The sequence below is a fragment of the Arvicanthis niloticus genome, unplaced genomic scaffold (assembly GCF_011762505.2).
Source record: "Arvicanthis niloticus isolate mArvNil1 unplaced genomic scaffold, mArvNil1.pat.X pat_scaffold_476_arrow_ctg1, whole genome shotgun sequence".
NCBI classification, from domain to species: domain Eukaryota; kingdom Metazoa; phylum Chordata; class Mammalia; order Rodentia; family Muridae; genus Arvicanthis; species Arvicanthis niloticus.
In genome coordinates, this window is record NW_023046110.1 from 650 (window position 1) to 72,738 (window position 72,089).

Sequence of the window (72,089 nt, forward strand, 5' to 3'; positions counted from 1 at the left end):
TCTCTCGAGCTCCTTATCTGTTTCTTTATGGGAGTCCACTTAGGAATAGCTTTCTTTTGTATTCTATAATAATAGTCGTTAGCCAAAACTAAGACTATTTTGTGACTCACGCATGAGTCAGAATAAACAAAGTTATGTTGACACAACTCTAAAATCTCCGAGGCTTAATAAAAATTCATTTACAGTCCAAGCTACAGATTCATGGTGAGTTATCTGGGGGTCTGTGATCAATGCCAGTGCTCATGGACCTAGGCTAAGACCGAGTTCATCTTCACTGTCAACAAGACGAAGAGGACATGACAAACCATGAAAAGGTGCCCTGACATGTCCAGTTGTCACATATGTTACATACGCTACATATGTTACTTCTGCTCATGTTTTTACCAAGGCAATGCTGTCCAAAGTGAATGCTGGATGTGCAATCTTGCCCAATGCCCAGAAAAAGGGGCTCTTTGTGAATAGCACCCCAAATTATTGCTATCTCGTCACCCCCTTTTGTCAAGCCTCCACCTGCTCTCACGTTGTTTGCTGCCCTATTTGTATCTTACTTTATCTAGGTTTGGGAAACTGACTCGGTGACACTTGCTGGTTGCTGAGCTTATGAGCTTCTGGCAGATGATCATGAATTGATCCTATTACCTCCATCAAGGGAGAGATCTCCTACCCATGAGTTAAGTGGGCTCTTTGGTTGAATCTAGGAAACCAGTCAAGAAGAGGTAATCAGTACAAATCTGAAACGAGCCAGCCATGTCATTTCACATGTGTGCGAGGAGCTTCAGGAGGCTGAAGTCCGAAGACATTGCTGAAGTGTAATGCTTTGATAATCTTAGATAAACTCCAATCAATTCATGAAAGAATGAAAGAGTTAGATGAATATCTGAGCCACACACACACACACACACACAGACATACACACACATATGCACACATATACACACACATACATATGCATACACACATATACACAGACATACACACACAAACACACACATACACACATATGCACACATATACACACATACACACATATACACAGACATACACACACATACACATACACACACATACACACACATACAAATAAAACACATCCTAAAAGAACATTCTTTTAAAGAATTTGTCTAGTCAGGCTCCTTGTCAGCCCAGTTCCCCACCTTGAATGTTTACGGTGGATTTGCAGCCTTGGCACATTAAGGGGAATTTCTCCCCAAAGAATCTTTCCAACTTGCTACATGTAGGAAAATCAGGTCTTTTGGCCCTTTCTGAAGTTACAGGTCATTAAACGATTTCAGCCTTAAAAACGGATTTACTAGTTTAGTATGTTTTGTGATATCATGTCTTTAGTTCCTTTACCAACCTCTCTTTGGGAGGTGGCTGTATTTATAGAGCTAAGCAGTGGACACCTAAAGAACACAGTCATTTTAGGTACAGAAGTGAAAGAGAAGGAGTGTTGCAGGTGCCATTCTATTGTGATAAAACACTCTGACCAAGGTAACTTTTAAAAGAAAATGTTTAATTTGGCTTACATTTTCAGAGAGTTAGAGTCCATGGCAAGTGGAGCAAAGGAATAGCTTAGTGATCATATTTTTTTTCTTCTCTTCTTTCTCTTCTTTCTCTTCTCTTCTCTTCTCTTCTCTTCTCTTCTCTTCTCTCTCTTCTCTCTCTCTCTCTCTCTCTCTCTCTCTCTCTCTCTCTCTCTCAGGTTTTTCTGTGCTGTGGAACTCACTCTGTGTCCTGGAACTCACTCTGTAGACCAGACCTAAAACAGAGATCCACCTGCCTCTGCCTCCTGAGTGCAGAGACTGAGAATCCCACAAATCTTTGGAAATCTCAAAGCCCTAGTGACAGGCTTCCTCCAACAAGCCTATCCCTGTGACACACCTCCTCCAACAAGGCCACACCCCCTAATCCTTCCAAACATTTCTATCCACTGGGACCAGGTATTCAAATGTATGGTCCCATGTGAAAACCATTCTTAGTCAAACCACCACAAGGAGAGACATGAATAGTGCCAGTGAGGACTCTTCTGAACACCATGATTTCAATGTCTCCCAGCCATCTGGAAGAACTCTCTCTCTGCCGTACTCCAACCCTCAGCAAAAATACTTTTCTCTCTTCAGTTTGAGCCCCAAACCCCAACACAAAGTAAGAAAGAAACAAGGGTAAGCATCTAGGTATAAGCAAGTGGTCACCAGCTTTAGGTTATGCAAACAGCTGTCAAGAAAGGGTTAATTTAATTTTCCACTCTCCTACAGACCTGATTGGCTCCCAGGTAGTAGGTAGGATTTCAGTCACCTTTGGGTTCTTAGTCTCCATGAATAGAACTTCAGAAAAGAAATCACTATTTGCGATTGCTGCCAGTTCCACAGTTTGTTTGGGATGAACTTAGTATCATTTACTTGTGCTTCTGTCTTCGCTTTAGTTGTCAATTTGACAGAAACTCAAGTCCTTTGTGAGGCAAGTCTATGGAGGAATTGCCCAGACCACAGTGGCTTGGGCATGTCTGTGGTAGGATTGTCTTGGTTATTAATTGCAGGGTCCAGCCCATTAGAGGTTCATAACATCCCTAGGCAGGTAGGTAGTCCTGCGCTGTATAGGAAAGCTAGCTAAGAATGAGCCCCCGGGCCAGCCAGAGAGCAAGCCAGGAAGCAGAATTCCTCCATGGTTTCTGCTTCAAGCTCTTACATGAGTTCCCGGCCCGTTTTTTCTCTCAGTGATGGCCTGTGATCTGTGTGGAGTGTAAGTCAAACAAAGCCTTTTCCTCTGAGTTGTTTTTGGTCGGAGTGTTATAAGAACGGCAACAGAAAGGAAACTAGAAGGGCTTCTGTGATTCTTTATATTTTTATATTTATTATCCTGCCATCCCATTTACATCTCGAACGATATACCCCTTTCCGGTTACCCCTACACAAATCCCACATCCCACATTCGCCCTCCCCTTTGCCTCTACGAGGGTTCTCCTCCACCCACCCACCCGCTCCCGTCTCACCGCTCCAGCATCCCCCTACGCTGGGACATTAAACTTCCACAGGACCTAGGATCTTCCTTTCCCACTGATGTCTGACAAGGCCATCCTCTGCTACATATGTATCTGGAGCCCTGGAGCCCTCATGTACACTCCTTGGTTAGTGGTCTAGTCCCTGGGAGCACTGCGTGGTCGGGCCAGCCAATATTGTTCTTCCTACAGGGTTGCAATTCCCCCCACCGTTCCTCCAGTCCTTCTGCCAGCTCCCTCATAGGGGTCCCTGAGCTCAGTCATAAGCGGGGGTGGGAGGGTGGGGGTGGAGTGAGAGGGTGGGGGGAGAGGGAGCAGTATCAGGCTTCTGTGATCTTATCTATAAGCTTTCTTCTTGCACCCTTGCTGGTCATCCCATCAATAGATTAGATCAACCTCAAAGGTTCTAGGGAAATCTGCAGATGATCTTGTACACATATAAAGTTCTTGCAGAGTAATACTGGCCTAAGCAAATATTGGACTTTTGACTGTAATATATAACCTTAAAAACTGGTAAACTAAAATGGCTTCGAAACATTTACAGGCCTAATGCTTCATAAGTATTAACGATGTTATTTTTAATGGCAGGATGAAGAAATGAAGTCAGTTTGCCTCCATGATGTTTCAAAGCTTAAGATGACTCCAAATAGCTGAGTCGGTATCTGATAAAGTGGCTTTTTCAACTTCTGAATCTTTTACTGCCGAAAAACCTGCTCCCATGGGAAAGTTGCTGGCTAGAGTATTTCTTGAGAAACAGATAGTTCAGAACAAGGAAGCTACTTTTAAAATTAAAATAAGACTAAGAAAAGCCAGAAGTTAGTTGATTAAAATACTGTAGAACCCAGGGCTGGAGAGATGGCTCAGTGGTTAAGAGCACTGACAGCTCTACCAGAGGTCCTGAGTTCAATTCCCAGCAACCACATGGTGGCTCACAACCATCTATAATGGGATTCCATGCCCTCTTCTGGTGTGTCTGAAGACAGCCACAGTGTATTCATATACATAAAATAAATAAACAAATCTTTAAAAACTGTAGAATCCAGATGGAGCACACGTGACAAGGCTTATCAGAATGTCCTAAGTGTCCACCCCCTCCTGTCCCCAGACATAGGGGCTCTGTGACCACTGTGGCAGATGTCAGGGGAACCCCCATTCACCTCTCCTCAGTCTGATTCCTAGACTTTATTATCAGACTCTGGTGTTTTGCTACATTGTAGTCCACTCCACCAGCATTTTGTATTTTTGTCATCCTCCTGCCTCCGTCTTTTGGGGGCTGAGCTTATAAGTGTGTCCCGCCACATTGAGTACCACCGCGAACGTTTTAATCTTACAATTGTAGCTCATCTTCTCCTCGGTGAATTCATAAAGCATGCTTAACTTGGCTTTGACCTGTGGCCTCAGCACCTTTATAAACTGACTTCTAGAAGCATCCAGGTATTAGAAACCAATAAACACGACCCACCTGCTCATTACTGGCGGCACTTGTGGCTTGCTTTGGTGAAAGGCTGGAAGACTCCTTCTCTTTGCCACTGTGGTCAGTTATACTGCTTGAGAGGTGACCTGGTTGGTCCTTCATAGAATCCCCCGGCAGTAAATAACTTCAAATTTGACGGTTCATCTGTTGTGCTTATGATGTCGTCACAGCTCGAGGGCAGCCTGAGACAACATGGAGACAACCGAGCACAGCATGTTCCCATAAAAATCTCTGATTGTCAGAAATCATCAAGTGCTCAGATTTGTCTCCAGAGAGAGTTTTCAGGCTCCTTTTTGTTCCTGAGATATTCTGCACTCACCGCATAAAGAATTGTAAGGGTTAGATACTATCTCACACTCAGCTGAGAGCCTCGTGGGATACAAATTATGGTGGAGTTGTTTTTTTTTGGCAAATCCCTACGAGAGACACAAAAACCTCAGTCGGGGGAAAGAGTGCTAACTAAGCAGGTGATTCAGAGAATTCCTGTTACTGTTGAGGATTCTGTTGGCCCAGGGCTTTTCAACCTTCACTGCACAGGAAAGTCATTTGGGGAGCTTAAAAAAAAAAAAAAAAAAAAAAAAAAAAAAAAAAATCCCGATGCCCAGGCTCACAAAGCTAGTTAAATCCGAATCTCAGGGAGTAGGGCCAGGCAGTAATCTTGAGAACTCCCAGGTGATCACAATGTTGGAATTGCTGAGCTGGCCACTGTGTCAGCCAGCGGCAAGCATGGCTCTCTGCCTCTTGGCCGAAGGCTTGCCCTAAAACTGTGCCTCATTTATTTTTCTCTAACCTTAAACTTGAATATGTATCTGTGCATATAACCATGGATATAAAATCATGTACTGTATATGTAGATATATTTTAGAAAAAAAATCACATACCCTCCCCACTCCCCCATATACACACATACATATATGTGTGTGTGTGCGCATATATATGATTTCATGGATCCATATATATATATTCATATATATATGTATATATATATATACATATATATATGAATAAAAGGGAATACTATAAATAAAAGTTTACTAAATGTGATTTATGATTTTTGCAGTTTTAAATATCTATTTAATTAAAAAAGAAAACCTGTTGTGTACATTTCTTGTGTGGGTGTGTGTGGTCCAGAGGAGGCTGTCAGATCCCTTGGAGCTGGAGTGACAAGTGGTTGTGAGCTTGCTGCTGTGGGGGGCTGGGATCTGAACTCAGGTCCTTGGGAAGAGCAGCAAATGCACTTAGCCCCTGAGCCATCTCCAGCCCACAGGTGGGTTTTTATTTTTGGTTTTTTTTTTTTTTTTGGTGTCATATATCATGGCTTGTTTATTAAAATATTGGTTAAAAAATAGGAGTCTCTAGGGCTGCTGACAGCAGGGAAACAGAACACGCACACTCAGGGTGTCTGCACTCTCCTCCTGCCCACTCTCCTTTTCTTGACCCCACACTGTAACAGGCTGGGGCTCCTGCTCACCAGAGACAACCGTGCTCTTTTCTTCAGCAGGGCGGACTGCGGGGACTTTCTTACAATCTCCTTTGCGCTGAGAGTCTTCTGATGATGCCTTTTGCTTTCAGGCTCTATGTGGGGGACACAGGAGTGGCTCCATTTACCTGTGACAGCTCCTGGGTTTTTGTTTTTAAAGGGAATGCTTTGTATTCTCAGCTTGGATTCATAAGGTACCAATTTTGTTTCACTTAGTCACATGTCCCATATTCTCCACCTTGTGCTTTTAATATTTCCCAAATGAACATGCATCTTTATAACAGCTATACACATTTATTAACCTGTCCTTTTGGTGCTTGTAGGGGATTGCAAACTTGCCCACAATGTACTTTAGTCACTTTACCTTTTAAAAGTTTCTTCTGACCTTCCTATTCAGTGCCTGCCCATTGGGATGGAATAAATGTCTCATTTTCAGCCAGCAAGATGGTAAAACGGAGTGAGCAAGTGATTTAAACCTCGTCTTTTGGTAACTACTCTGTTTCTAAGACAAAACTGCTCAGGAAGAGGTGGTTGGGGTATCTTGCTTATGTATTTATGTGGTGAGAGATGGGCCTCTGTATTAGTGTGGTGACCCTTGTATGCATGTCATTGGAATGGCTGGCTGTGCTAGAATTTTCTGTGGACTGGTGGCATTTCTTCAAAGGTTCCCATGCCCTTTGCACAAGCCTGACACCTAAGCTTGATCCTCAGAGCCCATTGTGGAAGAAGAGAACCAACTTCACAAAGCTGTCCTCTTGTCCCTTTTGTAGACTATGATATGTGTGTGCCCCCCCACAGTCATCGCTCTCTCTCTCTCTCTCTCTCTCTCTCTCTCTCTCTCTCTCTCTCTCTCACACACACACACACACACACACACACACACTCTCATAATAACGAGATTGCAGCATATATGGACATCCACGAATGTGTCCTGTGAGGACCTGGTTAGAAGCTGGCCGTCTAGAAACTAAGCAACGGTTTCAGAAAGAGCCAACCTTTCGTGACTTCTGGCCTGTAGAATTGCGAGAACATACGTGTCTATTGTTTAAGCTTCTCAGTCTTCGGCATTTGGTCTGTAGCCTCCCCAGAAAACGAACTAATATGAGGGGTTAAGAGAGTGAAAAGCAGTAATGAAGTAAGTAATTATGAAAATATGCTAGCTTTTGAAAATGAGCCATGCAGCCTCCTTCCCGTTTTGACTTCAAAGACTGGGCTATAACGCACTTGATTCTGGGTTGGTTTGAACTGACCAAACCCTAGACAAACTGTATATGGAGAAGTTCTTTATTCAGAATCTCTAGAAATTTACTTTTCTGTGATACTGGTCAGAGGAATTGGCTTAGAAAACACACACACACACACACACACACACACACACACACACACACACAGAGTGATGATCGATATAAAAGCCATCATGTGTTGTTATTAAAATTTATTCATGTATACATATTTATTTGTTTCATTATGGTGATACCCATGTTAAGTTACAGTATAACCTTCAATAGGATAAATCATGTCATGAGAACTGTATTGTTTCCTTAAATGATGAGGTATAGCTAAGCAGGCCACAGACATGTTCTCACATGTTAATCACACACATGTTCTTCCTCTATCTAAGCCGGAAGCTCAGTTCTACCACCACAGACAAGCTAAGGCGTCTCCCTCCTCCATCCTCCCACAATAGCCATGATGACTAGATCCCCCAACCAAGCAATCCAGCTGGAAGGGGATCCAATGGCAGGAAACAGAGTCAAAGACAATGCCCCCCCCTCCAATGTTAGGGGACCCACATGAAGACCAAACTGTACATCTGCTACAAATCTGTGTGGGACCTAGGTCCAGCCCATGTGTGCTCTTCAATCTCTGTGGGCCCCCGTGGGCCCAGGTTAGTCGTCTCTGTAGGTCAACTGTAGTTGACTTCTTGAAGTCAGATCTAACTTTTTGGTTTTTCTGCCTCCTACCCAGAGTCCAGCGGGGGGCTGAGGACCATCTGGTTCTTCCCCATTTCCTGGTGGAAATCCATGGGTCCTTAGGGGCTCTTTCTGGAGGCTCTACTTCATCTCCATCTTGTTAGCAGCTCTGTAGAGCCTACTCTGTACTTACAGAAGGGTCAGCAGTATGCTCTCCCTGCTATGGTCCAGCCGCTTGCACGCTTCCCTCCTCGACATCTTGGAGCTTTCTCCTGTTTTATTTCCTAACTCCCCACAGTACCGTTTTATTTATTTATTTATTTATTTTAAACACAATATGCACTCAATAAATGTCTGTTGCTTTGAAATGAACTGAATGAAGTTTGTGGTTGATTTTGGGAGACTTCTGGATGTTCATTTAGAGATACACAAAGGGTCCTGACCCTCTCGACTTCCTTAGTACCTTTGCTAAGTTGGTTCCCGTTGGTTTTAGAAGGAAGTGAAGACATAGTTGTCCTTAGCGTGAAGAGTACCTGCCAGCTCCCCCAAGTCCATGGGGACTTTCGACAGATCACAGTTCTACTTCTCTCCAAAGCCTCCTCTTTTCTACTTTTATAACCTCTTGCTAAACCCCAACAAAGTTTAAGCCAATTAACACGGCTTAAATGTCTTGTATCTTATTTCATAAATTTGAATTGACAGAAAGGAACAGAAGTAGCCCCGGAGGCTCCTGCAGGAAGGGCAAAGATTCAAAGTATTTTAGCTCACAAACAGGAAAAGAGATAGCTGTTAACACGGCTTTTTAATGCCACAGTGATAGCAGAGTGTGAAGAAAAAAATGAAGAGTTCGATTGGGAAAGACCACAGATATAGAATATACATGTGTTATCCAAGCTGGCATTCCAAAACTTTCCACAGACCAAGTGTCAAGGAGCCAAGAGCCAAAGTAATTGTCACACTCACGATGCAAACAAGATTGAACCACAAACTCCTACCGTGTTCTGCGGTGCCCCTACAGTGTGTTAGGGTAGCTAGCTGTCTGCAGGGAGAAGCGAAGGGCTGATTCGCTAAGCATACCAAGTTAATCTTCAGCATCTTTGGAGCATCTAGAGACATACATCTTAATTAGAGTTTAGTGCATTGTGGGTAGTGCAAGAAGACCTGATGTAGGAAACGTTACCCACACTGTTGCTTTGAGCTCCAATATTCAACATATAATGACTGCACACTGTTTAAGATCTATCTGGTTATCTAGACTTTCAGAATTAATAAAGTAGGAATTTCTTTTTTTACATAATGATTTGAGCCTGCTAACTTAGGATCATTTCAATGGGAAGGGGGACTTCTTATTATATCTTCTATTATTATTTAATTATTTGCAGTATTAGTAATTAAACCGAAGGCCTTGCACATCTTAGCAAGCACCCTGCTATTGAGTTGTACCCTTCAGCCCAACTCCCTTACACACACACACACACACACACACACACACACACATGCCCATTTTGTGTCTGGGTCTTGCTTAAGTTTATAGGCAGGCCTTGAACTTAGGATCCTCCAGGCTCAGGTTCCCAAGCAGGTTGGATTATCTGCCTGAGCCACTGTGCCAGACCTGGTTGATTATTATTACTTATGAGCATATACTACTTGTATAAGATAATGGGTTTAGCAGGGTGTGGTGGTGCATACCTTTAGTCACTGCACTCAGGAGGCAGAGGCAGGTCGATCTACATGAGTTCAAAGCCAGTCTTGTCTACAAAGCAAGGTGCAGCACAGCCAGAGCTACACAGAGAAACCCTTTCTCAAAGTAAAACAAAAATAAAAACAAACAAAAAAACTAAACCAAAACCCCAAACCCAACCCAACCAACCAACCAAAAAACACCCCTCCCCAAACAACCCACCCCACAAAACAGAACAACAACAAAAACCCCAAAGATAATGGACTTAACTGTGGCATTCCAGTGCATCTATGTAATACATGCTCCTTATCTTTGATGGAGTTATCATGGCAAAGCACAGGGTTACAGACTAAAAGAAAGCGAACAAACCCAAGCTTGCTCAATGAAGCTGGAAGCCTAGAGAGGGAAGAGGTTAGGTTTTGCATCAGTGGCAAAACATAAAGGTGCTAAAATATGCTGGATCCTGTAGGAATCATTTCTGCTGCAGGTTCAAACCCAAGGCTTACGTTCTTTATAGAAATAGCTCTTCATACTGTAAAGAAAAACGAAGAAACAGGGACCGCTTGACAGAATGTGCTGAAGTTAATTTTACTGGTTGCTGTTACTCTTTGGGAGATGGGAGACCTTTTCAAATAACACAGGCACCCCCACCTCCTCGGTGAGACACTTCTGCTGTGGTGAGTCACCTCACTGATGGGAGGAGGTGACAGGCTTTAGGTGAACTGAGGTGAAAAAGAAAGTTCAGCTGCCTTCTCTTTCCAGACAGGATGGCCAAGCCTATTTACTCTCTGAGATAAGATGAATCGTTAGAAACCTCACTTAACTTCAGCCAATATCAAATAATTATATTGGGGTGTTTCGAGAGAACGTTTAGAGGTTCAAATGGCTCATACAAGTGAACAGCTCACAAGCTTGCAGTTACATTTTTTTTTTTAAATAAGCATAATGTTCTTATACAATGATCTTATTCATTTTTTTTTTTTTACTTCCATGGCATTTACTGTAAAGAAACAAAGCATTTCTAGGATGTTCATTTTAATTTCAAAGGTTAGGGTATCTTGTGGGAAGCATTTGGTGCTTGGAGGAGCCAAACAGTGGTGGAGGAGGAATGTGTGGTGGGAAGCAACTTAAAATACGGTGGCTGGGGAAGAAACCTCTTAGACAACGATGCTCGTTCCTCACGTCAAACCCAAGTTTTTGAAACTGGGTGTCATAATCTGTCTTAATCTAGACAAATCCCTTTAGGTCTGTACACAGGAGCAGAGACATTTGCCTTCTGGTGTTTGTGAAAGCCCCTGTGGTACGTCAGGCTCGTCCTCATCCTCCTGTGATATATAGTTTAGCTGCTGGGGAAGCACTTCAGTGGCTGTGAATGGCCAAGGTCGATCAGCTGGGAGGTGGAGGCTCTGGGAGCAAGATAAGGTTAGGGTCAAAGAAAGCACCTTTGACAGGATTGTGGTGACTAATTTATTTTTGTATTCTTGTTGTGCACAGACTAGAATATATATGCACTGTGTCTTGTTATGCATTTAAAAAAAAACCCTGGACCTTATTTAACCAATTTATAATCTTAATGGTTAATGTGATTTCCTTCTTCCTCTTTCTCTTCCTCCTCCCTCCCCTTCCCCTCCCTCTGTCTTCCCCTCCCTGCCCTTCCCCTCCCTCTGTCTTCCCCTCCCTCCCCTTCCCCTCCCTCTGTCTTCCCCTCCCTCCCCTTCCCCTCCCTCCCCTTCCCCTCCCTCCCCTTCCCCTCCCTCTGTCTTCCCCTCCCTCCCCTTCCCCTCCCTCCCCTTCCCCTCCCTCTGTCTTCCCCTCCCTCCCCTTCCCCTCCCTCCCTCTTCCCCTCCCTCCCCTTCCCCTCCCTCCCTCTTCCCCTCCCTCCCCTTCCCCTCCCTCCCCTTCCCCTCCCTCTCTCTTCCCCTACCTCCCCTTCCCCTCCCTCCCTCTTCCCCTCCCTCCCCTTCCCCTTCCTCCCCTTCCCCTTCCTCCCCTTCCCCTCCCTCTCTCTTCCCCTCCCTCCCCTTCCCCTCCCTCCCCTTCCCCTCCCTCCCTCCCTCCCTCCCTCCCTCCTTTCCATTTAGATTCTTTCATTTCTGTATCTGTTTTAAGAAGCTTCCTATAGTGGTTGGTTTCCATAAGCTCTGTTAAATGGCTCTTACTGCGAGCTCTCCCCACCCCCATATCTCCTTACCCCTCTCTTCTCTCTCTTTCCCAGTTCAATTCTCCAGCTCTGCCTCCCCCCTCCCCCATATCTCCATAACTATCCATTCCCCTTCCTGGGGAGGTCCCTCCACTTCCCTAAGCCCTTACTCAATACCTTGCCTCTGTAGCTATGTGGCTGGAAACACACTTATCAAATGCTGAAAAGCTAACATCCACACGTAAGCAAAACACAGTATTTGTCTTTTGAGGTCTGAGTTACCCCACTCAGGATGACTTTTTTTTTTTTTTTCTTCTAGTTCCATTCGTTTACCTGCAAATTTCATTAAAGAAAACTTTTTATTTATTCTTTGAGACTTTTACATCATGGCCCCTAATCCCACCCCTCTCACCATTTCTCCGTGTCCACCCTTGCAACCTCCCCTCCCCCAAGAAAACAAACAAGCCAACAAATAGAAACCAAACAAGTCTCTCCATGGAAGCTTCAGTGTGTCACAGTGTGTCTCACAATATACCCTTTTGCCCAAAATGACTTTTCTTGCAAATGTTCACTGCAGGGAGTCATTGGTCTGGTTCAAGGCCTCTGGCTTCTGCTATGGATCTTCACTGGGATTCCTCTCAGATATCCTGCTTTTGCCCTGTGTCATGGAGATCTTGCAGCTTTAAGTTTGGAGGACTAGCTCTTTCATATGCTCCAGCAGTTCATAAATGGGGTAGATGTTGGGATGGACCAACTCAAAGCCCTGGACCTGGGCCTTAGTGGTAATAGTTGGTCAGCCTGACAGCCTTCCTGTGCTCAAACCATCAGGGCCACCTTTCTCACATCCATGCCACCGGGGCTAGCAATCTAGCACTGTCCATGTGAGGAGAAAGGCCAGTTCACCCTAATGTTGCAGCAGAGGTGCAAGAGGTGGGGCCAGCTCTCCCATCCTCATACCCTGAGGTCTGGCTCTTGTTTGTCTATGACACCGGTACAGGGCTTGTTCCCCCAAGTGCTGCAGCTGGAGGGGAGTGAGGCTAGTTCATGCCCTCTCATGCCCTTCAAGCCAGCTCTCCAACTCTGTCCAGGTGAGGGGCAGAGTCAGCTCTCCCTTGCTCACACACTTGAAACCAGCTCACTCAGGCCCCTGCAACCAGGGCCAGCTCTATGATGCTTTCCAGGACAGCAACATGGCTTCAGGTGGGAGTCCAGACAAGCTATGTCTGCATTTCCTTTGGTGGTAACATGGGCCTCGGGCATCGATACAAATCCCGATTACTGCAGGGTCATGGACCCAGACATGGCACTCAGCAGCAGCATGGGCTAGGACCTCACTGTGGTCTCAGGTGGCATCACAGGCTGCTCACACCAGGCTGTTCCTCAGTACCCTCCGGTCTCCAGTTCAGCCTCTGATACACACACCATTCTGCTTCTCTTTCTCTTCCGTCTCTCCACTTGCTCATTTCAGTGGTACCAGGGGTCTTTAGGTATCTTCAGCATGGTGCCTGGTGGGAGTCATCTCTGGGGTGCTCCCGGAAGGTGGGTATCTTCTTGGTCTCGTGGGGTTGTCTTGAGGGTACTTTGCATGGTGCATGCTGTGTGGTGGGGGGGTCATCTAAAAATTCCATTTTTTAAACAGATGAATAATATTCTGTTGTGCAAACACACCATATTTTCATCATCCATTCATCTGTTAATGGATATCTAGGCTGTTCCCAGTCTCTGGCTGTGATGACTAGGGCAGCAATGGACCTGGATGAGCAAGCATCTCTGTAGCGGGGTGTAGAGCCCTATAGATAGATGCCCAAGAGTGGTCAAGCTGGATCTGGAGATAGATCTATTCCCAGCTTCTTGAGGAAGTGCCGCACTGATGTCCATAGTCAATCCCCCCTTCATTTTAAAGTTTTACTTAGTGTTAAGTGTATGTGTGTGTGCATGTATATAACATATGTGTACACATGTGACACACTGTGCTTGTGGACAACTGTCAGACTTCAGTGCCCTTTTTTTACTCTGGGTACAAGGATGGGGCTTGGGTCATTAGGCATGCTTGTCCAAGGCTTTACCCACCTCATACATATACCATGATGTACACATTATATATATATATATATACACATATATATATGTATATATATACACATATATGTATATATGTATGTGTGTATATATAATATAACATATATGTATTATATATACATATATATACACACACATATATATGTATATTACATACAGTGTATGTTTATGGGGTACAATGGTGGTTACATTTGTGTACCCCCCGTGGAAACATTTTTGTCTAGTTAATTAACATAGCCAGCATCTCGCTACTTTACCGTCGGAGGAACCGCTATTTCAGTAGGAGCCAGAGGCCTCCTAAGTCACACACTGGATACAAGCTATTTTTCTGCTTTGTAAAAGTCTCATCCCAAAACTGCTGGGACCCAAGGTTTAATTAAAAAAAAAAAAAAAAAAAAAGCAACGGACATTTTTCCATAAAAGAATTCTATGAACTTTTTGTTTCTACACATATCTCTCTCCCCCTTCTAAACTGAGAATTTCATGCAGGCATATAATGTGTTTGGCTCAAATCTGTGCCCCGCCTCCAATTTCTCTCTTATGTTCCCACTACTTTTCTCTCCCAGCTTCATGTGCTTTCTTCCTTTCTTCCTTTCTTTTCTCTCTCTCTCTCTCTCTCTCTCTCTCTCTCTCTCTCTCTCTCTGTCTTTCTTTCTTTCTTTCTTTCTTTCTTTCTTTCTTTCTTTCTTTCTTTCTTTCTTTCTTTCAATCTCTTCCAGTACACTTGGTGATACCTATCTATGAATCGAGGTAGAGCCATGTACTGGGAGTATGGTTCTTATAGCCTGAATGTCTGAAGAAAACTGACTCCCACCAGCCGGTCACTTGTTAACAGCTCCTCCTCCTGCAACTTGGTGAGACCCTCCCCATCCATGCTGGGATTCTGTCTAACTTGATCTTGTACAGCTGTGTGTGTAGCCACGGCTTCTCTAAGTTCATGTGTGCAATGGCCTGTCACACCCAACAAACAGTGTTTCTCTGCAGACATCCACTCCCTCCGTCTTCTCTAACTCTACCCCTTCTTGTATGATGAACTCTGAGCCTCTATCATGGACAATGGCCTTGAACATCTTATTTTACCACTGCTATCTCCTGGTATCTTCCTACCTCCACCCTCTAAGCGCTAGTGTAACAGGTGTATGTCACCCCCACTCCTGGTAGAGCTGTAGTAGGGCTCGAACTTAGGGCCTCACGTATGCCAGTCAAACACCCTAACCACCGGGCCACCGGGCCACACCAGCAGTGTACTTGCCACTCCCCCCATTTTTCGATTCTTTATTAAGCATTTATATATTTTTTTCCACACTAAGTATGTGACTCACCCATGGTCCTCTCAGGCCTTCGTCCAGTAGTAAAACTTGATGAGATTTAATAACAATGACTCTCCCTTCCAGTCTTCTGTTGGGATTTCAGTGGCTTGCCCTTGACAGAATGACTTGATTCCTGGGGACATAACAATGGTCTCTGGAATGAGTCTTGTTACTGAGACATGATTCTGTCTCTTCTGGGCTATTATATGTCAAGACTGGGTTTCTCCTTACAAGATGTTTAATAAGTCCCTTATGTGTTTTTTTTTTTTTTTTTTTTTTCCTTCCAATTTTTAGGTTACTACCCTGGTGAATTGTCCGCAGAATCCTTCCAACAGGAAGAAAGGACGTTCAAAGAGAGCCAGAGTTCTCCTAGCTTCTGTGGAGGAAGCAACTTGGAATTTGTTAGACAAGGGGGAGACGATCGCTAAGGAAGCCACAGTTTTACAGGAAGAGCTCGCAGCTGCACTCCAGGAAGTTCGAAAAGAGAGTGAGTATCTAGCCCCGGGTCAGGAGCAAACTGCTTATCCTCAGGGTGCTGGTTATTGCAGTAGATCTGTGAGTGTTTCTGCTTTGTGGCCTTGGGTTTATGAGTCTTGCACACAGCTGTGAAGAGCGAGCGAGCTGCGGGAGGCAGGGTGGCTCACTGGGCAGCTCCAAGGCAGAGAACCTGTCCGGGCTCTTCTCTGGTTATCGAGTCTCTGTATACAGTCCCTCACCTCTGGACCATACTACAGCTCTCCCTACTGAACGAGGAGAGGCTTAATGAAGTGGACGATGCCTCTGCCCATGCGTGATGAATTATAAAGTTCTTTGTAAGCAGTTAGGAGATACTTCCTCTCTGATGGCCTCAGAAATATAGTTTTTACTTTTCAGTGTTTGGAAGCGTAGGTTTACCGATTTTTTTTTTTTCTTGGTAAGGCCTTGTCTAAACCACTCATAATCCATGCTGTGCCTTGCTCATATTACATAATAAAAGCATACATTCTGCCTTTTGATATTTTTACTACGATAACATAACAGTCAAGTTTTACCCCTGAAGAACACAAGTCACAGCTGCAGGATATTTAAAAAAAGATTTAAAACGTTTATTTTGTGCCAATGGGGGCTACATTTGTTCAGTCGCTCTTGCCTATGCAGGCAAACTCGGAGGCCAGGGGTTGAGGCTGAGGTATCTTCTTGTCACTTTTCTGTCCTTCCTTACTATCTCTCCATCCATCTATCTATCCATCCATCCATCCATCCATCCATCTATCTATCATCTATCTCTCTCTTCATCAATCCATCTGTCTGTCTCTCTTTCTCTGTCCATTCACCTATCTCTCTAACAATCTGTCTGTCTATCTCTCTCTCTGTCCACTCATCTATCTCTCCATCTATCAATCTGTCTGTCTGTCTGTCTGTCTGTCTGTCTGTCTGTCTGTCTATCTCTCTCTGTCTACTCATCTATCTCTCCATCTATCAATCTGTCTATCTCTCCTTCCATCTATCTCTGTATCTCTGTATCTATCTATCTATATCTATCTATCTCTATGTATCCATCTCTCATCTATCTACCTATTTATCTATCTGTCTGTCTCTCTCTCCATTCATCTATATCTATCTATCTATCTACCTATTTATCTATCTGTCTGTCTCTCTCTCCATTCATATCTATCTATCTATCTATCTATCTATCTATCTATCTATCTATCTCTCGACAGGGTCTCTCAGTGAATCTGGACCTCACAGAAATCTCACACTTTTGGCTGGCTACCTAGCTACCACCAAGCCCATGAGATTGCCTGTCTCAACCTTCCAGAGCTAGGGTTATAGATATGCATGGCCACACCCAGCACATTTTCTTTTATATTTGATGTGGGTACTAGGGATCTAAACTCAGGTCCCCATGCTTGCTCAGAAACCACTGTATCCACAGAACCATCTCCCAGCCCTGCAAGCTACCTTTAAAAGAACTATTTGATGGTTTTATGTTTATCACCTTGCCGCAGCTGTTTGGGGAGTGCAAACAAAGTTGACTTTTCTTGTTCGGCTTCATAAAAAAATGTCTAAGATGTTCAAACATTTTTCTTCCTAAACTCTAGTACAACTTTAAGCAAATCAGAAAGAACCAGGCATTCAGAACTTAGGAGTCTGGGGTTGAAGGATGGCAAATTCTTAGCCAGTCTGAGCTATCTCATGAATACCCCTCTTTGTCTCTGTCTGTCTCTATTTCTCTGTCTGCCTCTCTCTTTCTCTCTCTCTTTCTCTCTCTGTCTTTGTGTCTGTCTGTTTGTCTGTCTGTATATGTGACAGCATTTCCTAACCAACATAAACATACTGTCCACCGTCAACTTTAGGCCAAATATATGTTTCAGGAGATTATGTTTAATTTTGTAATTTTTGCTTTTATACCTCTTAAAGACAATTCTGTTGCATAGATTCAAGGTCCACAGCATGGTGTTATGGGATCCACATTGCCAAATGGTTTCTGGTGGAGTGCGTGGATATGGCTCTTGTCTCACGGTTTTACCCCCCACCCTTTGATGACAGAACAGCAAAACATGCACTTGTTTGGGAAGATTTCTTCCTGTGATGGTACACAGCACTGTCATTCGAGCTCCAGTGCTGTAAGCCTCCCTTCTGACACTGGGTGCCCTTTGACCCCTGTCTCCTCTCTTCCCTCACCTTTTCACCATGTCCTGGTAATCACTATATTTGTGATGTTCTCATTTTTCTTTTGAAAATTATTATCTTTATTAATTATTATCATATGTGCATGTGGAATGTGAGTGTGTGTAGAAGTGTGTATGTGTGTGTGTGCACAAGGCATGTGTGTGAAACTCAGAGGACAACTTTTGGGGCTCTGTTCTCATCTTCCACAGTGGGAACTGGGATCTTAACTCAGGTCCAGGTTGGTAGGACAACCCATTTTCACCTGCTGAGCCATCTCTCTGGAGCTCTTTCTGAGGCTGGCCCACTTGACTTAGCATAATGTCCTCCATTTTTAGGTTGTGGCAAATGGCTTCTTTTAAAAACAAAGACTAATCACAGACATATAGATTTGCTTTCTTTATCCGTCCATCTATCAGTAAAATAAGAAATTCTTGGAGAAGTCTTGGTTCTAGACTCATGCAGTAATTTATTCCTGATTTTCCATTCTCACCTGAAACACACACACATACACACACATGCATGCACACAAACATATACACATGCACACGCATGCACACATACAACATACAACCACATACAATACATACACATAAATATAATACAGACATACACACACATCCACACACATGCACACATACACACATATACACACATACAACATACATACAATACAATACACACACATACACATAAACACACATACACATACAACACATACACATACACACACACACATAGACACATACATACATATACACACACAGAGACACAGACACACAGACAGACAGACAGACAGACAGACAGACACACACGTCCTGTGTGGTGCGTACAACAGATCCACTTGTTAAAGTGTCTTGCTCTAATCCCTTCGACAGTGGAAGGCAGCCACTCCCACTGTAGCGTGGGAGGAAAGCGTGGAGATAGTGCATGTTCTTGGAATCCGAGGAATGCTTACTGTTCGGAGAGCAGAGAGCCACACTGAGAACACTGTGCCCCAAGCTTGGAAGGAATGTTAGCTCAGCGGTGGAGCAGAAACAAAGCAAGAATGCATTCTGACCTAATTGACTTTGTGTGACACTAGAAACATATTTTAAATATTCTCTGTCCTCTTTTATTAATGAGCCTTTGTCTAGTGGCATGTGAAGATCTAGTGAAAAGCCACCAATCAACGTGAGGTATCTGGGCAGGTGGCAGAAGGATGGGAAGTGGAGGGTGGTTTTATTGATGTAGTTATTGACTTATTTTCAAGAAGACCTCTGAGAGCAGTTTATAAAACTCCAACAGAGACTTAGAGTAATTTCAGCCTTCTTATGAGATGCTGCCCTTCTCTGTTTTGCCGCCTTTAGTGGCTTTACTTATATGAGCCGAAAGTGATAAAAAATTCGAACATTTGTGTTCCCTAAGGAATGTGCCTGCAGAAGGTGAGATGTGGGTAGTACAAAGGAGTAGATAATAAAAGGAGAGGTGGAACGTGGACAGAGGGCAGAGATCCAGCAAGGGGGCCCAGTGCTGGTCAGGCTGCAGATCCAGTAAGGGGGCCCAGTGCTGGTCAGGCTGCAGATCCAGCAAGGGGGCCCATGCTGGACAGGCTGCTAACAGGGACTTGTGACTTTGCAGTTCACCAAGTACTAGTATACCTGGACACAAGCAAAAAATTAAATGTGAAATTCCATTCAAATAGTTTTAGATCAATTGCAAAACTACATAGATATTATCTAAGAATGGCATGCCTTACCTGTAGTGTGTATACTCTCTTTGAATAGCAAGTACCTCCCTACACTCTGCAGACCTTGCTTCTTAGCCACACACACACATTAATGCTACTTAGTGGTTTGCTGAATAATAACACATGTTCATAGTTGTACACACACTATTGTGACCTCAGTAAAATTTCCCACACTAGACTCACATCCTAGGGAATTTGCGCCCTCTTCTGTCCTCTGTTGGTACTACATCCATGTGGCACATACACACATACTGATGAACAGAAAGTAATTTACTTACCCAGTCTATTGCTGATGGACATTTGAGTTGTTTAGCTCTTAGTTTTAATGGACATTATTGGTATATGCAAACATGTACACTGTTTTTGCTTCACAAATAGAAACACTTGTGTTTTACCCAGGAATGAGTCATGAAGTACACATATGCTTATCGTTAACAGATACCATTGCCCAGCAACTCACTTAACTCGCTCCAAATTCTACGTCCCCATGTGGTAACAGTTTGGTGAGGTTTTTTTTTTTTTTTTTTTTTTTTTTTTTTTTTTTTTTTTTTTTTTTTTTATAGGAACAGAATAAAGTCGTAAATCAAGGCACGTTTTTCAAATACACTGGTAGAGACACCAGGCATGCTTTAAAGCAAAGTAGGGAAAGATTTGCTCTCTGAGCTCTTTGGTTAGCTGAGAGTAGGGTCTTCTAAGTTAATACATTTCAAAAAGATTCACCAGACAGCCAGAAGGACATTAGGTCAGAGAGAGATGGGAAGGGATGGATAATAATGGGCTAAAGATAGCTAAGGTGGATCTTAAAGTATTGGACCTGCCACATTCCAACCTGTCCACAGTCTTTGGTGTTCTAATAGTTATTCGGCATTGCAGAAGTAAATCCTTATGGGTTTACTATAAGAGAGAAGGCTTGTAGGAGGGGAGTGATGGGCGTGTTTAGGGAGAGGTAGGACAGTGATGGGCGTGGTTAGGGAGAGGAGGGCTACCTATCAAATAGACTTCTGTATGCCAGCTCCCTGTTCATTTGCAGACATGTGCTGTGAGCAACTGCTTACCCACTTTTCTTAAACACTGGTGGTGTTTTGGGCCCTGGGAATATGAAAATAGAGAAGATATAACTTAGGTACTTGGAGTCTACCTGGAGCAGTAGACGTGTAGACATCTCTAATGATGTCTAATAAAAAGTGTGAGAATAGCCGGGCAGTGGTGGCGCACGCCTTTAATCCCAGCACGTGGGAGGCAGAGACAGGCAGGTTTCTGAGTTTGAGGCCAGCCTGGTCTACAGAGTGAGTTCCAGGACAGCCAGGGCTACACAGAGAAACCCTGTCTTGAAAAACCAAAAAAAAAAAAAAAAAAAAAAGCTGTGAGTAGATATTCAAAGGTCTGGGAAAGCAGGCAGAAAGGGTAACAGGGAATTTCTAAATGATTCCATTTTAGTCTGTTAAGTGGGAGAAAGATGCATCTCCCCCACATGAGCACAGATGTGCTGGCCTCTAACTGATAGAATAAATGCATAGTCTGTCTTTACCAGAGATTTATGTACACAGGTCCCTTTGAGACATGTATTAAAACCTTTTCATGAGCAAAGATTCGCTCAATAACCTGGGCTCACACAGGTGAACTAGACAAAACTCTGTCCCCAAGCTGATGTATTTTAGTGGGGAAATGGTCAGTAAACAAGCAAGCGGACTTGTTTTTTTAATTCATAAAGGATGCATCCTTTAACCTATAAACATCCCAAAGTAGTACTAACTAGGATGAGATAGTTTTCTTATGCAAATGTTAACTTACTTATTGCAACAATAGTATATTTTTACTGGTGAAATAAAGTAAATATAAAAGAATCGACTTCTTTCTTTTTGGTTTTTAACATAATTTTATTGATCATTTGGAAAGTTCACAAAATGCACCCCCAATCACCTTCACTTCAGAGTCCTTCCAGGTCTACTCCTAACCCTTACGACCTTCCCCGAAACAAAAGAAGAATAAAAAAAGGAAGGAGGGAGAGAGAGAGAGAGAGAGAGAGAGACAGACAGACAGACAGACAGACAGAGAGAAACAGAGAGAGACAGACACTCACACAGAGAAAAAGAGACAGACACACACAGAGAGAAAGAGAGAGAGAGAGAGAGAGAGAGAGAGAGAGAGAGAGAGAGAGAGAGATAAAGTCCAGTTTGTATTGTCCATATACTCACTGGAGCATGGTCAAACAGGCATCCCCTTAAAAAAAGCTGAGACCTTCCCCACCTGCACCCCTACCAGAAGCCATCGGCTATGAAGAGCTACACTTTCAGCATCCTGATCACATTAAATGGCTTCCTGTCTGGACTGTTTCTTTTCTGGGGGGTGTTGGGCAAGGGAGAGAGGTCGTCACAGAATTCTTTGTCTCCCAAAGAATTGGTTTCTTAATGCAGAGGAAGTAACTAAGCCGAGATTTCAAGGGCATTTAGGGAAAGAGTAAGGTTCAGGTCTCTTGTGTACTGTCCACACAAGCCAGGATGCCAGCTTAGACAGAGCGGAGTTCCAACACTGACTGCCTCCCCCTGCAAATACTTTAGTGTGGATTGTCTGGAGCTGGAATGTGCAGCCTCATGTCCAGCGGCCTTGGTAGCTGTGCTCACCAGAGGCAGCAGCTGCACATGGGCACCACAGGCTTTGTGGGCATGCGTGAGATGGGAGAGGATCTGCACATTATTGGACACCCAGCCTTCCCATCTATTTTTACTTGTGGGCACCCACCAAAGCCACCGCAACCAGTTGGGGGTTGCTAAGATTAGTAGAGAGCTTTTGAATTCATCAAGGGGCCCCCCTCTTTCCTAAATATAGATGGTGGCATCTTACATTAAAAGAAATGCTTTGCGCTCCAGGGCATTCATGGAGGAGCCTCCCAGAAGCAAATATATGTATATGATGTATATGTATATGCATATGATATATATGTATATGCATATGGAGGAGCCTCCCAGAAGCAAATATATGTATATGTATATGATGTATATGTATATGCATATGATATATATGATGTATGTGTATGTATATGATGTATACGTATATATGTGTGTATATATATAATATATATAATATATTATTATATATATATAATATATATAATATATATTATATTTATATATAATATATTATATATAAATATATATAAATATAAATATATATATATATATATATATATATATATATATATATATAATCTTTGGCCTGTAGCAGCCCATCCATTGCACCACGGTGCATGGCTCATGGCTATTTCTGGCAGACCCTGGCTTGTGGTGGAGATTAGGAGATTGATGCATGTGGGAAGTAATCCATATTATTCAAAATGTCACAGCCTGGGCTAGCAAAAGGGCTTAGCAGGTAAAGGGGCTTGCTGTCAAGCCTATGGCATGATTACTGAGCAGGGGGTGGGGGGGAGAGAGAGAGAGAGGAGAGAGAGAGAGAGAGAGAGAGAGAGAGAGAGAGAGAGAGAGAGAGAGAGAGAGAGAGAGAGAGAGAGAGAGAGAGAGAGAGAGAGAGAGAGAGAGAGAGAGAGAGAGAGAGAGACTGCGCCTGGCATGGGCTTTTGAAACCTTAAGGCCCACCCCCAATGACGCACTTCCTCCAATAGGGCCACACCTCCTAACCCTTCTAATCCTATCAGAGTTCCTTCTACTCTCCTGTGACTAAGCATTCAAATATATATGATAGCCTTTGGACCTATCATAACATCTAGGAAATGGCTGGAGAGTGAGTGGTACCTTCTCTCTAGCCCAGAAGGAGAGCAGAGTCATAGCCAGGGCGTGAATCCCACTTTGATTGCAGACTCTTTCACAAGCTGAGATTTCAGCCCACATTCTCATTTCTAGGACCCACCCACGTGCAAATCGGTCTGTTAGCACGCATTAACTCTTTGCTCTTATCTTAACTAGCACAGTAATCTAGTTTCATCCGTGTTACGGTGACAAATATGCAAAATATTTAAAAGCAACACAGGGAGAAAAGGGCTTATATGGCTTATGATGCTGGGCTATGGTCTATTGCTCTGGGGAGGAGGTCAAGGTAGGAATTTAATGAAGGACATCCACAGTCCAGGGTAGCGAGGATAAGCAATGGATTACTGATTACTTGATTTCTCCTGCCTTATATAATCCAGGGCTCCGTTTAGGGAATAGTGCTACCCACAGTGGGCTGGAGCAGCCAACAACCAAGGCAGTTCCTCACAGACATATCCATAGGCCAGTCTGCTCTAGATAATTCCTCATTAAGATTCTCTTCCCAAAGCCGGGCAGTGGTGGCACACGCCTTTAATCCTAGCACTTGGGAGGCAGAGGCAGGCGGATTTCTGAGTTCAAGGCCAGCCTGGTCTACAGAGTGAGTTCCAGGACAGCCAGGGCTACACAGAGAAACCCTGTCTCAAAAAACAAAACAAAACAAAACAAAACAAAACAAAACAAAAAAACCAGAACAAGATTCTCTTCCCAGATAATTCTAGGTTGTATCATATTGACAGTTAAAATTAACCAGCACAGCCAGGCATAAAATCTTGAGAATTTCTATCCTTGACTATTCCCGTTTCTTCAGTTTCAAAGAAAATAGTTCTTTTTAAAATTTCTTGGAAATTAATATGGATCCTAGCCTTTCCTTTTCTCTGGAAAGACTTATTCTTTTGCCATGTGCTCGTCCTCTTCTCTTTCACTGTTTTTTTGTTTGTTTGTTTGTTTGTTTGTTTTTGTTTTTTTTCCTTTACATGTGTTAGCTTGCCTCTACCTGATGACTGGCAAGTACTCACTGAAAAATTCCACTTCCTGTTTTCCTCCTAAACTAATAATCCCATTTTACCTTTACCTTGTTGTGGTGTGTGGATGATTTATTGTTTACTATAGTTATTCAGACACAGTTTAAAGTCTCTTCCACTCTTTAGCTGTGTTTGTTTACCATGTTGGAACTTTCCCGCCTTCTCTCTAGGACATCCCCCGTTATGTTCTCCACCTCATCCCTCACTTTCCTCACTGACTTCTCTCTGTCATTTTCTTGTATTTTTTCCCCCTAAGCATTCGTTTCAGGAATGCTCTGTCTCCTCATTTCCTTGAGGACCCTTGAGGGTCAGTATCTGTGGTGGACAGAGATATTAGCCCTCAGTATCCTGTGAATTCCTGCTCATCACTGTCACTCTGTCCTATAGGTGAGGAGACTTAGGTTTCTAGGTTTCAGGAACTGAAGGAGCTGGTTACATCACAACCACAGTCAAGAGCTGAGAGAAGTGAATGGATCCTTGGTTGCTTCTTCTGTTCAGCTAGCTTTCTTCTGTCTCACACAATGAAATGGTACTGCCCAAATTCAGCGTGAGTTTTCCTATACTGACTAATTGTCTTTACCATAACCCATAGACATAGACAGGGTGGCAGGATCCAGGCAGTTCCCCAACTGAATCTCTCCTCCCAGGTGATTCCAGGCTGTGTCACACTGACAGTTAAAGCTAACCAGTGAATCTGTGAGAACAATGGCTATGCCAATGTCAAGAAAACACTGTTTCTTAACACTTTTCCCCAACTCTTACATTTTTTTCCTACCTCTTCTTCCGGAACATTCTTTGAGCCTTGGATGGGGTGATATCCTGTTTAGGACTGAGCGTCCTGCAGGTTCCTATCCTCTACACTTTGGCCAATTATGAGTCTCTGCATTAACTGTTGCTCGATGCATTAATGATTAATAGTTGAACATTCATTTTTATTTTGAGCCAGAATCTTGCCATGTAGTGCAGGCAGCCCACGAGCTTATTCTGGCGATCTTCTATCTTAGTTTTCTGAGTACTGGGACTCACAGGCACACACCACGACAATGGCACTTTAACTTTTTTGTAAGTATTGGCAAGTGTGCCAATCAATAGTATTTAATATTGTATATAGGGATTATATTAGTTTCCTTATTGAATGGCGATATGCTAATTAGTAGCTATGCCTTACCCTAGAGGAGAGTAGGCAGATGTATGGAACCAGAGTTGTCTCCTTTAGAGACAGGACAGCAGCCTCTGATAACCTGGAGTTCATAGCCATAGTCGGTATTGGCTGATAATACCAGTACCCTCTACTCTACCTGAAAGTATAATTTCTACGTATAATATAGTTTTGAATCCTATAGATTCTTTCATAAATTTGATCATATGCTGTATTGAATTTAGCTGAGGATGACAATATAGTTACTGAGGTCTCAATGGCTAGAAGTTACCGAGCTTTACTGATCCCTATATTCTGCTATTAGGGGTCCGCCTCTGTGAGGCAGTAACAGAGACAGCATCGCTTTGCTTATCTGTTTTGATGTTTGCTTCTGAATCACTACATGGTAGACAATTCCCAATAGTCTTGATTTCTTCGGAGGGAGCTTTATGTATTACATATCCCAAGGAGACTTTTACTGTTCAGAGCTGCAATGCTTTCAAGGTTGGGAGCTGGTGATGTTCAGGCAGTGATAAACTGGGACATAGTCAGTTTACAGGGAATAGAGGAAAAGGGAAGACCCAATAAAATATAATACTCAGAGCCAGAGATAAAATTCCTTTAGTAGGGGCACTTTATGTGTGTGCAATTTGAACAGAAAAAGAGCTGTAAGTCTTTCCTGGGAAGAGGAACCGGCAAGGCTGGGGGTAATTGGAAGGGACAACATTCCAGAGCTTCTGTATTCTCACTCTCCCAGGATCAGGCTGAGACAGAACGGGTTCAGCTTTCCCATTTTACATATTAGAGTGCATGCAGATTCCCTGGAATAAATATCTCAGAACTCCCAAAAGTCAGGCAGCACATTTAAGAGCAGAAAGGACAAAACCGGAGTATTACATTATGGACTACAGAGAGTCCTGTGTTAGATAAGGAATTCTAATGTCAGGTTTCTCCCTCTCCCCTTCACTCTCTCTATCCCTTCCTCCTCAGCTCCCTCCCTCCCATTCTTTGACTTTCCCTTTTCCGGAAAGTTAATATACTAGCTGAACTAAATGTATATTGTACTCTGATTTCATCAAAAAGCAAAAGTTCTGATCCCTCACCTTTGGAAGATTAAGGTAATAGAACTTAATTCCAGGGCATTCCATGAGAGTAACTGTGGGAGATGAGTGAGTTGAAGAAGTCACAGAATCTTTAAATACACGAGTATAAGAGAGAACAGGATAGGAAAATGATCAGAATGGAGAGATCTAACTGATTATTATGTCAGATGTTGAACTTAATTTTGATGAATAAACACTTTAGAGTAACATATGCACATCATCACTGTAGAGTAGCCAGTGATAGAAAGGAGTAACTCCTGCACTTCTTGCTACTTTATTTCAGCATCACGAAAGAAAACTTCATCGCCCCCAGCCTACTCTCAGAGGAAGGCCTCTGCACTCTGTATCTTCTTAAGGTTGCTCCATAACCTTAAATATGTGCTAATAACATTTTCCTTTGACTGGTTAGCCAAAGAGGTCATTTCCTATTTACTCTGTCTTAGGGTTTTATTGCTGGGAAGAAACACCATGACAAAGGCAACACTTATAAAGGACCACATTTAATTGGGGCTGGCTTACAGGTTCAGAGGTTCAGTCCATTATCATCAAGGCACGAAGCATGGCAGGCTGCAGGCAGACATGGTGCTGGAGAAGCCAAGAGTTCTACATCCAAAGGCATCCAGGAGGAGACTTGAATTCCACACTGGGTGGGCATAGCTTGAGCACAGGTATGAGACCTCAAAGCCCACCTCCACAGTGACACACTTCCTCCAACAAGGCCATGCCTTCTAATAGTGCCACTCCCTTTGGGTCAAGCACTCAAACACATGAATCTATGGGGCTAAACCTATTCAAACTACCACACTCTCTTTTATGAAATACGGATTTTGTTCATATATGTACTTAAAATAGATAGAAATCTCACCTGATCTTGATTTTATTGTTTAGTGACGTGATGTGTTACTTTTAGCTGCACAAATATTCCTGTTGCATATGCCGTCACTTTTAAGCAGTGTCCTGACTGTTTTATATATGGCAAGAACAGCAGAACCTACTCTGGCCACACCTTCTTCCCTTCCATATTCCATCATTCCCTTCTAACTATATTCTTAGCTTGCCAAGACAATCGGCATTTTACTGGTGATATACAGTAGCAATGAAGTCACTTGCTTTTTCTCACTAGTTGATAGTAAAAGCTGAAAGACAACACATGACTCTCACGTCTTATTTGCTACATGGTAAAGTGCTATATTAAAACCGCCTTCAACTCCAAGAGTTCAATAGTACAACCTTGTGCTTATCAAGGGAAAAAGATTCCATGCTTAAGGTCAAATGAATTTTCTCTTCCAACTCTTAAAATTATGTTACCTTTAGGGTTGGAGTGATAGCTTAGTAGTTAAAGGCACCGGCTGCTCTTTCAGAGAATCCAGGTTGAGTTCCTAGCACCCACGTGGCAGCTCACAACCATCTTTAATTCCAGTTGTAGGAGATCTGGTGCCCCCTTCTGGTCTCTATAGGTACCACATACACATAGTACATAGGTATTGACATGTACTCTGAGGGCATCTCTGGATCAGGCACATCATGTCCCCCCCCCCCCCCTTTTTTTTTTTTTTTTCTTGAGACAGGGTTTCTCTGTATAGCCCTGGCTGTCCTAGAACTCACTCTGTAGACCAAGCTGTCCTCGAATTCAGAAATCCACCTGCCTCTGCCTCCCAATTAAAAAATTGGGATTAAAGGCGTGCGCCACCACTGCCCGGCTACACATCATGTTTCTTATATAATATCTTTTTTCCCCCTTGGATTTATTCATGTTTCTTACCATAAGACTGCACTGAGGCTCTCAAGACATGAAAATCTTTATTCTGGCATCCGGTAGCGCCTTAATTTCTCCTCAGATAATCTCTTAATTATGTTGGGAAAATAATCCCCATTTTATGACCTGAGGTAAGTAATGAATTTCCCAGGGAACAGAGAGTACAGAGTCTCACACACAGAAATTCAGTCTGTCTCCTTGGCTTGGATCTATTACTTCCATCTTTCTGGTAGTTCCTGGGCAGAGCCTCCCTCAGATTCCTGAAGATCGACTCCTCAGGTCACGTCCCACGCTGTAGCTGTCCCTTCTCGAGTTCATCTTTCAACACTGTTCTGTCAGATTTCCATGGCTCAGCTCTCCTTTAAATCTTGTAATGCTTATTTATTTTTTTGTAGTTTTATATCTGCATCTGAGTGAGGTCTGTGGAGATACATAGTCGAATAAGGGAGCCCACTGGTTGAACGTTCCTGGCAAAGACGACACCAGCAGCTAAAAGGATGTTGCAAATATTTACCTAGGTCAGAGGAGGAGTCGAATGGAACTTAGCACTCCCCTACTAAAACTTGAAACAACCCTAAAAAGAGAGAAAAGATTGCACTACATGAGCCAGGGATGAGGACAACTGCTAAGATTTTGCGCAGTTGAGAATTAGTATAACTATAGGTTAGCAGGGTATGCTTAATTGTTGAAAGGCGCAGAACTTCTGGGCAGGTGTCTGTGAAAAAGTGAACAGTTTTCTCCTTTCTATTTTTAGATTAATTTTTTTTTGTTTAGTAATTACATTGGAGCTGGAGAGATGGCTCAGTGGCTAAGAGAACTCGCTGTTCTCCAAGAAGACCCAGGTTTGGTTTCCAGTACCCACATTTGCTTACAACTGCTTGCAACTGTAGTTACAGGGAGTTAGGTACCCTCTTCTGACTCCATGGGTACCTGCAATCACGACGTGGTGTGCACATACACAAGTAGGCACACACACACATGCCCCTAAATAAAAATAAAAAAAATCCTAAAAAATATAAATTACATTTGCATGTATGTGTGCATGTCTGTGGTGTGTGTGTTTATGTATCTGTCTGTCTGTCTGTCTGTCTGTCTGTCTGTCTGTCTGTCTTTCCACATGTGGAAACCAGAGGAAAACTCCACTATGTGGGTTTGGGAATTGAACTAAGGTTGTCAGGCTTGGTAGCAAGCGCCTTTACCCACTGAGCCATCTTCCTGGTCCTAATGCCTGTTCTTAATCTGGAGAGTCATTTGATACAGGTAGCTAGATGAATTATCTCAAGTATCTGGGAAGTTACTTAACTGTTCCAAATGTCCGTGTCAAACATAATGAGCAGAGGCACTTTTTAGTGGTGAAGCACGTCCCTCTCATGATCGTCCCATCAAAAGCTCTTCAGTGAATGACAGGCTGTGAATAATTAGTATAGAGAGCTGCCTTGCATGCATACAGCTCCACACCTTTTCAAAAGCACTTTGACATTTATCAGAGGGAACTATCATCTCCGTAATAGTCTTCATGAGGAAACAGAATAGATCTTGATGTCCTAATTTTAAGAGTGTCGGAAGAGAAAGGGCACGCGTGAGAGGCAAAATATCATACAGTTTAAGTGTTTGAAGCAGTGCCGATCTGACAGGCTTGGGTTAAGTCATCTGACCAATTCCAACACTATGCTACAGAGGTTGTAAAGTTAAAGAACAAACCCAGACATTTTCTTTTGTTTTAATCATTATCTTTTATCTTTTTTTTTTTTTTTTTTTTTTTTACAGTCTAGTTGTTATCCCCCTCCTGGTCTGCCCTCCAACAGTGCCTCATCCCATTCCTCCTCCCTCATCTCTAAGAGGATACCCTCCCCCCACACCCGGCCAGCCCTCCCCAGTCTCTGGGGCCTCAAGTCTTTCTCAAGTGTTAGGTGCATCTTCTGTCACTGAGGCCAGACCAGGCAGTCCTCTGCTATATATGTGTTGGGGCCTGGGACCAGCTAGTGTATGCTGCCTGGTTGGTGGCTCAGTGCCTGAGAAATCCCGGGGGTCCACAAGCCCAGACATTTTCAAGCCCCACCGGCCATCGAAAGTGTGGCCCCCACGAGACTGAGAAGGCTGCCCTGAGAGATCGTGATAGATCAAGAGGCTCTTCTTGCTGTCTAGTGGCAGATACATTTTCTCAGGATAATCCCTACAGAGGTTCTTCAGTGTGATTCCTTGCATCGCGGGTGTTGTGTGTCAGATGGCAGCAGAAGGGCGATTTGCGGTAAAACAGAACTTTGCTGGTGCTCAAAGTTTATCTTGGCTGACATTTCTGCCTCAATCGCATTAACACTTGAACTTCTGGGCCTTTGCTCTTAGGATCCGGTTTGTGCCTTGGATAGAACTACGTTAATAACAAAGCTGAGATGTAAAGCCAGAATCTATTTAAAAATTTTTATTGCACTTTATTATATTATGTGCGCGTGTGTGCGCATGCATGCTCCCCCCGCCCCACGTGATAGCTAGAGGACAACCTATGGGGTGCCCTCTAAACATTCAGATTTAGCTTTTCACCCATTGAGGTCCTACCGAATCGGAACTTACTAACCCATTTCAGCAGAACCATTAGGGGAGGCCGATTGGACTTCAGTATACTTGTTCCACCAATTGTAAGATTCAAATTTATCACATAAGGCATCAGAAAATAGAAATCTGAGGGCTGCCTTTCAATCGTGGTTAGAGAGGATTACTGGGAGGCATTGCATTTGTGCGCCTGAAGGGGTCGCTGTGGAGAGATCGGAGCTGCCGGACCCATCGCACGTTCCTTGCAGCTGATTGGTTTTAGTCCCTCTCTTTTTCTCTCACACATAGACAGCCTGCACTAAGATCAGTTTCAAACTGAAATTACGATTGAATGACAGAATCGAAGCGTGCACCCAAGTTATTCTCTGACGGTGAGTTTTAGGTGCGCAGAGCAAGTGCAGCTTCTAGAAGTGAAAGGGAATAGTCACCGAGGAAACAAGTAAAAAAAGCTTTGATAAGAACTATCAAAAAGCAGTTTCTCACGAAGCTCAGACCAGCCTCAAACTCACTACATAGCGGGGGCGGGCCCTGCGCTCCTGCGCTCCTGAGGCTCCTGTTTCTACCTCGCAAGTGCTGGGATTCTGTGTGGAAGCCACTGTGCCCAGCTCAGACAAAGTTTTAGGTGAAAATGCTAAACACTACTCTAAATCTGAAAGGTTCTAAGTGCCATGCTGAAATCAACTGGGGGTTGGGGAGGGGGGAACAACCCACAGGAGACTCTCCAGCTAGCTGGGATTAGACTCAAATCATCCGGGGTCAGTAATAACATGAGTCTTCGAGTTACCAGAATGGAGTCGCGTAGGTCCTTAGCCTTCTCTATGCTCGCACATTATTGCAGGTTATATTTCCATTGTGCTTTACTTTGTGACACTAGAGACTTTTGAGGAGGTTTAAGCATGCACTCTCCTTACCCACTGCTCACAGTCTATAGTAGTTGACCCCAAAGAAGAAACCAGGGGCTTCGATTCCCTTCGCTCCCTGTCTCACAATGAAAACATTTCATTGCCTTCTTTTTTGACCAATATTTTTTGACCTGTCTTTTTTTTTTTTTTTTTTTTTTTTTCCCTTATGCTTGGCATTTACCCAGTTCAGTAAATACCAGTTTCAGCCTTCCTGAGAGAGAGGCATTTGAGAGTGAAGGTCGCTGTTGATGTCTCACTGGCTAGGAACAGTCGCACCTCTGGAAGGATGTGCTGGTAACAAGAGTTTCATGATGGGCTGACACGGGAGATCCCATTGCAGGACCACTGTTGAGAAAGTGTTCTAGAAGTTTCCTGGGAATAGCTTTGGTTCTGTTATAATAAATCTGCACATAAACAGAGCTAAAGTATTAGCATGATACGGAGAATACCTTTGACTTTTAAGAACTCTGGGGAGCAGAACATCTCATCTGTCTTCCTTGTAGAGTGTCTATAAAGTTTGTGTTTATATGATGAATTTGATATAGAAAAAAATTAGGTGCCTTTCTAAGGACTTCGTAGACAGTGACTTGGCTAGGTGAGTTGAGAGTTGAATTTTGCAACAGTCTTTCACCATCATGCCTTGAGTGGAGAAGAAAATAATAATCTGTTTTGGGATTTCACTGGGAGAACTACTTGAAGCTGGTTTAATTAATTTCAACTGCTTGATTTTTTTTTTTTTTAAGTTTAGCGAATGGTGATCTTTGCAGGATATCCCAGGACCTCTCTGCTTTCCTATCCTGTGTACCTGTGTACATTCATCACTATTCTTTAAAGTAAGCTTTATTGGTATTTAAAAAATTATTTCTATGGTTTGTGTTCCTGAAGTTGCCCATGGAGGCTAGAAGAAGGGCTGTGGATTCCCTGGACCTGGAGTCAGTGTGGTAAGCCTCCTCATGTGGGTGCTGGGAACCGTCCCTGAGTCCAACAAGGGCCGCACACACTTAAACATTGAGTCCTCTTTCGGGATCTTCTTCCTGGGTTTGTTGAAGTGCTCTTCCCTGGAGACTTCCGCCAGCGTCCTTAATTAACCTTAATAATCTTGGAGGTGCTCCTGTCCCTGACCACAGGGGAAGCTAGCAACAATGTAGACAGTCCTAAGCTAGCAACAATGTAGTCAGTCCTTTTCTGCTGCCTCCTTCCAGGCATTCTTTTCTGTGGTAGAGCAGTTAGTACAGTGATAATTCCCAGTGCATACACACTCCCAGTCATTCTCCCTTCTCTCACTTCCTGTGCTAACCAGTCTTTAATGTCTTGCTTTTGACTATTAAACCTATGTGCCCATTTTTAACCAATCAAAAATAACCAAGGCAAGGGGCCTTACTGAAACCTCAATATAGATATAATTATTGGCTTAACAATATAGATTGTATTAACACTTCAAGATCTTTTTATGTGCCTAGAGGCCATCTGTATTTCTTCTTTTGAAGAATTCTTATTTATAGCCGTTGCCTACTTAAAAGTTGGGTTAGGGCTGGAGAAATAGTTCAGCAATTAAGAGCATTGTTGCTCTCGTAGAGCACATAGGTTCAACTCCCAGCATCCACATGCTGGCTCACAACTGTCTGTAAGTCTAGTCCCAGAGCATATGATGCCCTCTCTGTCTTCATGGGCACCAAGTATACATATGATGCATATATGTACATGCAGGCAAAACATTCAAACAGAGAAAAATAATAAAATAAATAAATATAAAGTTGGTCTATCATTTTATTATTAAGTTAAAAGGTTTAAACAAGATTGTAGATTTTTTCATTTAATTCAATTATATTTATTGAATAATATCTGCATTGTAAACACCGATTTCTGGTCTTGCATCCATAACAGGAAGCTAGTTATCAGAGGCTTGCAAATTCTCAGGAGTTTTCTACAGACTGAAAAACTGGGTCATTGAACTTATTTTCCTACCTAAGTCACCTGAGAGGACAGACTTGGAAGCCTTGTTAGCAACCTTGATATGTGTGTCAGATTCTTGGCAAACTTGCCTTTGTTTACAACCACACACTGTCAGAATTGCAGGATGGAAAATGAAATGTTGACATATTTGATTATTGGGTCCATCAATCGATACTGTACTTAGAAGTGACATGTAGCAGTAAGAGCACAGTCCTTGGAGGTCAATCGTTTTGAGCAGGAATCATATTATATTAGCTCATTGTTTGACCACAAGCAAAGATCCTCACTGCCTACCCTTGTGGAATCAGTGTTTCTTCAGCAGCATAAGACCATGCAGATGTCTGGGGATGGGGGACACGGTCAAGAGTCTACAGAGGTCCTCTTAACTGTTGCCTTTTTTACTTGAAATTTGTTCCTTATCCCTTTAGTCTCTCAGCAAATAGCAACACATTACTACCACTTCACCCCTCCTATAGAAGGGATACATGACTTCTTAGATACATGATTTGAAAGTATCTTCCCTCATTCTACAGGTTGTCTATTCATTTTGTCTCTTAAATTAAACATTTTTATTGTATGTGTATGAGTGTTTACTGGATTCATGTATGTGCACCATGTGTGTGTCTAGTTCCCCTGGAGGTCAGAAGAGGGTGTCAGATCCCCCAGGGAGGGATTAGAGACAGCTGTGTGTCATCATGTGGATTCTGCAAACTTGAGTCCTTTGCAAGGGCCAGGACATCCTTCATTGCTGAGCCATCTTTCCAGTCCTTCTTCCACTTTATAAACATCCTTATTTAAAGTTCAGAAGTTTATGATTGTTGAGGTAGCTCAGTGGTTAAGAACCTGTACTTGTAGAGAATTTTAATCCAGCAACATGACTGCTCTGGCAAGGTATCATACCTTAAGACCTTCTAGGTCTATATGTTCTGGCTGGACTACAAACATGCTCGTAGGACACATCTTTAATCCCTAACCATGGAGGTAAGTTTAGTTTGTAGAAGGAAGCAGCCATGCTTGAAAGTGATGTCTAGCTGAGGGGCAGACAAAGTGACAAATCAGAGAAAGATTTGACAGAATGAGTCAGAGATAGGACATGCCCAACTCTCATTAGAACAGTCAGGAAAGAGGCTACTTAAGAGCAGCGCAGAGTGAGTCAGGGATGGCAGTTCAGTGAAGTTCAGGCAATGCAGTGCAGTTCAGTTGAGTTCCATTCAGTGTATGCAGTGGCATTCAGTTGAGTTCAGTTGGTTGCAGTGGAGTTCAGTTGATTGCAGTGGAATTCAGTTGAGTTCGTGCAGCTCTGTTCAGTTCCATTCAGTTTGTGCAGTCAGTACAGAACGTAAAGTTTAGTTTGCAGAATTCAGAGGAGGTTTTCCCAAACAGCAATTCAGTAAGAAGCAGAGAGAAGCCAGTTTGAATCAGTCAGCTTGGAGAGGAGTTTTGAGCCAGAATAGCTGAGTTGAACCACATAGTCAGAGTTCAGAAAGAACTAGAAAGGGTGAGATCATTCAGCAGTAAGCCTCTGGGATGACAATTACATATGGTGAATAAAGTTTACTTTTATGTGTACTATGTTTGCAGAGGAACCAAGCTTTTTTCCCCCCTAGGATCCCCTTGGGGAGTTTACAACCATCCATAAGTCACCTCCAGCAGTTATAACTCTGTGGCCTCTTCAGACAGCTATACTAACATATCTACTCATATGTACACACACACACATACACACACACACACACACACACACACACACACACACACACACTATTAAAAATACATCTTAAATGTAAAGTTCAGAGTCAAATGGTGGTATATACCTTTAATCCCAGCACTTGAGAGGCAGAGGCAGGTGGACCTCTGAGTTTGAGGCCAGCGTGATCTACAGAATGAGTTCCAGGACAGCTAGGGCTACATAGAGAAACCCTGCCTTGAAAAACTAAAAGAAGAAAAAAAAGTGCTAGCTCTTAATTCTGGCTTCAGTCCATTTTTAACTATAGCCTAATATCTAGGGATATTTCTCTACAGTATAGTATAAATAAATAAATAAATAAAGTTCAGAATCTAGACATTATCTAGTTAGACTTATAGATACTGAATTTAACAGATTTCTGTTGCTTCTACATCTCCTTCCTAACCATACTTTTGAAGTTTGTACAGAAAGCTTGAAGAGTTTAGTTTGTGCCTTTGGTTTTTATTTTTACAACTGCTGAAGCCTCTGTAAGCCTTATCGTTTATCCTTTTATATGTTGTATAAAACTCTAGAATTCATTGACTAAGTGAAATGTTAGGTACATGTAAATTAGATATAAATGTGGGTTACTTTATTTTTTCATACAATAATTTCCATTTGGCATTGCTGTGAAATAAACAGCAGCTGGCCTATAACTGTGAATGCCTTGTGTCATCAGTATCTTTATTACATTCATAAAAGTATGCAAGTTCTGTGACTCCCAGCTAAAGTAAACTACTGTTGTGTGACCTAACTTGGGCACAACAAACTTGTTTAGATTTTTTGTTGTTGTTGAATGTTTTTATTTATTTTTTTATTTTTTTGGGGGGAGGGAGGGGTTTTGACAATGCTTTATTTGGGTTGCTACTTCATTAGGTCACCCTGTCATCTTCTGACTGCAATGGGTATTCTATTTGTTCAACGAACAGAGGATAGTCTTATTAGTAACTTAAGTTCGGTAATGCTCAATAACAAGATGTCCATATAATACCCAACCTAGATATACCAACTATCTTTGACTGGCGGAGATGAACATCCGCCTCCATGTTCCTCTCTCTCTCTCTCTCTCTCTCTCTCTCTCTCTCTCTCTCTCTCTCTCTCTCTCTCATCTCCTAGCTCCTCTTCTCCTTCTCCTCCTCTTCTTACTCCTCCTTTTTCTCTCCTTACTCCTCCCACCTTGGCTCCTCCTACATATCACACTTCCTGTTAAAATAAAACTTTTCAAAATCAAAGTAAATTTTGTACCATTTAAGAAATTATAACTTCATCTTAATAACAATTATACAGATTTCTTACAATAGGTTATGGTTATGCAATAAAACCTAGCTATTTTTTCCCTGTTCCAACAAAACCACTACTTTTACCTAGAAAGACAGCCCAATATTAACTACCTCCATCCCCAAGCCCAGGGAATAGGGGTGCCACCTCTTCATTAACTTCTTCAAGCTGATTATGGGCATTGAGATATCAGAAGAGGGGCAGGGGGAAGAGTAAATTAATAAGCCTCTGATGCTGTGTCTTCACTGCATTCAGCTGGAATTCCAGGACATCAGAGGTTCGAGCAGGTCTGCTCAGCTTGCTTGATGAGTAGATATACCAAGTCTGTGTATTCTGCAATATACAATTCTCAAAACAAATTTTAGTATCAAGATAATTTTTTGTTTGAATTCTGGAATCTAGTCTTCTGGCAGCCTGCTTCTGTCATATCTAATCCACATAATTCTGGGAGTTTCTATGAAGGTGTGCTCCCACCATCTTCCCATTCCTGCCTCCCTGCTCTTGAATTCCCCAACACTAGGGAATTCAAACTTTCAGGCACCAAGGCCCTCCATTTCCACTGATGCCTGGCAAGGCCACCCTCAACTACCTATGCACGTGGAGCTATGAGTCTCTCCCTTTGTGTTTTCCAGCTGGAGGTTTAAGAATGGCTACTCCAGCTTGTTTCTTAGGATCATTTGCTTGAAAAATTGTTTTCCAGCCTTTTACTCTAAGGTAGTGTATGTCTTTGTCACTGAGGTGGGTTTCCTGCATGCAGCAAAATGCTGCATCCTGTTTATGTATCCAGTCAATTAGCCTATGTCTTTTAATTGGAGAATTGAGTCCAATGATGTTAAGAGATATTAAGGAACAGTGATTGTTGCTTCTTGTTATTTTTGGTATTAGAGGTGGAATTATCTTTGTGTGACTATCTTCTTTTGGATTTGTTGGAAGAGGGTTACTTTCTTGCTCTTTCTAGGGTATAATTTCCCTCCTTGTATTGGAGCTTTCCCTCTATTATCCTTTGTAGTGGTAGGTTTGTGGAAAGATATTGTGTAAATTTGGTTTTGTCATGGAATATCTTGGTTTCTCCATCTATGGTAATTGAGAGTTTTGCTGGGTATAGTAGCCTGGGCTGGCATTTGTGTTCTCTTAGGGTCTGTATTACATCTGCTTGGGATCTTCTCACTTTTATAGTATCTGGTGAGAAGTCTGGTGTAATTCTGATAGGTCTGCCTTTATATGTTACTTGGCCTTTTTCCCTTACTGCAGTTAATATTCTTTCTTTGTTTTGTGCACTTGGTATATTGATTATTATGTGATGGGAGGTATTTCTTTTCTGGTCTAGTCTATTTGGTGTTCTATAGGCTTCTTGTATGTTTATGGGCCTCTCTTTCTTTAGATTAGGGAAGTTTTCCTCTATAATTTTATTGAAGATATTTATTGGCCCTTTAAGTTGGGAATCTTCACTCTCATCTATACCTATTATCCCTAGGTTTGGTCTTCTCATTGTGTCCTAGATTTCCTGGATGTTTTGTGTTAAGAACTTTTTGCATTTTGCATTTTCTTTGACAGTTGTGTCAATATTTTCTATGGTATCCTCTGCACCTGAGATTCTCTCTTCTATCTCTTGTATTCTGTTGGTGATGCTTGCATCTATGACTCCTGATCTCTTTCCTAGGTTTTCTATCTCCAGGGTAGTCTTCCTTTGTGATTTCTTTATTGTTTCTACTTCCATTTTCATGTCCTGGATGGTTTTGTCCAATTCCTTCACCTGTTTGGTTGTGTTCTCTTGTAATTCTTTAAGGGATTTTTGTGTTTCCTCTTTAAGGGCTTCTACATGTTTAGCTGTGTTCTCAAATTCTTTGAAAGTGTTATTTATGACCTTCTTAAAGTCCTCTAGCATCATCATTAGAAATGATTTTAAATCTGAATCTTGCTTTCCTGGTGATATGGGGAATTCAGGACTTTCCAGTGTGGGAGAACTAGATTCTAATGATGCCAAGTACCGTGGGTTGCTGATGCTTATTTTCTTGTGTTTGCCTTTTGCTATATGGAACTCCTTAGTGCTACCTGCCCTATCTCTGACTGGAGCCTGTCCTTCCTATTATCTTGGTTGTATCAGAACTGTGTGGGTTGGGTGTTACTACTGGGGTTAGAGCTGGGGCCCAAGATCTGTTCAGTGCTTGGTCGCAGACAGGAAGGAACCAGTGTTCTGGGCCAGGAGTAAATTCCTGGGTCCCAGTGGGTCCCAGTTACTCCCTATTTGGGACGGGTGTTATTTTCTCTTTACTTGAGATGCTGCCCGGGTTAGAGTTCCTGGGAGGCCTCTTTCCTCTGGGTTTTGTGAGATTGCATGCAGAGCTGCTGCCCAGGATCTGCTCAGTGCTCTGGCCCAGACCGGAAGGAACCAGTGCTCCGGGCCAGGAGTGACTTGTTTAGATTTTAATGGAATTGATGTAAAATGATAGCTCATAAATAAACAAATATTTGTGTTTGGTTTCAGAGGAAAAAAAATAAAGCTCAGAAATTGTCTTTGGGTTTTATTACTGTGAAGAAACATGATGACCGCAGCAACTCTTACAAAGGAAACTATTTAATTGGGGGCTGGTTGCAGTTGGGAGGTTCAGTCCATTATCATCATGGCAGGAAGCTTGGCAGCAATGCAGGCAGACTGAGAAGCTGTGAGTTCTACGCCTTGATACAAAGGCAGTCGGGAGGAGACTGTGGGCCACATTGGGTGTAGCTTGAGCATAGGAGATTTCAAAGCCCGCCCCTACAGTGGCAAACTTCCTCTAACAAGGCCACACCCACTCCAACAAGGCCACACCTCCTAATAGTGCCCCTGTGGACCAAGCCTTCAAACACATGGCTCTATGGGGGCCATTCCTATTTAAACCACTACAGACATGTCACTTTATGGCATATGCTTTGGTGCCACATGTACTAGATTGTCATCGACCCTGAGATCACGACGTTTTACTCTCCTAAGTTTTACAGTTTAAGCTCTTGCATGTAGCTCTGTGACACATTCTGAGTTGGCTTCTGGGTGTGATGTGGGACAGAGAGCCATGTTCTTTTCTTTCCTATGACAATCTAATTGTCCCAGAGTCATTTATTAAAAATTATTACAAAATAAAACAACAACAAAAAAAAAAACCCAAAAATAAAAATAAAAAATGAACACTCTTATATAGACTTTTCTCAGAACCTTTGTTGAAAACCAGTTGACCATAAATGTTAAGGATTGATTTTGGGAATGCCAGTTTGTGTGTGTGTGTGCGTGTGCGCGTGCGCGCATGTGTGTGTGTGTGTGTGTGTGTATGTTTTAATAGTTTTTGAAATAACAATATTATTTTTCCCAAGATAGTTTGGCTATTATTACTCTTTTGAAATTTCTACATAAATTTTAAGATTAGCTTTTTCATTTCTGAGAAAATACACAACCAGATATTTCATTAGGGGCAAGCTGCTGGTATTTTATGACTCCATTTACCACATGGAAAGTAAGGCGTAGAGGTTAAGTGACCTACTCAAGGCATGAGAAGAGACCCAGGAAGCCAGTCTGGCCTCAGAGTCTGCACTGTTTATTGCTGTGACTCCCAGTCAACTGTCCCTTGTGTACAGAAAGCAACTGGGAAGCACAAATCCCGCATTATAGAAAGTCCCTATAAGACAAGACCCCTTGGGAAGCAGCTCAAGACCCATTAGATTTCCCATTTGTAGTTTGTACAATGGTTATGTTTTTGTATGCCACGAAATCTCTGCACATATATGAATAAGTTAAGTGTGCATGTGTATGAATATATCCCCAAAGCATACATATGTAAAACATGCAGACACACATATAAATAAACGTATGTGTATACATACACATGAAATAGAAATTCAGGGAGAAATTTCTATATAGGCGAAGAAGGACTGAAGAGTTGGGTGATTTTAGGAATTAGTATGGAGAATCAAACATCATCACTATGTTCTTTAGCATGCTGAATTATTATCATTTAAGGAGATTTGTTGTATTAATTAATTGACATATTTATTTAGTGTGTGTACATGCCGGGGCATGTGTGTAGAGGCATGTGTGGGGATTTAGTTCTCTCCTACTATGATCTTGGGGCTTGAATTCATCTTACCAGCCCTGCTGTGTTATACAAGAAGTAGACATGTATCACCTTAATGACGGAACAAGTCTATACTGTGAAACGTGAACAGCAGATGGAGCTATTCTCTATGAGTTTGGTTGCTGGAGACGGAGAAGGCCACCTTTTCCTTTTAGACTCTTCTATACTGGTAGCTTTCAAAGTGAATGAGCATACACTACTTTTATAGCAAAATATACTTTAAATGAAAAGACCTTCAAATAATAGAGATATTTCTCTGACCATTATTTTGTAACATTATTTTTGTGACTGAACTTTAGAATGTACATGAATCCATATATGGTGCAGAGTAAATCTGCCTACGTGAAGCTGTTGCGGGAGACATTTGAAAAGGGGCCCGCTGCCTGGCTGCCATTTCCCCGCATTACTAATGGCGCAAAGATGACCCCAGACTCCCGGTTCTGGCCCCATCTTGACAGAATTGAACATTACCGGCAGGCTACCTTGGCCCAGCTGGGTTTCTCATCACGGCAGGCTCTGTGGCAGGGCCACTCTAGCCCCACGCCACAGTCGTCCACCCCACGGTCAGCCCCCATGGCACCCAACAACCAAGTAAATCAAAACTCTAGATGCTTAAAGTTAACCAATGGATTTATACATTAGCAAATACTCAATACACAAAGATGCCCACACAATTAGAATTGTTGTCTCAATTATCTAACCTTGATATGAATAACTACCTGAGATTGCTAGAGACATGAGGGTAACATCTGCCGACACCTTGCTTCTCCTCTCTCTCTTCCTCTTCCTCTCTCAGTGTGTTTTTTTCTCTCCTCCCAACTCCTAGCTCTGCCTCCCTCTTCCCTATCCAATGACAGGGCTCTACTGCAAATACATTGGGCAGCAAAGCTATTATCAGAGCGAGGTTATCACATTCCAGACTATCATATTCTCTGTAGCCTTGGGATGACCTCGTACTTTGGAGTGGTGTGATTATAAAGCATGCCCTACCATGCCTGGCTTGTGGGTGCTGAGGATTGAACTCAGGACTTCACAGATGTTAGGTAAACGCTCTGCCCACTGAGCTACATCCTCAGTCTGTTAGCATTACTTTAAAGCAGTGGTTCTCAAACTCTTGGTCTGCGACCCCTTTGGGGCATCGAACAATCCTTTCACAGATGTCACATATCAGATATTCTCCATATCAGATATTTTCACACTATTATTTATAATAGTAGCAAATGCTACAGTTATGAAGTAGATGTGAAAATAATTTTATGGTTTGGGGTCAGCACAACATGAGGAGCTATGTTAAAGGGTCGCCACATTAGCAAGGTTGAGAACCACCGCATCAAAGGATACCTCTACCGAGGATAACTCTCCTGGGTTAGGAAGCACCTCAGCGGAGACTCTCTTTACTTTCATAAGCGTGAGCTTTTATGACTGACTGAAATCTTAGTTGTGAACCATTTCCTGGCAATGGAGATGAGGCAGCTGCAGCAGTAGATAGGAATTTTGACTCGATGTTGCTCATCAGTTGAGAACAATTTTCTCCATGGGAAGGGGATACCACGCTTCTTTGAACTCCAGAGCGCTCATCAAAACCAAATGCTGATCTGAAGCTGTGTTTTTTATCAAGATGTGTTGCTCGAAGTATCATATAGCAGTTTAATATTACAGTTACTCATGGAATAACCTTGGAGTCAGACTGCTGCTTAATGCTCTTAATGCTGAAACAGATGCAGCTGGAATTGAAACGATGACTTATTTGGGGTTGTGTTTTTCAGGCAAAGCTCTGAAGGTATCAGCTGAGAGCTTTACAGACGACCCCTGTTACCTCCCAAAAAGGGAGGCCGTGGTTCAAGCCGCCCGCGCCCTGTTGGCAGCAGTCACAAGACTCCTTATCCTTGCGGACATGATTGATGTTATGTGCCTCTTGCAGCATGTGTCATCTGTAAGTAGACGACGACGAGACAGTTCGCTTCGGTGTTGTTTTCACTTTTAATTCCAATCTTGAAGCACGCAACAATCCTGATGCCTCCCGCCTCATCTTTATCAGAAGCCTTTATCAGATAAAGTTATGAAGACGGGTGCATACCCCCAGGAATGAAGCCAGAACTTATTAGTCTTAAAGACACTGGGGAAATAAGAACATCAGGAGGCTTCAGGAGGAGGAATTGGCAGGGAGGAAATTTTAGACCTTTGAACATGCAATTAGCATGCCCAGCACCAAAGTATTAAATTGATTGATTGATTAATTAATTAATTAATTTTTGTGAGTCTGTGGCGGACAGTGTCAGGTGTCTTCTTTGATTGATCACCCTCTACTTTATTTATTGAAGCCGGGTCTTTACCTTAGAGCAGTGGTTCTCAACCTTCCTAGTGCTCCAGCTCTTTAATACAGCTCATGTTGTGGTGACTCCCAACCATAAAATTATTTTTATCGCTACTTCATCACTGTAATTCTACTGCTTGTTATGAATTGTAATATAAATAGTCTTTGAAGGTAGAGGGCCCCCGCAGGGGTCGCGACCCACAGGTTGAGAACTCCGGACCTTGACCCAGGATCCATGATCTGGCTAGGTTGTCTAGCCGACTTCCCTGGGGACCACTGTCTCCAACTCACAGGCAAGCCCCCGTGACCGCTGGGATTTTTATGTGCCACTGAAGATGTGAACTCCAGTCTTCACAGTTGGCGAGCAAACACTTTGCCCATGAAGCCGCTTTCTCAGAGCCCCAAATGAATCCAAATAAGTAACAGCACAGAGCTATGTAGACCATATTATTAATGTACACGTGTAAATGATCTGAGAGAGGGAAGCCTTAACTGGAAGTTAGGACGTTTGGAGGTTACCGTCATTGGTAGGTAGGTACTACCATTTTCTGTTCTGTGGTGCTGGGCTCTCAAACCCATGCTGTGCACCTGCAGGGCAAATGCTCTTTGTTAGAACCGTATTTTTGCTATGACAGCTTTTTAAAATTTTCAATTTTTATCAAAAATAATATTTTTTTAGACAATATATTTTAATTAAGGATTCCCCTACCCCATTTCCTCTCAGACCCTCTTCATCTCATCCATCCAACTTCATGTCTTCATAAAAAAACAACAAAACAAAACAAAACAAAACCAAGGAATTAAACAACAGAACAAAACCAAAAAAAGCACAAGAAACACGTACACACACACACACACACACACACATATATATATATACACACATACACACTCATACACATACATACACATACATACACATACACACATACACACTCATACACACGCATATACCTACACACATACACACATATATACACACACACATATACATACATACACAAACATACAAACACAAACATACATACACAAACATATACACATACAGTCAAATACACACACAGATACACACACACACACACACACACACACACACACACACACACACCTGTAACACATAAGCAAGACCAGGGACATCTGACAACAAAACCATTGAATTTGTTTTGTGTTGGCTGTCTACTCCTGGGCATGGGGTCTGCCATTAAGAGCGCTTTGTATACCCAGGCAAGACTTTGTTGGAGAAAACCAGTTTTTCCTTTGGATGCATTTGTCAATTGGAGACAGCTTCTTGGTTAGTGATTGGAGCCTATGACCACTTCCCGTTCTCAGCGCTGGGACCTCATTTACCTTGGACCTGTGCAGTCCCCCTGCATGCTGCCACAGTGTCTGTGAGTTCAGATGTGACAGTTCTGTTGTGTCTGGAAGCCACTGTCTCCTTGGTGCCCTCCATTTCCTCTGATTCACAATCTTTCTGTCTCCTCTTCTACAGAGTTTCTTAAGCCAGGAGGGGAGAGATTTGATGAAGCCATCCATTTAGGGCTGTGCATCCCAAGGTCTCTCACTCTCTGAACAGTGTCTCACTGTAGGTCTCTGTATTTGTCCTTATCTACTGCAGGAGGAAGCTTCTCTGATGATGGCTGAGCAAGACACTGATGTATGGGTATAGCAAAAATGGTCATTTAATTGCTACATTCCTTTAGCAGATCAATAATATTTGGTTTTCTCCTAGGTCCATGACCTATGTAGTCTCAGACTCTGGGTCACCTGAGCAGTGTCAGGTGTCCCATCTCGTGGAGTGGGTCTTAAATCAGAAAAAAAAAAAAAAAAGTGGTTGGTTACTCCCATAGCGTTTATACCACTGTTGCTCAAGTATATCTTATGGGCAGGGTATTGTGGGTGTCAGGGTTTCTAGCTGGGTTGGTGTTTAACCTTTCTCCTCTGGTAATGTGCAGAGTGCCATTAGCATTAGTCAGTAGGGGTGAAGACTAGTTAGGCATCAGCTCAACCTCTGTTCAATGTGTGTGTGTGTGTGTGTGTGTGTGTGTGTATGTGTGTGTGTATGTGTGTCTATATGTGTGTGTGTATGTGTGTTTGTATGTGTCTGTGTGCAGATGCCCTCGTATGTATGTTGCCTTCAGCAGTAGGATTTACTATTAGTTTGTGGAGAGCAAGCAATAGTCTTGGAAATAGCTTTTGTTGTTTGGGGGTTCTCCTGGATCCCTTTTGGCCAACAACTCAAATATATGTAACCTATTCCTGGCACTGGATATTTCACTTGGTGGCAAAAGATGTCTAGCTGGGGCTTTGTCTCCTCTATTATTTGGTAACTTAATCAAGGATAAGTTAGTCTGTGATGCACGCAGCATTCTATTATGGAAATGTACAAATGGACTTAATACAAGTAAAAGCACATGCTTATCTCAGAGAAAATTCAACTAGAGAACTTGCTTGCTTTACCTTCCAGGCTGATCAATTTGGCATCGTGCAGTAGAAAGGAGAGCCTTTCTTCCTTTCATTATTTTGTTTGACATTGTAAAAAAAATAGTTCAGAGGTAGAGGTTACAAAGAACTTCTTGGAATCTCTGTTGATTTGCTTGCTTTCCATAAACCTTTGTCTTAGCTAGGGTTTTACTGCTGTGAACAGACACCATGACCAAGGCAACTCTTATAAGGACACCATTTAATTGAGGCTGGCTTACAGGTTCAGAGGTTCAGTCCATTATCATCAAGGTGGGAACACGGCAGCATCCAGGCAGACGTGGTGCAGGAGGAGCTGAGAGTTCTACATCTTCATCTGAAGGCTGCTAGCAGAAGACTGGCTTCCAGGCAGCTAAGATGAGGGTCTTAAAGCCCACACCCACAGTGACACACAACAAGTGGCCTACTCCAACAAGGCCACTTCTTCTAATAGTGCCACTCCCTGGGCCCAGCATATACACAGCATCACAACTCTTCACTTCTGTCTGTAGGAACATCTGTATTTCTACAAAGGCTCCTGGTACTAACTGGTCAGCTAGGTCTTTCTTTAAATCTTACTCCTGTTTACTATTGTCTGTTTTTGTCATTCCAGCGATCCTTCCCCATCACCTTTCCACTCACCTTCTTTTTGTGTGTATGTTGTGGTATGTAGTATGTACACATGGAGGTATGGCTGCATGCACCAGTGCACACACACACATAGGGAGGTCACCGGAGGATGTCAGATGTCTTCATCTCTTGCCCTCTGCCATATTCCCTTGAGACAGAGTCTTTCAGGGAATAACATAACAAGAACTTGGCCTGTAAAGGCACGATCAGGAATTCAAGGTAAATAAATCTTGGCTATATAGCAAGTTTGAGTCCAGTTTGGCCTATGAACAAATAAAGTGCTACCTTTAAATTGATTGGAAAGTAAATGTGTATCTCTTAGAGTTTCATTGCTGTGGACAGACACCATGACCAAGGCAACTTTTATAACAGCAAACATTCAACTGGGACTGGCTTACAGGTTCAGAGGTTCAGTCCATTATGCTGGGATCCACCCATGATCTTCAGACTCCTCCTCTGTGATCCCAGCTTCATGGTGGGAAGCATGGTATCACATAGGCAGACTTGGTGCTGGAGAAGCTGAGAGTTCTATGTCTTGATTCAAAGGCAGCCAGAAGGAGACTGGCTTCCAAGCAGGTAGCCAGGAGTGGGGTTCTCATCCATACTGGGTGGAACTTTAGCCTGGGACTTCAAAGCCAACTCCCACACTTTCTCCAACAAGGCCACACCTTCTAATAGTAGCACTTCCCATGGGCCAACCACATTCAAACCACCACAGTGTGTAAAGAACATAGCCCCCTTCTCTACCATTTTAATTGAGTGGCCCTAAGAGTTATACACAGTACTAGGCAAATTGTCTTAGGGTTTTACTGCTGTGAACAGACATTTTGGAGATGCCAGTACCATGAGATAGCTACCAAGAACAGCAGCAGCAGTGGCGTGGAGCCAGCCAGAGCTGAGAAGACAAGTTTCTTGGGCTGCAGAGAGTAGAGTTGGAGAAGTGACCCAAGCCCTTTGGAGGAGTCTGAAGATCATGGGCGGATCCCAGACTTTGGATGGTTGGCGTTTGCTTTGCTTTGCTTTGCTTTGATAGTGACTGTGCCCTGATTTTTCTGCCCTGAAGTAAGAGAGTATTTGGTTTATTTTTGACTTTGCTGGATCCCACAATTGAGAGGCTTTAAATTTTAAAAGCCTTTGGATTTTAAAAGAAATTGGCTATTTTTAAAGGGACTGAAATTTTAATGTGTTTGAATTTGTAAAGGCTGTAGTACTTTTAAGTTATTTATGTTTTTTTAAAAAAATGTTTTATGGGTTCTTTGTGAGTTTCAAATCATGCACTCCATCTCACTCATCTCCCTGTCCCCTCATATCCACCCTCCACCCCTGCAACTACTCCACAATATATACATATATTATATGCATTTTTGCATATATATATATATACATATATATATATATATATATGCAAAAAAGCAAACAAAACGTAGAAAACAACCTGTCATGGAAACTGTAGTGTGTCACAGTGTCCCACCGTAAACCCCTCCGTCCACACATCTTCACTTGTGAATGTTCGTTGCAATACGTCATAGGTCTGTTTCGAGGTCTGCGGCTTCTGTGATAACATCAATATTGTCTTCCCACCGGGACTTCTCACATTATGCCGTTGTTGTCCTGTGTCATGGAGATTCTTCGGCTTTGAGTTAACAGGAGCAGGAGCAGCTCTTTCTTATACCCCAACAGTTCACGGATGATATAGATTTTGGGCTGGACCAACCCAAAGTCCTGGATCTGCCTGGGTGGTACCTGAGCTGATCAAGCCCACTGGCTCTCCCTTATCTGTATTCCAGGGACAGCTCTCCAGCTAAGACATCCAATGCCACCATAGACCAGAGGTGGGGTCAGCTTTCTTGCTCTCATGCCCTTGGGGCCATCTCATCTGTGCCCCTTCCACCAGAGCCGGCTCTACTGTGCTGCCCAGGTGAGGGGTAGGGCCAGCTCTCTGACTCTCATGGCTTCAGGGACAACTCCTCTGACTACCACAGGCGGCAAGGGGCATGGAGGGGAGGAGCACCCTACGCTCAGGCCACCTCATGGCAGATGAGGATGAGTGGTGGGGCCATCTCTCCTGTGCTCACACCCACAGAGCTGGCTCACCTGTGCCCCTACCACCAGAGTCAGCTCCATTGCACTGTCTAGGCAAGGGGCAGGACCCGCTCTCCCAAATGCTGCTGCCCATGGTGAAGGGCAGAGCCAGTTCTGCTCCCAGGGTCAGCTTTCCCAACTGCTGGAGGCTGAGAGAGAGGGGAGGTGTGTGCGTGAGGAGAAGGGTATCACCTCCATGCCAGGGGTGAGTGGTGGGGTCAGCTCTCCCACACTCACACCCTCCAGGCTGGCTCACCTGCCCCCTCCCTTCCCTCCATCCCTCACCACCAGGGCCAGCCTCACTATGCTGCCCAGTGATGTGCAGGAAGTGCTCTCCTGAGTGCTGCTGCTGGCGAGCTGTGAGGCCAGCTTTCCCATATGCCTCAGTCTAAGAAGGGTGGGGCCAATTCTGCACAGCCCTTGGGCATCCATATGGTCCTAGGTGGCTGCCCAGACATCCTCATGGACCCAGACATGGGTCTGCAGCTTCATGAGCTGGGATTTCATCATGGCCTTAGATGGTGGGGCTGGCCACTCGAATTCCTCTCCCCCCTCGAGTCTCCAGTTCCACCTCCTCTCATAGTGCAAAAACCGCTCTGCTTCTTTTTCTCTCCCATCTGTCCACTACATACTTGCACATTGCAGTGGCTCCCCCTGCAGGTGGGCCGCGGGGCTGGCAGACCTCTGGGTGACCTCCTCTTCCTGTTCTGCGTGGCATGGTGGCAAGCAGGTCCGTAGGTGTTTACAGTATCCCCGTGTGACTTGGCAGCGGACTGGTCTATGGATGTCTTCTCCCTCCTGCACCTTGTGTCGTGATGGCAGGGAGCCTCTCCGTGTCTGTGGCCCGCTTGAGCTATGTTGGCAGTCGGCAGTTCTCTGGGCATCTTTTCCCGCCACTGCAGCATGGCATGGTGGTCCGCAGGTCTCTGGATGTCTCCTGACCTTTAACCTTCACTGCCGTCGGCACAGCCCTGGGATACTATGAGGCACAACCCTGTCACTGACCCCAGCACAGCAGCCAGAGGTCCCAGCCCAAGGCAAGTCAGGTCATTCATGTTTTTTAATGTGAGATCTTAGGGGTGAATAAGAAAGGAAGGGCTGTAGCTTAATAGTAATAATGTCTGTGCATCAAGCTGACAAGGGGTCAGTTGTATCAGATGGTTTTGTGTCACCTTGACACAAGCTAGAGTCATCAGTGAGGAAAGAGCCTCAGGTGAGGAAACGCCTCCATGAGAGATCCAGCTGAAGGCATTTTCACAATTAGTGATCAATGGGGGAGGGCCCTGCCCATTGTGGGTGGAGCCATCCCTGGGCTGGTGGTCCTGGGTTCTGTAAGAAAGCAGGCTGAACAAGCCAGAGGGAGCAAGCCAGTAAGCAGCACCCTCCATGGCCTCTGCATCATTACCTACCTCCAGGTCCTGCCCTGTGTGAGGTCCTGGCCCGACTTCCTCTGGTGAAGAAAAGCAATATGGAAGTGTAAGCTGAAGAAACCCTTTCTTCCCCAACTTGCTTTTTTGGTTATGGTGTTTTGTCACAGAAATAGAAACCCTCTTTCATTTGCCGTAAATGTCTCTCCTTTTGAAAAGATTTTATTTTAGTTTTAATTATGTGTCTGGGTGTGTCTGTGTATGTGAAGGGATATGTGCCATGTGAGTGCAGTGCCCACAGAGGCCAGAAGAGGGCACTGGATCCCCTGGAACTACAGTTAAAGGTAGATATGAGCTCCCTGGTGTGAGTTCTTGGCCCCAGGCCCTAAAATTACTTTTCAAAGTTTTCTTCTCACTGTGGTTTGTGTCTTCCCCATAAGGGTGTTACAGTCAACATTAACACAGATGCATATAACTATCATGTATTTCCTTTTCTATAGAGGGAACTCACTTAAAATATAGTTATCTTCGGAGTACACATGCTTTTCTGAGATGGCTACCTACTTTTGTTTCTTTTTTTTCTCTCTCTCTTTTTTATTGGATACTTTATTTATTTACATTTCAGACATTATCCCCTTTCCCCATCCCTCCAGAAACCCCTTATCCCGTCCCCCTTCCTGCTACTTCTATGAGGTTGTACCCGCACCCATCCACCCACTTCCTCCTCCCCGCCCTCGAATTCCCCCACACTGGGGCATCCAGCCTTTTACTTTTGTTTCTTGGCCTTATTTGAAGTATAGTAGACGAAGGCTTCCTTTTCTTCTCTCCTCCTATTTTATCTTTACTGTTTCACAAGAGCTTTTGAGCCTCCACTTTCTCCTGAGATAAACCAAACTCTATACAAGTTCGTACTTGTATTCATGTACTGAATGAATCTGGGTTTGTTTGTTTTTTAATCACAGAGCTACAGGTAGTACCTAGAATTTTGTACAACTGCATTTAATATTAAATAAGGAAAAAAAAAAGGATAGCTGCTGAGTTGGTCTTGCTTGGGTAGCGCTTCTAGGTGCCTTCTCATGGGTGCAGGTGATAGGCTGCTTAGTCTTGGTTATCTGAATCAACCAATCCCAGGACAGCAGGCGGCCAGGGCTGAGAGAAGTAAGACTCTCTTTCTTTCTTTCTTTCTTTCTTTCTTTCTTTCTTTCTTTCTTTCTTTCTTTCTTCCTCTCTTCCTCTCTTTCTTTCTTTCTTTTTCTCCTTTTTTTTGCTGCTTCAGCCAATTTCCTCTTGTCTTTTGTCTCAAATTTCTCCATGAATATACATACTTTTTTTTAATAAAAAAACAAACAGATTGGCTATTTAGTTTTTACAGAACATTGGCTTGGATTTATTTAAATATGTATTGTCAGGGAGAAGGAGAAAAGATCTATTCTGGGGGAGGGTGAGTGCTGAGTCAAACTAGACATTTTCCTGTTGTCTGTTCCATGTCTCCTGTATGGCAAATTTTCAGTTATTTTAATGGGAGATGAACAATCATGGCCTCTGCTGTTTTGTTTGATGGATTGCTGTTATTATTTCTGAACCGAGACGAGGTGATGGAAAAGCTCTCTGTGGGAGTGTTCATAATGCCTGCTTCTGCTCTGGGTATTGGTAGAGGGATATTGTCTGTATCTCTTTACTCTTATCTTGTATTCCCCTTGATATACGATAAGGTAGTCAAATAGAACAAAATTGGATTTGTTTCTCAGCCCAGAGATCACTTTAATATCCAATCTGCACAGTTTTAGAGAACACCTACATTTGTTTTTATTTCCAATTGATCTACTGAATTTTTGCTGTTTTAGGGTTTGAATTCTTCTTCTTCTTCTTCTGCTTCTGCTTCTGCTTCTGCTTCTGCTTCTGCTTCTGCTTCTGCTTCTTCTACAAGAAATGGTAGATTTAAAGGTCAACAAATTATTTTAGGATTCTTGGCTCAGAATAAATTTCCCCTTAAAAATTAGAACGAGTGAGTTTCAGGAATATTACTCTTTCAATCTAATGGTTCTTCCTTTCTCAAATTACTCCAACTGGGAAAAAAAAGCCATTTATTTTGAGAAATAATCAATACGATGAAGCTACAGGACACTGCTACGTAGACATCCTGAGATGTTTGTTTCCATGGCCAAGTACAGAAAAGGAAGACCATCCCTCAAACCAAGTCACTAGTCTGTCTTTTTCAAACAGATAAGCTTCACCAGGTTCATCTTTATCCCCTGGGCTTCAGCTTTTATCTACAGAATAAAAAATATTGTTTTTACCACATAGCCCTGTAAATCTACATGTGTTGTAGTTGGAGAGGGGGGCAGAATGCATAATAGAAATTCAGCCAACACCATCTTGTCAATTTTATACCACTCCTCCATGGTGACTCTGTGAGCAGGAGCAGTCTATAAGCGTGTAGTCATGGCATGGCAGTGTTAAGGGACCCAGGGCACTTCAGTATCAATAAAAGGAAGAGATAAGTTCTCATAATGAAAACCCGAGCTAAAATCTTCACATCGTGTAAACTCCGACCTCCAGTTAAAACACTCTTCATAATGAAGCATTACTGGATTCTCTCTGGCCACAAACATATTACCTGGAAAGAATCTCTCTCTCTCTCTCTCTCTCTCTCTCTCTCTCTCTCTCTCTTATTTTGAAGTCTTACAGGTGTTTCTCCTCAAGTTCCCTGAGTTGTTTAAGGTTTACATAACTAAATGAGAACATGACCACATGTTTAACGAGAAAGAATAATTTTTAGGGAAAGAGAAAATGTAGAGCATAAAGAACATTTTAAAGTGTAGTGAAACTTTTGGTAAATACTTTATAGTAATGGACTCACAGGATACACTGTTTAGAGTCCTGGATCTGGGGTGACTTTGATTTAGACATACCAGGAAGGGACCAAAAAAATGGCCAAGGCACAGAAAAGAGCACATGACAAGATACATAATTAATGTAAAGTTTATTAAAACTATGTTGAAAAGAATTGTGTGTGTGTGTGTGTGTGTGTATGTGTGTGTGTGTGTTACAAGATAGGGGGAATGAAAAGATTTTGGCTGTGTTTAAACCAATGTGGAGGGGGCTGGGGTAGGGGGCTGGGGTAGGGGGCTGGGGTAGGGGGCTGCTGAGACAGCTCAGTGGGTAAAGGTGCTTGCTTCCAAGCTTGACAACCCACGTTCCATCTCTGAGACCCACATAGCTGGAGGGGAGAACTGTCATGCATTGTCCTCTGACTTCTTCACGTGTGTCATTTCACACGTACACGTACACACACACACACACACACACACACACAGAGAGAGAGAGAAAATAACTAGAAAATATTACAAAATAAATAAAATAAATTGAGATATTATGTAAATAATAAGCCTAGATTAAAAAACAGAGCTTGAAAACAGATGAACAGAGTTGGCTCGCCCCCAGGACTCTAAAGTTTTGTGTTCACTGTGTCTAACTCAGGTTTCCTCATGCCTTCTATTTTATGAATCTCCCCACCTCACCAGTTACCCTCAGTGAGCTTTAAAATGTTTGTTGTACCCTATTCTTTCCTCTCCTCTGCACCCTATTTTCTAAAGAAAGATCACAGACATTGGAGTAAGGTCCCTGCTCGGCCAAGCTTTCTGAGGCCCAGTTCACTCACTCGAGACTGGGACTGTATTAGGAACTCCTGTTATTGATGCAAGAGTTCAGTCTGAAGGCACAGCATACCTGGGGCTGAACACACACTTGGTAAATGTTAATGCCCTTCCCATTTTCTGGTTTCCATGACTACTTTCGCCTGCAATCTTTTAAGTTCTCCCAGTGTCATAGTTAGGTTTTCCATTGCTGTGACAAGACACCATGACCAAGGTAACTCTTATAAGGACAACATTTAACTGGGGCTGGCTTACAGGTTCAGAGGTTCAGTCCTTTATCATCAAGGTGGGAGCATGGCAGCATCCAGGCAGGCATGGTGCAGGAGGAGCTGAGAGTTCAACATCTTCATTTGACTGGCTTCTGGGCAGCTAGGATGAGGGTCTTAGTAGCCCATGTCCATAGTGACACACCTATTCCAACAGGGTCGCACCTTCTAAGAGTGACATTCACTGGGCCCAGCATATACAAACTATCACACACACGTGGGGAAGGAAATACGTTTTTTATTCATGGCATTTTGATGAGAGGAAGTGCTAAGTGGTATTTGTTGGACTTAATTTGCATCTCACTTTTCTCTTCCTGTTGGATTGAGATAAACATGGCGTCTTCACAAAATGGAGGATGGAACCCAGTAGAACGTCATCCTATTATGACTTATTCCTTAGCGCTTGATACACCAAGGATCAAATCATCCCTGGGAACTTAATCATATTCCATAAAATCTTACTGGCCTATCTCACGGCATCATACATGTAAGCTGTGAATTCTCTATCCATAGACATAAATCTACGTGAAGCCACAAGACGAGGGTATGACATAAGAGAGCAAGTGACAGTTACATCAGTTGACATTCTCAGTCACTAACAAAGTACGCTCTAATTCACTGGCACAAACCAAGGCTTCATTTTCTCACGAGCCCCCTTACTTAGCCATCAGTAGTGGGAGGTATTCTGTGGCGTACTGCAATTTGCCACCTCCTCATCCAGTGGACGGGAGCAACCGCACCCAGCAGAAATGGTCTTGTAACTCATTGCTCACTGAGCAAGAATGAATGAGTGTTTGCGGAACAGGCCACCTATGCTTTGGTCACTAGCGTGTAAAGTGCTCTTCCCTCCTCAAAACGCAAGCTCCGAGAGAGCTTCCTTTCTGAGTCCCACCGGGTGCCCGGCTCTTTGTGGATCTTCTACTCTTCTGTCTCCTCCCAGTCCCACCCGTCTCTTCCCTCTTCTCAAGCTGAGAATTCTCTCTCTTTCTCTCTCTCCCTCTGTTTCTCTCTCTAGGTATGCATCTTTTTGCACATGGATGTAGAGACCAGAGGGTAACATCAGATGCCTTTCTAATTCACTCTCCACTGTATTAAAAAATTTTAAGCTCATTTCATTAAAAGTTATAATATAATTACATTATTTACCCACTTCCCTTCCTGTCGCCAAACCTTCCCACGTTCCTACCTCTGTTCTCATTCAAATTAATGGCCTCTATTTTCTTTTATTGTTGTTATACACACACACACACACACACACACACACACACACACACACACACACACACACACACGTGGTGTGCTCTCCCCAGAGAAGACTATTTCTCTAGCTCTCAACAACTGAGAAGCTGCCTGTGGGGCTCTGTTTAGGGTTGAGGCTCCCTGAGTTTCCCTCCCTTCTCATTAACACATCCATTGGTGTCTTCCTCCTTCAGTCATATGTGAGCAGCCATGTTAGTGAGACTTTATGGGTGGGGCTTCTCTGACACTTCTAGGAGTCGTAATCTCACAGCAAACGGCTCTCCCGGCTCTTGCAGTCTTTGTCCCACCCCCTTCTTCAGCAATGATCTCTGAACCTGAGGTGCCGGAGTCTACTGTAGATGTGCCGGCTGGGACTGGACATGGCAGCTCTGCCCTTGGGTTGACTGTAGTTTTCTGTAATGATCTTTATCTGCTGTAAAGATGTTCCCTTGATGAGGGGTGGGAACTACCCTTATCTGTGGCTATAAAGACAGATATTTAAAACGTGACTAGGGATGACACTGGCTTAGCAAAGTGATAGTGAAGCTTGCACCTTGGCTAGGCTGGCCGTTGATCTTGGGTGATTGTTCTGTATAGAGACGAACAGCCACACTGGCTTTTCCATGAACTGTCAGGGTTCAAACTCAGGCTCTCGAACTTTTGTAGCATATACTTTACTGACTGAAACCCCTCCTTAGCCCTAAGAGCCTTATAATTAATTATAATATTATAATTATATATTATTATATATTATATATCATATATTTATATAATTATATATTACACATATAATATATAATATTATATAATTATAATGTATAATATATATTATATTATAATTAATAATTATAATATATAATTATAATATTATAATATATAATTATAATATTATAATTAATAATAATATTAGACTTATTGTTAGACTTAAAATTATATGTTAAATCTCATTTTTCGGGGTGTCTTAAAGCATGAAAAATTTTTTATTTTGAATGACATATGCTCTTCTTGTTAGGATGAAGATGAAATGGACCTCTCATTCATGTATATCGGTTCCACACATACAGTTTCTATCTCTTTATGGTCATCCCTAATTAGTCCATTGATAGATAATTAGCATTTGTTGTCTCTGAATTACGGTGCATAAAACCGAAGCACATTGTTGACTCTGCCAGCTAGCTGGGAATTTGAAGAAGATCCGTCACTATTATAATCTGCTTTTCTTTTTGTTTTCAGTTCCAAAGAACATTCGAGTCTCTCAAAAATGTTTCCAACAAATCTGACCTCCAGAAAACCTACCAGAAGCTTGGGAAGGAGCTGGAAAGCTTGGATTATTTAGCCTTCAAACGCCAGCAGGTAGGATTCGGTGCTCTCCTCCGGTGGGAAATATGAGCAATTCAGGCTTCCTGCTGTCCCACCTGTCAGAGGTGCAGACAAGTCGGGGAGACTTATCTTTTAATGATTGGGGCAGAAATAGCTTGTGTGGCTCGCCCTATGTTCATCTCGCTACCCACAGTGTTCAGTGAGATCCTGACTTTTAGATGGGTACGTTAGGGGTGCCTAACAAGTCCTTTATTCCTTTTAAAGAAATTCCTGCGGTTTTGTGAAGGTCTAACTCCCCTTTGGTAATGACGTCTCTGCAGCACAAATTGCTTCTATGACGGCTTGGCCACATGGCTTTTGTATTGGGTACGGTCTAACCAAGGGGGATAAAAAAAAAACCCACCCAAAGACCAGGAAAAGGGTGTGGACGAACCTGGAAAGTGAGGTGAAAGACTCACCAGTTTTCAACAATAGCGTTGACCCCTAGCTTTGCTTTTTGATCTTTGAAGATGAGGAAAACCTTGTTAAAGGTGCAAGGTTAAAGGGAAGTATTCTTAACAAGTGCACGTCTTTTGGCTCGCTTGGAGAGTCCCAAGATAATCCCGGAGACAAATCAAACCTTTATAAGATTGCTTGTAGAATCGGTACTGTCCACACCCAGTCTTTACAATGGTAACATTCCAAGCGTCCTGGAGCCCATACTGCCGCAGTGGCTGGCCTTACTTTTCAGGCAGAGTTGGCTGCAATTCCAGTATGGCCACTAGGTGTCAGTGTCGTCAAGCTTTTATTTTGTTGGAAGGCTTACTTGGATCACCGCAGTCCCTCAGCTGTTTAAAATAGGTGTATGGGTTTTCAAAACGGTGTTTTTGTTAAACCACATTACGTCCATATGATATGGCTTAGAAATTAGCCCAAGAATAGAATTCATATATGTGGAAAGCTTTTTCTGTGGCCTTATTTCTCTTAAGAGTTACATTTGTTTTATGGAATATTCTAGACGAGGGCAAATAGATTATCTTGACAATATACAGAAAAAGAACATAATATGCTTAAAAAAAAAAAAAAAAAAACCCAAACCCCTGCTGGCCTGGGTGTTAGCAGACATAACACAGGGTGTCAGTGTTGCTGAGAGCTACTTCCCGGTTTCTGTTGCCCGGACCACTCCTTTGGCCTTGAGTTATTTTCAGTCCAGTTTTGTTCCCACGATCGTATTTTACCACCAAGCGGTGTTTGTGTTGACAGCCTGTTGTCACCACCCTCTCGCTCGATCCTTTCTCATTAGCGCACTTTCGGTGATTAGATTCTTACATTAGCTAATTGCAAATATGGAAGAAAGCATGTACTTCAAGGGCGGGAGAGCAGAGCTCTGGGAGGACGATACTGAGGACAGGTAACGGAGGAGAGGAGATAACACGCCTGTGAATGTAGACCATCCATGCTGCTGCCTAAGCCGCCACACCGTGGCACGCAGTAGGACTAAAACATTGAAGTGAGTCACTAAACGTCATAGCAGTACAGTAGAGGCATTTTTATTGGTAGCATTTGGAGATGAGACCGCTGAAAAGTTATGTGACTCTCCTATGACGGTTGTGCATAGAAGAGATGCTGGATCTCCAAACCAGGAGACCATATTGCCCGTCTGGGCGGGGCTTAAGGCTCAAAACATGAGCTGCTCTATGACTGGGTGGCACCTGTCTTTTATCTTCCATTCCTGTTCCTTTAAAGCTCAAAAAAAAAAAAAAAAAAATCTACCAAGCACACAGTGGAAAGTACTTTCTTTTTCGTCTTACTGGGAGAGATTCAGATCTCTGTAAAACTGCTAATTCAGCAAGACAACTTTCTTGTTGTAAGAGCTGGATACAGAGACTTTGTTGTGACTGGTTCTTCTGGTCCCGTGGTACCCACTGTTCTTTGCTGTAGCAGAATGCAAGCGATTGGAGGACAGGGTCTGTCGCTGCCTCCTTGATCCTTCCCAGACTCAATATCTGACCATGGCACTTCTCTGACTGGTGCAGTTACTGGGCTCGCCCAAAGTTTTGGCCTCAGATTGTGGGCCGTTAAAACTAATGAGTTTTGTCTCACTTTGAAATGCAGGTGGGCATTTCCCCTTGCATTCTTGTGTACAAATACTAGCAGATTGATTGCCCTCTGCCCAATTTCAGGTGCTCTCCTAATCTATTTTATTCCTGTATCCACTTTGGGAAAAAAAGGAAACGCTAACATCACCCAAGGTCTTAAGTTATAGTTGGGAAGTCAATCAATTGTTATCATTTTTATGGATTCATTCATTAAATTTTCTTTCCTATGAAATATCCATATGCATTAATTCTCCTGTATATATCTTTAATATAGATTTTATGATAAGTATATATATTTCTTTAGAAAATTTAAATGCTGCAGAAATTTATTTTACTTGAACACAATGACTTTATTTTAATATCCTAGCTTGAGAGACATCTTTCTGAGCAAGGGTAGACTCTTGTTGTACCCTGCTTTCTTTCTTCTTAAAATATTTCTTAAAATTTATGGAGAAAGATATTGAATATGTTTATGTACGTGCATGCCGTGGTATATGGGTGAGGTCAGAGGACCATTTGTAGGAATCGGGTCTCTCCTCTCACCACGTGGCTTCTTGGGATCCTGCTTGCACCAAGAGTCTCGAGCCGCTGAGTCGTGACCGTTGCTTCTTTTTTTGAGCCCGTCTCTTTTGAGAAGTTATGGCAAGCTGCGTCATAAACATAAGCGTCCTTTGATTGTTCTTTCCTATGGAATGAATGTTCACACTCAACTCAGATCAGACGAACCCACGTCTTCCTACGTTTGAAAAGAGGAATGTTGAAAGTAGCGTTGGTGGACAGAGGCCAGAGAGGATGCTGGGATAGAGGAGGGGTGGGCACACCAACATGGAGGAAGTAGGTAACAAGCATTGTTAGCGGGAAGATCTGGAAGCTCATTCATCGGTATCTGGGATAAAACCTTGTACGAGCTGGATACAGAGACTCTGTCATGACTGGTTTTCTGGTTCCGTGGTACCCACTGTTCTTTGCTGCAGCCGAATACAGGTAGCTGGAGGACAGGGTCTGTCACCGCCGCTGCCTCCTCCTCCTTGGTGGGTTCTTTCCAGTCATTTGCCTGCTCAGACTTCATCCTATGGCATATGCTATATGCAACAGCTGTTGCATAGATCCCAGACTTATGTATTAATCTGAGCAGTTATAAATCAAGACATCTCCTTGGGGCTTCGGTTTTTATGAATAAAGTAAGATTTACTAATTTAGACTATAACTTAATTTCTGGCCTTAATGCTTACGATAGCATTATAAAACACATTTCATTTTCGCCGGCTTCTAAGTCGTTTGTTACAAATCAGAGATGACATTATTGAGTTGAGCACTGTATGGACTAAGACACGTTTGTGTGTTAATGCGAATATATTTGAAATTAAAACGCTTCACTTCAGATATGTCCCCACACTGAAACATGGCACACACCCTCGATTCTTGTCTTCTTGATCACGCCTGTTATTCTCGCCTTCTGACCTTTATACTAGGTTTATATAACTTGGTATTTAGACAATCCAGTCCCTTCCTATTTACTTATTTAACTACTAATCACTCTTTAAAGTCACACTGAAGCCTCGCTTCCCTCCTGGCACCTCATCCAACGTCCTCAGGTCAATATGTAACTTCCATTCTTAGCATTTTCCTGTGAGAGGGTGGGCTTTGTAATCATCCAGACTCAGAGTGTTTGCGATGCCTTAGGCACTTGACTTTTTTCTTTTAAAACCCGAGGAAAATAGTACCAGGCTTGAGCCTGTTTTGTGAAGCTATGATAAGGTGTAAAGAAAGTCCTTTAGAGTTGATAAACAGTCCAGCACAGCATCTGACACCTTTAGTATCAATAGCCTTCATATGTTGTTTAGTGTTAATCTCACGAACCCACTTCTTAGATGTCTGTAAGGTGTGTGTGTGTGCACATGTGTGTGTGTGTCTAAGATGTCTTCTCTGTTTATATACTTTCGCAGTGTATAGGGGGGTCTAGTGCTGTTCTAAAAACAGACTATGGAGTACTTTTCGATGTGTGTAGTCTAGTGGCTGGCGACTACAGAAAGAAAGTAATATCTCTCAAGAGGGGAGTTAACACAGGGCGGTGTTCATCTGGTAAAATGCTCCCTGCTTGGATATGAGGGCCCAAATTGAACCCCAAAGTCCAGCACTAAGGTGTTTGTCTTTAATTTGAGAGCTTGGGAAGTTGAGACAGGAGGATTCCTAGAGCTTGTCGGCCAGCTAGTCTAACCAAATCGGTGACCTTCACGTTCAGTAAGAGTTTAACAAGGTCAGGCAGCGAGTGATCGAAGAAGACACCAGACATAGACCTCGGGCCTCTTAATGCACACATGCACACACACACGTGCACACACACACATGCACACATGCACACACGCATGCACACACATGCACACACAAGCACACATACATGCACACACATGCACATACACACATGCACACACACAATGGGAAGGGGATGGTAACACTTGGTTTCAATATGCTTTTACAATGATATCTCTTGATGGATAGAACAATTATAGCCCTCAGTGCTTATGTTAATACTCTATTAGGGGATTAGTGTTTTAGACCCAACATTCCAGCTAAATTCCAGTTTGTGTAATGATGTCCTATGTATCTAAATATCCTTCTAGGTCATTTCCTAGTACAAAATGGTCCTTTCTTAGTGATGATGAACTCATGAGTGAGCAAGTGCTTTTCTCTTCTTCTAAACTTAACCATCTTTCAGATGATGAGAAAACCTGAAGAACTATAATGTTCAGGAGAACTGAATTTAAAACAAAGTCCTATCAATGAAGCAAATTAGAAATAAACATCATGAAATTAACTTTTTAAAAAATGCCTTCAGCTCTTGGTGTTCCTCAGTCTCCTTTTCCAGGTTCTGAAATCATATACATACAAGTGAGAGTATACACACTAAGCATGCTGTGTTTATGTATGTAGGCAGATGTATGTAAATAAAAATAAACAAATAGGTAAATAAAAATAAATGAAATGCTTTTAGGTTAGTTAACAGCCTTCAATTAAACAGTAAAATTCTACTTGATATCTTTCTTTTTGTTTTTTCCATAATAACCATTTAAATATGGGTGAAAGACAGTATACGGTAAGAACCGAAGATAGCAAAAGAGAACTCCTGTATAATTTTGGTAAGAATGTAAACTTGTAGTAATTGTGGAAATAAGTATGGGAGTTCCTTAAAGAAGAAGAAAAAGAAGAGGAAGAAGAAGAAAAGGGAGAAGAAGAAGAAGAGGAGGAGGAGGAGGAAGAGGAAGAAGAGAAGAAGAAGAAGAAGAAGAAGAAGAAGAAGAAGAAGAAGAAGAAGAAGAAGAAGAAGAAGAAGAAGAAGAAAAAGGACAAGGAGAAAGAGGAAGAGAAGGAGGAGGAAGAGAAGGAGGAGGAGGAGATGGAAGAAGAGGAGAAAGAAGAAGAAGAAGGAGGAGGAGGAGGAGGAAGAGGAGAAAGAGGAAGAAGAGGAGGAGGAGGAACCAGTAATAATCAATTGCGGAAAACAGTATGGACATTTCTTAAAAATAAAAAGCCAGTAATAATCAACATCACGCCTGATACCATTGATCTTCCCGGAGAAAGTAAGGACTTAGATTCCACTTACAGACTCCAGAAGGACCCAGGTAGCGCATCCATTAAACTCTCTCAGTGGTGGGAGGTTCTAAGCATGAGTATCATCAACAGTCTTGTTTAAGTGTGAACGCCGTGAGCCACAGTAACAACTGGCCTGGCATGAGATGCGTGCTAGTGCAATAGTGATGTGGACATTAGGAAAGTAACCAACCGCTTTCTGATTAAATTGAAGGCCTGCTCCACAGGCTGGAACTCAGGCCTAGGACTGTTAACCGGGCCAGACCCCATGACTGGGCAGGTCCTAGGTCCTAGGTCCTAGGAAAGAACCCAACACTACGATTCTGCTCAACAGATATAATAATAAATTACTCTCTAGGTGTTTTTCTTTATACTCACAGATTATAGAATCTCCCCACCCTCATCAGAGAAGTTTCTTTTTGCTAATGATGATTAATGAGTACAGATGGTGACTAATACAGAGACCCCAAACTGGCCAGTGTGCAGCGGGTAAGATCCTGTGGCATGCCCAGCCTTAAGACGCCTGTATCCTTAGGGCTGTAACTCAGGACTGGTCACAGATGAAAGGGCAGGTAATTGTAAGAGCCAGAAGCAGTGGACGGCTACAGGGACACATTATCTGCTGGATAGGATAGGATAGGGCCAGTGCATGCACACGTGCGCGAACACGTACACACACACACACACACACACACACACACACACACACACACACAGAGTGTCTGTGACTGAACACAAAGACAGACAAAATCTCACCATAGATAGCAGAGGAGGGCATGATATCTCAGCCCTAGCTGAGGACCTGTTGGTAACTGATGGCCACTAGGAAGGAGTCAATTCTCTTCAGGGATGTGGTTCTTGAGAGGCTACCCATGCTTCAGGAGGTAGTCCTACATCCACGCACACACACGCAGCTGACACTAAGTAGGCTCCATCTATCTAAGAACAAAGTGCAGGATATTAAAAGAAGAAAGTGGCAGAGGGGATGAGGTTCGAATCTCAAGCAATAAAAATGTGACCAGTAAGTAGAAAATGTAAGAAATAAAAAATTCAAAAATATAAACAACAAAAAAAGTAGAACTGCCACATGGCTCAGGAATTCCACTTCTGGGTCTGTGTCCCAAGGGAGTGAAGTTAGAGTCTCAAAGGGACAACTATATTACTGTGCTCACAGCAGCACTGATACCAGCCAAGATGTGGAAGCAACCCAAGTGTTTCATGTGGGTGCAGGGACATAGAAAGCAAGCGGTACATCACAGGCAGAAGCTTCTGTCTGTCTGTCTGTCTGTCTGTCTGTCTATCTGTCTGTCTCTCTCTGTGTGTTTCTCTCTGTGTCTGTCTGTCTGTCTGTCTGTCTGTCTATCTGTCTGTCTGTCTGTCTCTGTCTCTCTGTGTCTGTCTGTCTGTCTCTGTGTGTATATGTGTGTGTAGGTCATGAATGTAGAATGAGACCATGGAATGGGAGGAAGAGATCTTAAGAGGGAAGCAGAGTATAAAATAGAAACAACAAGGAAACAGAAGGGATAAGCAAGAGAGGGGGAAAGGGGATGGGGAGAGAATGGGAGCTCCAAAGAAGGCAAACTCACGTGTTTGTCTGAGAATCCTGTTTAGGAAGTATTTTGTATGTGAGCTTAAAAAAATAATGGGAAAGAAAGCATGGCATGCAGACCCCAAACACAATATTCTTTTTTCCTCAAAGAAGGAAATCCTTTTGTTTGTAATAATATGAACGAACCGGGAGGGCTTTAAGTAAAATGATCCGAGAAAGAGAAAAAATGTGTTATTTCATTTGTGTGTAGAATCTAAGTAGTCAGAGGGTGGGATCTGGTGTTAAGGGAATGGCAGAACAAGAGGGTGTCAGTCAAAGGATACAAGCCTCCAGCTTTAATATGAATGGATTCTAGGACTTCCATGTACATCATGGCTGGTGCTTGGCATACTAATCTGGTTATAGTAATCCCTATATATTCATTTAATAAACTCACTATGTAAATATGTCATGTATAGATCTCACAATTATCCTTCAGAACACCTTGAATGTATTCAACCTGTGTTGACTACAAATAAAAAATTAAAAAGGAAAAAAAAGTCACAGACAGGTAAGGACTAACCACAAAGAATATAATCCCAGCTGACCCTTGAATCTACAAGCCCTGAGAATATAAGACTCCATAAAGCCAGGCTTGTGGTTAGCACACAGCAAAGAGAAAGAGGGAAGGTTCAAGCCACATAGAGATATATGAAGAGGAAGGAGTCAGGTGCCATTGTCGGGGGAGGGGTCGCCCACTGAACAATGGAAGGCAGAGCCATCCCTCATTTGAGTGCTCAAGAAGGTGGAAGCTGCACACGTTTTATTGCAGACTTTTGAAGACAAGCGTGCATCTGGAGTTACCGAGGTGCAGTCTTAGAAAAAAATGGAATTAGAAACTGGGAGATGAGAGGCATAAAGCTTCAGAGGAATCCATAAGCAGGAGACTCACGCCAGTGACCGTTGTTACATGAAATATGTTAATTGCTCACTTGGGAGAAGATCCTCCCTCTCTCATTCTGTAATGATTTCAGCTCCCTTGAAAGAATCCTGATTAAATTATTTCTTTTAAGAGTAAGTGAGCCAAAGACTGCTACATTAAAATATTCATGTCTATCTTAGATGGTATTCTGTTTCTTATTTACCAAGTCAAGTAAAACGGTTATTTATGATACTTATAAATCTGCTTCTGAAGATCTCCAAGCATTTCAGATATCATTGAAGGGTTCATTACAAGCCATTTAAAATGTTGAATATTACAGTAGCATGACATACCAAGATTCAACATACCCCCAACTTGCTTCATTCTCTTGGACACATAGCTTATTGATGTGTATACTGGAAAGAAGATGTTATTATGTATATTTTTAAAAATAATTTTCCCCCATATGTAAAAGCATGGAAGGTACTCAAAATCCCCCCACTCCTGGGTACATACACAGAAGATTTATGTCAGCATATCACAGAGATAGATATGCATTATGCTCACTGATGTAGCATTCATGATAGTCAAGATACTTATATCATCAGTATCATCCAGGGGCCAACCTGGATGTCTAGCAACAGATGAACAGAGAAGGAGATTGTGATTTACATACAACAGCATTTTGTCTAACCATAAAGAAGAATCAAATAATGTTTTTTTGAAGGAAAATATATACACCCCCATGTACATATACAAACATACATACTTATATACATACACATGCACATAAACACATGTATACACATGTAGAGGGATGCACTGATTATTAAAGGTTATTCTGAGTCAGCAGATCCTGAGTTATTCATGTTCCTTAATCTAGTTTACTGCCCCGACCATCTAACCATTTTAACTGCTTCATAAACTACAGGTCTTTTATGGGGTAATTTCCTTTTCTATAGTTAAAATCTGAAGAAAATTATGAACCCTTTCCTTAAAAATGAATGTTTAGGATGACTCTCCATCTAAAATTTGATTTCCGCTTTGGTAGTTAACACTCAGGATAAGTAGGCATCTTCTATTAAATCCATAAAGTAAAACCAGAGAGACAAATTTTAAGTCAAAGGCTTGCCATTCTGTTTCCGTCTGCTGTCTTCAGAGTTGAGTTTATTGATGTCACTTTGATCACTTAGGTGGGAGGATGTCAAACAGAGCACACTCCAGCTGATTTCCATGTACCAGAAAAGATTTATTAATTTTTTTACAAGGTTGTTTACTATATGATAACTTGCCTTGTGAGCAGCTTATGGCTACTACTTTATAGTGGGGAATGTTTATTGAAATAGTTAAGGCTTTGTTATGGGTTGTTTTAAAATTTACTAGGCTGTCAGGAATATTGGAGGTGGTAAAACATTTCAGCCTTAAGTGTGGTAGCTACTTGTGCATGTCTTAGATTCACTAAGTCTATAAGACTGTCAACAAAAGCTGGCGTGGAGGGAACCGAATCCTGGGACAGCTAACCATGGAAACACTTTGCCCATCTCTTTTGAAACTACATGACTATTAGCACAGACTAGTTGTGCAAGGTGATGGGTCTCATTGATATTTTCATACCTGTACCCAATGTATAGGTGAAAGGATGTCTTGCTAAAGCAGACATGTGAAAGAATGTTTTCCTGAAGCTGACACAGGTGAAAGGATGTTTGGATATAGCTGACACGTGAAAGGACTCTTGATAAAGGAGTGTAACTATGACCCCACAGACAGTGGGGGACGGGCACTGAGCGATAGCTTGGTTTGCTCCGCCTCACTGTTCTTCGCTAAAGACACGCATGTATTAGTTCGCCTTACATAGCGTCGTTGGGCTCAACTTGTGGTAACGCTGCCATCGAGAGAAACTTGCCCAAGAACTGCCTGTGAGGCTCCTGTGGCAGCTTGCCTCTTCTGTGGCCTCGTCTCAGGCTGGTTGGCAAGCCTGGCAGTTTCTTCAGGATTGAACTACAGCTGCCTAGTGTCTGCTTGCTGAAAGGGCTGGACTGTAGCTGCCAGTTCGTGCCTGGTGTCTGCCTGCCGAGAGGTCTGGTCTGCAGCTGCTGAGTCTTACTTGGTGTTTGCTGAGGGACTGAACTGCTGCCAAAGAAGATGGAGCTCACCCCCAAAGAGCTATTGCTGAACAGGTCTACTTCCCCCATATCCTAATAACCTTTCTCTTCCACTACCTCTGCTGAGTGGTGGACTAGAGGAGAGGTTGATCCCTTATTAAAAGTAGGTTGCAAAGAAATTTGTGCCTACACCTTATGCTTCATTTGTCAAGCTTATTGAAACATAGTCCATAATTGAAATTGTATACATTTTCAACTGGCAATTCGATGCTTTGGCGCCACTACAGTGAGACTGGCTAATTAACGTGAGGAGTTATTCATCCTGTGACTGGAGCCTTTTGGTCAACATCTCCTTATTTCTTTCCCTTCTTCTTCTGGTCGTGACAACTACTATTCTACTCTGTCTCTGTGTGTCCCATGTGTTAGAGTCCATGTACAAATAAATCTGTGAAACATTTGACTCTCTCTGCCCGGCTTCCATGTAGCATAATGTCCCGTAAGTTTCATACATGTTATAACTGGTAGGGCTTGCTCTTTTTAAAGGCTGAAAAACTATTCTAAATACTCTTTCATTTCATATAAAGCAGAACATTGTCCATCTTGTATGTAATCTGCCATGCTTCCTTTATCTGCTCATTTGTCAGCGGCCTCTTACGTGTTTGTCAGGTCTCGGCTATTGCACACAATGCTTCAATTCGTGTAGGAGTTATCTTTCTAAGATTGTTAAGATAGGGGCTGGAGAAATGGCTCAGCAGTTGGTATCCCTTGCAGAGGATCCAGGTTCAGTTCCTATTACTTGGCTACTTACAGTCATCCACAACTCCAGTTCCAGGATCTGGCCCCTCTTCTGGTCTCTGCAGTCACCAGACATGACTATATACACGCATGTGGGGAAAATACTCATACACACAAAATAAATGTTGAAGAGGTCATTAAGATAGCAATTTTTATCTCCCTGGATATATATACACCCACGAATGGAACTGCTAGACCACATTGAGTTTTATTTTTAGATTTTGAGGGCACTTTAGGGTGTTTTTCACAATAGCTTTACAATTTACATTCCCACCAATGTACCAGCATTGATTTTCCTGTTAACTTTTTCCAACATGTATCATACTTAAAAATTTTTTTTATAGCCATCTCATTAGGTAGGGGCCATAATGTGTTTGTGGTTTTTATTTGCATGACAATTAATGTTACTGGCATCATTTTGCATGCCCATTGGGCATCTTCAGTTTTTCCTTAGAAAGGTGTCTGTGCAGGTCACTTCCCAACTGACTCATTTGGTTATTTTTGTTATTGATTCTTCTGAGACATTTTGTATCTGGTATCTGTGATGGGTTGTATTAATGATAGCCATTCTGACTCGAATGAGATAGGATCTCAAAGTGGTTTTAACTTGCATTTTATTTTGGTTAAAGATGATGTTGGATATTTCCCTAAATGTTTACTGGCCATTTCACATTTCTTCTCTTGAGAACCATTTTTTTTTTTTTTTTTAATAAAAAAACAGATTAGATGGTTCCTTTTGGTATTTGGTTTAAAAAAGTCTTTTCTTCTTTCCTTGTTCTTCCATTGATTGGTGCGGAACATAACTGCAGGTTTTCTTTCCCCCTCAGCCCACTGTTAAAAGTCAGAGTTCATGTCCTATAATAGCTAATATTAAACATACTCATCCCATATTTCCTTCTAATTTGCCATGCACTATTCCTTCTTCAGATTTACCTTCTTCTCGCTCGACTTCTGATCATGCTATTTCCAACATCATGGTTAACTGTGTTATCACATGTTCCACGTCTCTTCTTTTACTCGATTAAAATTCTAGCTTTTTTCAACACCAGTTTGTTGTTCTGTATTAATAGCTGTATCTTCCAGGGATAAGCTCAAGCTGCCGCTGGACCTCCATGAAAGCGCAGTGTTTGTAGGCCCAATGTAACTCACCCAGCAAATCCAGACATTCTGAAGTACCCTTCAATCTTATACAATGTGTCTGTGGACCTTCTAGCTTTCTGTTGGGACATTGCTTAGGCAGATCCATAACTTCTTCAGTGGCCAAGGTCATTTCCCTGGGTGGGGTTTTCCCATCTCACACAAATATTTACATAATGTCATGCTCCTTTGCACTTTCTTCTTTTATTTAATTTATGTATTTTTTACTTATTTACTTTATATCCCGCTCACTGTCCCCCTCCTAGTCACCCTCTTATAATCCTTCCCTCCTCCCTCCTCCCCTTCTCCTCTGAGCAGCCCTCGCACCACCCCCACACCCCTCTATCTCCATCACCCTGGCACTTCCAGTCTCTTTGAGGCTAGGTGCTTCCTCTCCCACCGAGGCCAGACAAGGCAGCCCAGCTAGAAGAACATATCCTACAGACAAGCAATAGCTTTTGGGACAGTCCCTGCTCCAGTTATTCAGGACCCCCATGAAGACCAAGCTGTACATCTGCTACATATGTGCATGAAGTTCTAGCCCAGGCACTGGTAGCTGCATTGTTTCTGGTCTTCAGTGAAGGGGAAACAACACCCAATGCTACTTGCCTTTGGGAAGCTGTTTACCTGAGAGGTGTTTCACGAGACTCTCGTGCCTTGCCTCCTGGTCTCCCCACATATCAGCTTTTCATTGGTAACATCTGTCAGCTCCCCAAAAAACCTCTTCAATTAGATATCAAAGGCACGGTGCTGGCTAGTTTTAGGCCAATTTAACACAAGCTAGAGTCCCTGGGGAGGAGGGAGCCTCAATTGAGAAAATACCTCCATAAAATCAGGCAACTAGGCATTTTTTAGTTAGTGATCAGTGGGGGAAGGACTTGTCCATTGTGGGTGGGACCACTTCTGAGCAAGCCATGGGGAGCAAGCCAGTAAGCAGCACTCCTTCATGGCCTCTGCATCAGCTCCTGCCTTCAGGTTCCTGCCCCGTTTGAGTTTCTGTCTGGACTTACTTGGAGGAAGAACAGTGATGTAGAAGCATGAGCCAAACAAACCTTTTCCTTCTGGACCTGCTTTTGGTTGCGGTGTTTCATCAAAGCAACAGAAACCCTAAGACACTAACGGAGAGGTTCTCACTGGTCTTCTTCAGTTCCTACACGTGCCTTCTTAACAGCTTTTGAATTCTTTATATATCCTAAGATTAATCACTGTCAGTTGTATATTTTCTCCCGTTCTGTCTGCCGATTGTTCCTTTCACTGTGCTGAAGCTTTATAATTTCATGTAATCCTCTTTCTTGCCAATTCCTGGTATTATTTCCTGTTCAGTTAAAGTTTTTTTTTTTTCTTCTTCTTCAGAAAGTTCTTTCCCGTACTTATTTATTGAAGTGGTCTGCCTATGTTTTCCTAGCAGTTTTAGATTTTACATTAAGGTCTTTGATCCATTTTGAATCAATTTTCCTACAGGGCAAGCAACACAAATTTAATTTCATTTAATTCTTCTGCCCGTGGCTCTCTGGTTTCCCCAAGCATTTATTATTATTGTTATTACTCTAAAGCACGTTTTTATACTTCTTTTCATTTTTAGTTTAGCTGATGGAGAATTGAACTCAGGATCTTATGGGCACTAGCTATGTATTCAACCAACTGAGCTTATCCCCAACCCACATAGTGTATAGTTTTAATCCTTTTGTGAACCAGTAATTGGCTATAGCCACACCCCCACCCCCAGCTAAGGCTTCCTCTGTGTTTGGCTGGGTAATTCTAGTTTTCAGCTTTGTTGATTGAAACACACACACACACACACACACACCACACACACACACACACACACATTTACTTTTTGCCACTGAATGTTCTATTTCTATCACCATCCTGGTTGTTCTTTTTTAAATTAATTACTTAATTTATTTATTGTCAATGACTCCCAGTTCTTGCCGGAGTGTATTTGTGACCGTGTGTCTACATTGCTTCAGTTTTTTTATTTTAATTTTTTTTTTATTCTTCTGGCTGTTTGATTCGTAGCTTCTCTGTAGTGGAGAGAGATTCCTTTTTGCTGTTTAGCAGCTGAGCGGACCTACACTTTCTGTCTTTCCTGCTGGAGCTGCTTTGGCACCACGTGATATCTCAGAATGGTTATCCTTCCTCCTTCCAAACAGAAGGGAAAGCCTGGCAGGCAACGAGCCCTCTAAGAAACTGCTTCACAGCTCTCTGCCAGTCTCCCATCTGCTCTCTTGTTTTGGTGGTAGCTCACGACCAGAGGCTTTCCTCCTCTCTTTCATTTGTGGTCCAGAGTGGGCCAGGTACAGAGTGGGGTTGTGGTTTTCCCCTCTCAGGCTCCCCCATTCAGGATGCTAACTTGAATCTGTTGCTTGGTTATATATCCAACCTTCTAGATTTCTGTATTTATCATTTTCCTCCTTGTCTGTGTTTACTGTGATTCTGATCCCTTGCCTGTCTGTCATTCTCACCTCCACGACTCTGTGAGACTCAGGGACATGCAGGAAAGTGTCATTTGTCCCTATTCTTCTCTTACCTACCTGAAGACTCAGAAAGGCTCCAGCATTTCTTATATTAAAGGGACACTTAACCCTTATTTTCTGATTTGAGAATACCTCGTTTCTTTTCTTCCATTGTTTTGGCTAAGATTTCCAGAATTACACTGAACAGAAGTGGTAAGACTGGACATCCTTGTTTTGCTCCTAATTTTGGAGGAAAAAATTTAAATTTTAACTCCTAAGTGAAACATTGTGGTACTTGTAATGTCTGTCCATTATTAGGTTAAAATAAGTTTTTTATCCAACATCTAGGTTTTTTTTTTTTTTTTTTTGATAAATTTATTGTTATAGAAGACTTTCTTCCTAATGATATTGAATGTTGAGATTTTTCTACATGGACTGAGAAAGTTCAATTGGTTTGTCCTATACTCTGTTAACAAAGTATATCACGTTCATTAATGCATATATGTCAAAGTATCCTTTTTATCCTGGGGGACAGATCCCACTAGACCATGGTTGGTGGTCTTTTCTTGTGCTGCTGAGATCTGTCTATTACTACTGTGTTGAGTTTTGTATCTAAGTTTATCAAAGACAACCGGCATGCAATGTTCTTTTCCTGTACTGTCCTCAGTCTATCATGATTATGCCGGCCATATAAAATTAGTTTGAAGGTCGTCACCCCCCTTTCAATTTTTGGAAGGATTTGCAAAGGCTCAACGTTAGCTCCTTCTTAAGTGACTTCTAGATTTGGGAGTGAGCCGTCAGGCCCAAGGTTTTTCTTTGATGAGACTTTGCTGTTTGTTTCTGCTGCTGTCACTGTCACCTTCTTCTCCTCCCCCAGACAGGTTCTCAGCGTTTAGCCTGGCCCTTCTGGAACTCACTATGTACACCAGGTTGGCCTCAACCTCAGAGAGACCCTGCCTGTCTGTGCCTCCTGAGATTACAGTATGTGTCAGTGTGACTGGCTCTTTAATCTTTCTATTTATTATTAATATGACTAGATTTTCTATGTCTTCATGGTTATTTTCATATTTTAGTCTCGGTAGGTTGCATCTAGCTAGAAATGCATCCATTTCTTTTAGACTCTAACTTATTGGCACATTCATAGCTGTCTTTTATGAGCCTTTGAATGTCTGTGGAATAAATTCTGTCTTTTTTTTTCCTCTATCATTTCTTATTTTTCCAGTGTAGCTAAAAGTTTGTCATTTTTATTTATCTGTTTAGTTCTAGTTTAAAACTTAATGTTTCATGTGAAAGAACAGAATATGTTTTTGTAGACCATATATTTCAACTACCTTGTCCTAAATGAAAGAGAACAGACTGAATGTAAGAACAGTTTAAAGGGTTGAAGAAGAAAAAAAAAGAAAAGGAGGAGGA

General features: G+C 42.5%; 1 protein-coding gene across 1 annotated transcript; it reads left to right on the forward strand.

Annotated features, from left to right (window-relative positions):
- Positions 1-15,366: 15,366 nt before the first annotated feature.
- Positions 15,367-57,460, forward strand: LOC143433796 (catenin alpha-3-like; the record flags this gene model as incomplete). The annotated part of the gene is made up of 4 exons (XM_076706377.1): positions 15,367-15,559; positions 42,506-42,672; positions 55,984-56,103; positions 57,384-57,460. Coding segments are annotated over 4 exons (557 nt in total), but the record flags the coding sequence as incomplete, so codon positions are not given.
- Positions 57,461-72,089: the final 14,629 nt, after the last annotated feature.